Source organism: Schistocerca nitens, chromosome 5 (genome assembly GCF_023898315.1).
Source record: "Schistocerca nitens isolate TAMUIC-IGC-003100 chromosome 5, iqSchNite1.1, whole genome shotgun sequence".
NCBI classification, from domain to species: Eukaryota; Metazoa; Arthropoda; class Insecta; order Orthoptera; family Acrididae; genus Schistocerca; species Schistocerca nitens.
Genome location: NC_064618.1, coordinates 116,251,472 through 116,323,560, shown reverse-complemented (window position 1 = coordinate 116,323,560; position 72,089 = coordinate 116,251,472).

Genomic DNA, 72,089 nt, shown 5'->3' with positions numbered 1-72,089 from the left:
CCTCTCCCACCCCCGCCCACTGCCACACCTGTATCTCCATGTCCCACCTGCTCTCCATCTCTCCACCCTCCTTACCCTCTCCCAAGGTGGCTTCCGCCAGCTCCCCCTCCCTGATGATGCCCTCCTGTCCTCCATCTACCCCTCGTACCAACTTTGATCCTCCCCTCCCCCTTCCTGTGTTTTTTTCCTTTGGGCACCCTCCCTTCCTTCTCTCTCCTTTTCCCTCCATCCTCCCCTTCCTCCACCCCTCTTCCCCCAGGCTTTCCCTACCCCCCTCCTCCCTTCCTTCCTCCCCCCTATCTCCCTCGCCCTTGGCATCTCTGCTCTGCCCTCTCCCTCTCCCACCCCCCTCCACCCCTCTTGGCGGGTCCTCGGACTCGTACACGCTCAGTGAACATTCGCGCGCCGGAGATCATCGCCTCGTGTTTCTGTGTGTGACGTCGTTCGTGCTCAAGTGTTCCAATGCTATTCGTTTTGTGCTCCTCCGTTCACGTGTGACAATTTTCATCTCTGCATGTGTCCACATGTCTGAATAAATTTTATCTTGGACTCTGCGCCCGTGAACAGCTCCATGTATTTTAAAAGTATATGTCTCCGTTTGTATATCCACCATATTTATTCTATAATTGTCTACATTTGTCTCTTTTGTATTCTCTGCGGCCAAAGAGCGGCGAACTATGCCGCTGATGGCCTACCTGTAACAGGTTTAAAAATAATAATAAAGAAAAAAATCAGCTCAATCTCTAGTTTTAAGAATATTGCATTAAAGTTGTTAATGTTAAAAAATGATAGGTAGAAATAAGTTGAATGTTTTCGCTTTTCTCGACGAAATTCCATGTAATGTTGGAATGATAAAGTTTCTTTTCAATTGAAAAAATAATCTTGTTGATATTATTGTTTGCATGAAATTATCGTCTGTTCTTTGATAATCGACTCATACTATTTGACATTTTCTTTCCTTTTTCGTGGTTCCACCTAATATACAGGGTGATTTCGCTAAATGGGGAAATGTGCAGGGAACGTTCTCTGGAGGGATAATGAGGGATAATGTCACATGGACATAGACTGGAAATGCGTTTGGGGTGGTACACCTTACTTGAATGTGGAGACAAAAGATCTTTGACGGTGGCTCAGGTATCAGCAACACTCAGGTGCCCCGCCCCACCCTGCCAGCGTGGCGTAAGCGAGAAGACCGTGTGGAACATTCTCCATGACAGCTGCCACTGTCCGTATCACTTACCACACGTGAAGTCCTCAGTACCTCTTGGGTTGCCTCCGACGTGACAGTCGTGCTGATAGTTCGACGCATGGGCCACAATGGTGCTGGGATTTCTGTCGTCCACCCTATTCGCAGATGAGGCTGCCCTCATCAGGATCGGTATCGCCAATCTTCACAACAACCACCAACTAGCTATGGAGAGTACCCATGGTATGGTGACAGCGAAGCATCAGCACCCATTCACCCACAGCATGTTAGCAGGTATTATTGGCGGTCGCCCTGTGGGACCAATCATACTTCCGCAGACCATCACGATGTAGGATTACCTGTTCTTCCGGTGGGTGACGCCCATTCTGGGAGACCTACCTTTGGTGGTACTAAGCTTCATGTGGCAACTACGTTATGGTGCTCCATCTCACTGCCCTCTTGAGTGTCGAGCTAAAACGCTAGTACAGACAGAACATATCCACTAGCCTGGTATGTCTTCATGTGTGATTTCAATCACTAAAACTTATGCTGTCAAAGATCTTTTGTCTCCACCTTCATGTGGGTATACAGGGTGGTCCATTGATAGTGACCGGCCCAAATATCTCACGAAATTAGCATCAAACGACGAAACTACAAAGAACGAAACTCGTCTGGCTTGAAGGGGGAAACCAGATGGCACTACGGCTGGCTCGCTAGATGGGGCTGCCATAAGTCAAACGGATATCAACTGCGTTTTTTTTAAATAGGAACCCCCATTTATATTATATATTCGTGTAGTACGTAAAGAAATATGAATGTTATGTTGGACCACGTTTTTCACTTCGTGATAGATGGCGCTGTAACAGTCACAAACGTGTAATTACGTGGTATCACTTTACATTCCGACAGTGCGGACGGTATTTGCTTGGTGATACATTACCCGTGTTAAAATTGACTGTTTACCATTTGCGGAAAAGGTCGATATCGTGTTGACGTATGGCTATTGTGATCAAAATGCCCAACGGGCGTGTGCTATGTATGATGCTCGGTATCCTGGATGACATCATTCAAGTGTTCGGACCGTTGATCGGATAATTATGTTATTTAAGGAAACAGGAAGTGTTCAGCCACATATGAAACGTCAACCACGAACTGTAACAAATGATGATGCTGCTGTCACGGCTAATCCGCAGATCAGTAGCAAACAAATTGCGTGAGGATCGGGAATCACAAAAACGTCGATGTTGAGAATGTTACATCAACATCGATTGCACCCGTACCACATTTCTATGCACCAGGAATTGCATGGCGACGACTTTGAGCGTCGTATACAGTTCTGCCCCTGGGCATAAGAGAAATTACGGGACGATGATAGATTTCTTGCACGCGTTCTATTTAGCGATGAAGCGTAATTCACCAACAGCGGCAACGTAAACCGGCATAATATGAAGTATTGGGCAACGGAAAATCCACGATGGCTGCGACAAGTGGAACATCAGCGACATTGGCGGGTTAATGTATGGTGCGGCATTATGGGAGGAAGGATAATTGGCTCCCATTTTATCGATGGTAATGTAAATGGTGCAATGTATGCTGATTTCCTACGTAATGTTCTACCGATGTTACTACAAGATGTTTCACTGCATGACAGAATGGCGATGTACTTCCAACATGATGGATGTCCGACACATAGCTCGCGTGCGGTTGAAGCGGTATTTAATAGCATATTTCATTACAGGTGGATTGGTCGTCGAAGCAACATACCATGGCCCGCACGTTCAGCGGATCTGACGACCCCGGATTTATTTCTGTGGGAAAAGTTGATTGATATTTGCTATCGTGATCCACCGACAACGCCTGACAACATGCGTCAGCGCATTGTTAATGCATATGCGAACATTATGGAAGGCGAACTACTAGCTGTTGAGAGGAATGTCGTTACTCGTATTGCCAAATGAATTAAGGTTGACGGACATCATTTTGAGCATTTACTTCGTTAATGTGGTATGTACAGGTAACACGCTGCCACAGCATTCGTTCTCAGAAATGATAAGTTGACAAAGGTACACGTATCACATTGGAACAACCGAAATGAATTGTTCAAACGTACCTACATTCTGTATTTTAATTTAAAAAACCTACCTGTTACCAACTGTTCGTCTAAAATTGTGAGCCATATGTTTGTGACAGCGCCATCTATCACAAAGCAATAAATGTGGTCCAACTAAACCATTCATACTTCTTTACGTACTGCATGAATATGTAATAAAAATGGGGGTTCTTATTCAGAAAAACGCAGTTGATATCTGTTTGAGCTATGGCAGTGCCATATAGCGGGCGAACCATAGCACCATCTGGTTTTCCCCTTCAAGCTAGACAAGTTTCGTTCTTTGTAGTTTTTTCATTTGACGCTTATTTCGTGAGATATTTTGCCGGTTCACGATCAATGGACCACACTATATATCCCTTGGAGAACATTTCTGGTCGTATATCCATACTCTTAGGGCGTAAAATAAACGCCGGCACACCAGTCGGGAACAAGAGAGAAGAGAAGGCTGTGAGGTCAGCCGTTAGCTGGCTTACTGACCTCTCTCCAGGGCGAGAACGCGACAGCAGCGGCCGCTAGTTGAAGACGACAAAAGCTCAGCGTCCGACTGGTGCAAGCGCTTTGAGAGCAGTGTCAGCGTTAGCCACTTCCTTAGCCGATGCATCGTAGCCTCTTCATTAGCAATTCCCACGTAATACAGTTCGAGATTAGCAGTCACTGCGGTACAGTTGACAGTGTTGTTAGTAGCGGCCGCTAGGACCAAAAGTGTTGCTTGTCTTTGTCTATTCTGAAGGAGACTGATTATTTGTATCGCTCTTTGCTTGCCACCAAAAATATGGTTCAAATGGCTCTGAGCACTATGGGACTTAACTTCTGAGGTCATCAGTCCCCTAGAACCTAGAACTACGTAAACCTAACTAACCTAACGACATGACAAACACCTATGCCCAAGGAAGGATTCGAACCTGCGGCCGTAGCGGTCGTGTGGTTCCATACTGTAGCGTCCTGAACCCCTCGGCCACCCCGGCCGGCGCTTGCCACACATCGGTGGAATTGCACTTGTGAATGATCGAGTATAAAGGACTACAAGAATTCTCAGATCAAAGTTAAGTATTTGTACTTGTCTTGTTGTAATAAAACTATTAATACTAGTTATTTGATTGTCTGTCTAGCGAACCAAGTGTGCAGGATTCCTAGAAACAACACATATTACTTTTGCTCTGTGCCCTGTCAGTAACGAACTCCCGCAATTTGACTCCTTCCAAAAAATCACTGTGTGTGTTACGTAGTGAAATTTGCCTTACCCTGGCCAGTAACATGGATCAGAATGAAAAGTGGTAAGACATCATCCATTGCCCTTTTCATTTACTATGAGAATATCACTCTACTTACAGAATAATGAGGCTGGTGGAATATGATAATAATATTTATAAAAGCGAATCGGCCTGCAGTAATATATGTACACTACTGGCCCTTAAAATTGCTACACCACGATGATGACGTGCTACAGACGCGAAATTTAACCGACAGGAAGAAGATGCTGTGATATGCAAATGATCAGCTTTAGAGAGCATTCACACAAAGTTGGCGCCGGTGGCGACACCTACAACGTGCAGACATGAGGAAAGTTTCCAACCGATTTCACATACACATACAGAAGTTGACCGGCGTTGCCTGGTGAAACGTTGTTGCGATGCCTCGTGTAAGGAGAAGGTTCTGCTCCTACTCCTCTCAATGGAGCAAAGGACACAGGGCGGAGTGACCAACATGCAAACGGCAACCAGTGAATGCCGGGATTTAATAGCCATCGCCACATCCTGTCGCCTTCGAGCTGCTCTGATCTCCATTGATTTCGACTATGCATTCGACAGAGTTCACCACAAGTTCCTTCTGTCCGTTATGGCCCGCATGGGCTTCCCGCCTGACTTTCTCGACATCTTTCAGCGCCTTTTCCGTGGAGCTGCATCCCGTGTACTGGTGAATGGACGGATTGCGGATCCCTTTCCGATCCGACGGTCAGTTCGCCAAGGATGCCCACTCTCCATGATCCTTTACGCGATCGCACTCGAACCACTTGTCGGAGGGTTGAAAAACAGGCTCTCGGGCATGTCATTGAGGGATCACACCTTTCACTGCAGGATATATGCTGATGACCTTCTATTACTTGTCCGATCTGGTGACGAGGTACGCTCGGTGATACAATGGATCAATCGCTATGGATTGGCAGCGGGCAGCCTCATGAATGTGGCCAAGTCGGCAGCGATGCCCATTGGGAGAGGTCTACAGGAGGACGCTTTAGCCCCACTCCAACTGGTTAACAAGATCCGGTTTTTGGGCATAACATTTACACAGGATGTGCGCCGCACGGCTGCCATGAACTATGCACGATTACTACAGGCAATACGCACAGAAGTTCGCCGGAACTTACTTCGACGGATGGACCTCCTACAGCGTGTGGAATACCTCAACCTTCACGTGGCAACTAAGATGATCCACATGGCCCAGGTCCTACCGATATCGGCAGCGATGGCACACAGACTGCAAGCAGCGTTTGGATATTACCTTACAGCCGGACACCTATTCAAAGGCCGCTACGAAACACTCACCCTCCCTCTGCTTGATGGCGGACTGGGACTTATAAATGTACGAGCGAGGGCTACAGCATTATACTTGTGCACAATGATGAAATTGTGGACCCACAAAGATGCTTCCCTTACGGGACGTCTGTTAGAGGAATTGCTGCCGGCGTCTCTTCTGCCACCTGTCACGGTTGCGCACATTACACCCTCACTCTCGCACCTCTCGGCATTTATTCTTGAGTATAGTTATGTGCACCCAGACCTTCCCAACACTCGCACTCCGAAGGCGAGAGACGTTTACAGGCTGCTGCTAAGGTCCATCCCTCGCAATGTGATTGAGAGGAAGAGCCCTACGACCCTATGGCCTGCAGTGTGGAGAGCGGTCCAGAAGCCGTTCCTCCCCACGGGTACGAGCCGTGTGGTACCACGTGGTGAACGGGAAGGTTGTAACACGACAAAGGCTGCACGCTATTGGGATGACGGATTCCCCCCTTTGCCCACGTTGCCTCCTCGTTGATACTGACGAACACCGTTTAACATGTGGATCGGCGTTAGAGGTATGGCTGCTAGTGCATAAGATCCTCGCCTGCTACCTACGTATCGCACCTCGCACAATTGAGCCATGGCTCCTCCTTTGTCCAGAGGATACTTATTTCCCACCTGCGAAGACTCACGCTCTCACATGGTTTAAAGGCATGTACATATACTACCTCTTTCGAGATTATGAGAAGATGGTGTTTGATTACTGGCAATTTCTCCAGGACAGTCACAGCACACTTGAGTGTACACCCCGATACCGACAACTATTTGCGAACTATTTGCGCAGTGTCTTCGATAACCCCCCTCCCACAGCTGGTGAGTACCGGGCAGAGGATGACCGCCTTCATGGGGCTTCACACGCTGCGAAATGTTGTACCAATTTGGAACATGGAATCTTTACGTAGATGGGCCATGCACATGGAATGGCGTGCGGGATTTGGTTAAATTTTTTTTCGTTATTATCTATCATCACACTATGGGTTTCAAATTCTATTTAATAGTTTAGAAGGAACTCGTGTTCTGTTGTTGCTACGGATGTACATTCTAATTTTGTTTGTCGTAACTGAAAGACGCCTTTTTCCATCTATATAAAAAAAGGTTGGCAGAGGAAATAATTTACAATAAAAAATTAAAAAAAATAAAAACACAAAAATATAAAGAAGATAGCCAAAAAAAGTTGGAAAAAAATTAAAAAAGATGTTTAGGCCTCGGAGTCTTATGCCAGAGGTAAAAAAAAAAAAAGATGTTAGAGCACTTGCCCGCGAAAGGCAAAGGTCCCGAGTTCGAGTCTCGGTCGGGCACACAGTTTTCAAAAGAAAAAAAAAAGTGGTCAGCGAGCCGGAAACTCATACCTAACGCCCCGGGTTCGATTCCTGGTTGGGTCGGAGATTTTCTCCGCTCAGGAACTCGGTGTTGTTTTGTCCTTATCATCTTCATTTCATCCCCATCGACACGCAATTCGGCGAAATGGCGTCAACTCGAATTACTTGCACTCGTGAACCGTCTACCCGACGGGAGGCCCTAGCCACACGGCTTTTTACCGAGGATGCATGACAGCAGACATAGAATGAATTTCGAAATGTCCTGCTGGGACCGTAACAGCTCAGTATACAAGGTGGTCCATTGATCGTGAACAGGCCAAATATCTCACGAAATAAGCGTCAGACGAAAAAACTACAAAGAACAAAACTTGTCTAGCTTGAAGGGGGAAACCAGATGGCGCTATGGTTGGCCCGCTAGATGGCGCTACCGTAGGTCAAACGGATATCAAATGCGTTTTTTTTTAAATAGGAACCCCCATTTTTTATTGCATATTCGTGTAATACGTAAATAAATACGAATGTTTTAGTTGGACCACTTCTTTCGCTTTGTGATAGATGGCACTGTAGTAGTCACAAACATATGGCTCATATTTTTAGACGAACAGATGGTAACAGATAGTTTTTTTTAAACTAAAAGGTTTACCGACCACATGCTGAATGTCGTTCAATGTTCAACGTGGAGTGGTTTCGCATCAACTTTATGTAATACTAAGGAGTTAAAAGAAAACGTGATTAATGGCGGTAACCACTCTACGGAAATCCCAACATTAACAGCGAATCACAAGTAATATCATTGTTCATATTACTCATCAACAGTTGCTTGTACACGAAGTTGTACTTTAAATGACATGACCAACTTCTTCGTTCCGGATCTGGATGCAAACCCAGAACGTAAAGCCATTGTTAACTAAGCAAAGCTTTGTGCCTTATCGAGACTCGATCACTAGGCAGAAAGAGACGTCAAATATTGACGTTTGCTGCAGTATCAGTTATCAGTTCTCAACTTGAACGTAAATGATGATAATGTTTGTACGAAAGCAGGAACCCTAACATGACAATTACCCTCTTGGTAATTAACCTCGAAAGACGTTGTATAGTGTTGCATTGTCAAGGAATAAAGGATGCACATGTTTAAAATTTAAATGCCATCATGTAATGCTGGGGACAAGGATGCGAACCCAGCACCTAATCGGATTGTTGAATAAGTACGTAAAATCAGAATGTAGATATCACAGTTTGTCACCAGTTGTGGGGTTGGAACCTTAAATGACGACTGAAGTTGTATTGCCTGACGGGGATTCGAACCCGGCGCTTGTCCAATGTTGGTCCACCATCAGCGAGATGTCACACGCGTAACTAGAAATAAGGTGACGTAAACGTCTATGCTGACTGAGAGTCGAACGCCGCACACATGGTTATGAAGACACGTTAATAAACAACTTCATATTCAGTAGTAGCTAGGAGTAGCATGTTTAGTTGCAAACCTTAAGGCCTTACTCATCCCTAGTAACGTGTTGCCTAATATCTGCGATATCATGATGTTAATTTCCAAGTGGATTGACTGCCGTAAGGAGCAATGTTCTCTAGTAGTCGTGTATCATTGAGATGTAAATGAAGTGCTTCAGCAGAAAGTAATTTCCGTCGTGCAGCACGTATTGTTTCAGAGATAGTACATGCTATAAGTGCACAAAACGTGTATTATATACTAAGTATATACTATTATTTGGAGAAGCTGCCGCCAAACCTGTTAGTTGTCGTGGTTGAATACAGGTTTTCTTAACGCTACATCTAATGCATAGCGCTTACAAGAAAGTATAGTTTCCTGCGTCATGCTATTGCTAGCTAGGTGAAATATTTTGTGGTAGCTATGTTTAAAATGAATGTATTTTTGAAAGTATTGTTCGTCGAATATTTGAATAAATCGTCAACTGTAGGTGTGCCTGCACATGTTATAGCATAATAGCTGTAGCTGCGTTGGTTTGTACTACAGACTTGGGTAGGTTAGGTGTAACTTTTGATCCTTCAAGGGGTGATCGTGGCCATGCGGCCCGGGTCTGTACCAGCCGCGGCTCGCGAGCTACGGGCCAGCCAGGCTGGCCGAGGCGAGACGCAAGCGAGCGAGCTGGCGGTGGCGTTGGTGGGCCAACAGCCCGGGACGAGCCAGCACGGCTGCGCCGCATGCCTCTGCCTCTGCCGCTCCTTTAACGTAAATATGTTTACCTCCTCTCCTGGAATCAGTATAAGAGCGGCAAGCAGAAATACACGTCAGGCTGTCTGCCGTAATGGCTCACTGGAAGAGGTCTATTCGAGGTAGAGTCAAAAAATGGTTCAAATGGCTCTGAGCACTATGGGACTTAACATCTGAGGTCATCAGTCCCCTAGAACATAGTACTACTTAAACCTAACTAGCCTAAGGACATGACACACATCCATGCCCGAGACGGGATTCGAACCTGCGACTGTAGCGGTCGCGCGGCTCCAGACTGAAGCTCCTAGAACCTCCGGCCTGCCGAGGTAGTCGTCGCTCTCATTGAGGAAGGAGGATGTTCCATCAGAGAAGCTGGCAGACGATATGGCGTACCACATACCACTGCAACGAGATGTGGGAAGATCTGCCTTGAAAGAGGCACCACCAGCAGGGCTCCTGGTTCAGGCAGGAAGAGAGTGAACTCACAGCAGGAAGACAGGGACCTAGTGTCTAGGAGCAGAGAAAATCCCTTTCTGAACGCGAAGCAGTTGCGGTGGGAGACCAACTTCCCCGGCTACAGTGACACGATTCGCCGAAGGCTGAGGGACGCTGGACTGCATGCGCGACAATCCGCCGTGAAACAAGAGCTCAGCGAAGACAACGTTTTATACCAGCTAGCATTTGCGGAACTCCATCTGAGGGCGTCGTTGGACAACGTCATTTTCACTGATGAGAAGGTGTTTTCCACCAATAACGACGGTCCACGAATCGTTTACAGGCCGCAAGGGACTCGCCATCGAAGCGCATATGCAACCACGACGAGAAGAAGTGGCCGGCTATCTGTTACCTGCTGGAGTTGAAATTCTGCGAGAGGGGCGGGAATTCTTCACAGGACAGCAGGAACTCTGGACAGCGCGCAGTATGCCCACATATTGGAAAATGTGATGCTTCCGTCAGTGCGAATGCTGTACGCAGAAGGGGACGTCACATTGGAAGAGGACAATTCTCACATTCACAAGTCTGCATCTGTTCAGCAGCGGCTCTCCATGATTGGCGTCAACGTCATGGACTGGTCGCCACGGACGGCTGATATGAACTCCATGGGCTGAGGTCACCAGAACATTAACAGAGAACTGGCCACGAAACCAACCAACTACTGCGGTCGCTCTTTGGGACTGCGTCCTGGAAGCCTGGGAGGAAGTTGCTTCTTCAGGCTGTTACGTCCGACGGCTTATACATTCTATGCCAAGACACGTGATAGAAGTACAAAATAATGAAGGATTCTGGATAAAATATTAGAGTTCTTAAAATGTTTTGTTATGTCTTCTTTTTCGTCATTTTTCATCATTGAGAGCTAATGGAAGATCGCGTGGCAACAGAAAAGATACAAAATGGGTTAGCTTTCCTTTGAGTTGCCCTTTTAATTCAAGTGGGTTTCTTTTGAATATACAGTTTATTAAGTATTCTATTTTGATTTCATTTATACCCTGTCTACATACTTACAAACTAATCAGCGTAGATGGACTCTGTCACAGCAGTTTTTGTTATTTCAAATACGTCCCTCTCTTCCCCTCCATCCATGACTACACCCTCCGTCCTCCACACAATACGCCAACGATTTCATATTATGTGTACTCGTCGCGCGGGATTAGCCGAGCGGTCTAGGCGCTGCAGTCATGGACTGTGAGTCTGGTCCCTGCGGAGGTTCGAGACCTCCCTCGGGCATGGGTGTGTATGTTTGTTGTTGTTGGGTTGTTTTTGGGGAAGGAGACCAGACAGCAAGGTCATCGGTCTCATCGGATTAGGGAAGGATGGGGAAGGAAGTCGGCCGTGCCCTTTCAGAGGAACCATCCCGGCATTTGCCTGGAGTGATTTAGGAAAATCACGGAAAACCTAAATCAGGATGGCCGGACGCGGGATTGAACCGTCGTCCTCCCGAATGCGAGTCCAGTGTCTAACCACTGCGCCACCTCGCTCGGTGTGTATGTTTGTCCTTAGGATAATTTAGGTTAAGTAGTGTGTAAGATTAGGGACTGATGACCTTAGCAGTTAAGTCCCATAAGATTTCACACACATTTGAACATTAATGTTTACTCGTTGTTAATATCTCTTCTGTGCTCTCTCACACTCTCTCTCTCTCTGACACTATCGCCGCAAGTGCCTTTTTATTACACTCCCCCAAAACTTTGTAAACAAATCTAACGGTGTCCAATGACGCTACATTTTCTCTTTTAATTGCTGCTGTCTTTACTCTCTATCATTCCTCTCACTACCTATGAAACCGTATTCTTTGATCTCGCCTTCCCTATAACCCATTCTTCGTTCTGAGAACTGTCCTTCCTTGTCTCTCGGTCCTAAGATAAAACTGTCACCAGCAAGCCGTCGTAAACTAGAAACCGTATTTCATTTAATGAACCAATGGCCATGTAAGTTCACAAGGCTCTTACTTTATTTGAAACTGAGACGTTGAAAATTGTGGTGCTGACTGGGGTTAGAATTCGATTTCACTGTGTTTCCGAAGATTGAAAACTCTTCTAAGCGTCCTCGAAAGGAACCAATCTGGTTTCGAATCCTGATCAGCACGAAGTATTCATTATTTCAAGCCCTAGCATGTGCACTCCGAACTACTGGTGAAAATAGTTGCATTTTCAACGTCTCTTCGTGCGTTGTCAGCTGTAACGTGTTCCTTTCAACTCACAGCCACATTATGAGCTTTTTATCACAACATTACAAGATCAAAAGTTTCCTTACATATTTTCAAGTTCAAACATTCCTCTCCATCCTACTGGTGAAAACGGATTTGGGTTTGACCTTCGTTGTGATCACCAACGACGACATGTGGATTCAACTTAGAGCCAGCAGAGTATTTTCCATCACATCATTGAAAGCACAAACATGCCATTCCTAGCTATTATTGGAAAAGAATTTGATAGTTAAAGTTTCTTCATGACCAAGTGTGCGGGGTTTGAATTCCATTCAGCACAGAACTTTTCGTCGCCTGATGTCTACCTAACATGCGCACATCTCGCCACTGGTGAACCAAGAATAGCTATTTATTGTCTGTTCCTGGCTGGAAAATGACAGTGCTAGATGCTGGGTTCGAATTCCAGTCAGGCAAAAACAATTCTATCGTCAATTATGGTTCCAGCATTACGCTATTGGTGAAAATATTTGATATTTAACTTCTGATTTTATGTACAGTCTTGCTCAAAAGTATCCGAACGACCTGAATTCCATTTCACCTGATTCCCATGCTTCTCACATAAAGCAGTTGTCTAGCAGTTCCTCTAATCGCTCCTTGGTACAGTCGTTTGACTATTGAAAATGGTTCCAACAAGTCACCACTAGAAAACACTGCTCTGTATCGCAATAACTCGAGATGTAAAGTAATACTACGATACTACAAATATCAGGGAACACCTTATCAAAGGTAAGACTGTCCTTAACGCTTGTAAGTTCACATTTATTACAATAAATGACATACCTGAAATGTTACCACTCTCATTATTACGTCAGATAGGTAATGCACGTAGTAAGTTCGTCGTATTCATGATTTCCTCATCGAAGTAACATACCATACCTGTACTTTAACACAAAATGTCAATAAAATTTTACAATATTCACGAGCAGATAGTTGAGAATGTGGTAGAACTTCAAATGACATGACGAACCGCCTCGTTCTGCATATGAATTCAAACCCAAGTCATGCAGGCTAGGCCGCAGTGCCCGTGGGGTTCTAGGCACTTCAGTCCGGAACCGCGTGACTGCTACGGTCGCAGGTTCGAATCCTGCCTCGGGCATGGATGTGTGTGACGTCCTTAGGTTAGTTAGGTTTAAGAAGTTCGAGGTTCTAGGGGAATGATGACCACAGATGTTGAGTCCCATAGTGCTCAGAGCCATTTGAACCAATCATGCAGGCTAAGATTTCGTGGCTGACGGAAATGAACAATCATTCCTGACTAGGTATAATGAGAGCGATATACCTCATTTTTGGACAGTATTAGTTAGCAAATATCAATATTAAATTACATAACGTGAACATTTTTAACGTACGCGAATCCCTACCCAGCATCTATTGTCCCTGTTCACGAACTACGAGAGATGTTAAATATTGCTACTTCACAAGTAACTTACTTGAAATGTAGGAGGTAAGGCTTTGTGTTGGACCGGGAATCGATCCCAGAACCGAATCTGAGTGTTATCGAAGCACAATCAACTTTGTCATATTGGATTTTCTTGGCAGTAGCTAGATGTATTAAATGAAATGACGAGACGAAACATTAATTTCTCCTTTCCAGGACTCCAACCCGGCACGTATCGCTGTTATATTCTAGGGAAAACGAACGTTAAGTATGGGTTTGTTACACCAGCAGCGACATGTGAGCATGTTTGAACTAGAAATAATATGACGAAGTGTTCAGTGCTGACTGAGAATCGAACCCCAAACATATCCTTGTTGACTACACACAAAGAGACGTCAGCTACCGAATTTTTCTCCACCAGCAGCTCGGAATAACATCCTTGAACTTACAGTGATGTCGCAAATAGTTCTGTGTCTCACTGGGAGTCATAAACGTCAGATATTTTTAGTGTTGACAACGAATGAAAATGCATTAAAAATAAAAATTATTATCCACCAGCAAATAAGTTGTTCTCATGCTTGAGCTTGATAATACATAGTGACAAGTTTAGTGCTGGGCCAGGATTCCAACCCATTCACGCGCAATATGTGGAGATGTTGAGGAATCTGCAGTTTTTAACAAACAACAAGTTGTAGTCGAGCTGTATTGTCACGAAGGGATCAAATTCCGCGTTGAGGGCGGTCTGAGTTGCATTCCCAGTTCTGAACCAATTTTATCGACATACAGAAGCTCAAATAAAAGACGGAATAAGTGTCCTGTGCCCATACACAGGGTTTGTTTCGTCACTAGAAATAAATAACTAGTATAAGAAAGGTTACTGGTGATAGAGTTTCTACATGTCGCCACTCCTTACTTTATTGTGGTTCCACCTAACGTCTACTTGGTAGAGAAGGAATATCATGTTTAATGTGATTTTCAGACCACAATACCATTATACCTTCTTCACTTGACGTAGCCAAAATAGAATAGAATCTGCCTCTCCCTATCAAAAAACATCGGCAGAAGTTGGATTCGAACCTAGACCATCGTCATATGAATCATCAGTCCAACAGACCACCAAAACCTCTTCTATACGACTCTTTTCTCTATCATAACACCGTTGTGACACACAAGATGAGAATTCTGAAACACATGCTGCCTGTAGTGGTTAGCAGGATGTTCAGTACATTCATTTACATGGTTGACCGAATTGCCATGAACTAGCTGCCTTGGCTACCCAGTGCATACATTCGACTCTATTTTGTAATCACCGAAATAAAATAACGTAACTACCACCTACACAGAACTGCCAACAGTGTTGCATGCAGAATTTTGAATAGGAAGTGTTCCTTTCTACTTGAGCTATTCTATTGCGCTATCTGTTTGTTGAAACCATCGTGCAGCGCAAAAGAAATGCTGTAACTGTCTGTTTCTCAGATGTCTACATCCAGCCATATGCATTATCTCACAGCACTGTGGAATGCCGAAGTTCTGGACGAACTGTCATTCACTTCCAGAAGCGCTGTAGCTACGTCACAGCTAGTAGCGTAACGGTAAGCGTCGCGCACTGTTGATAAGACGTCGCGTGTTATATTATATTCGCTACTACATTTTTTTTTAAACGCAATTCTGCTGTCTGCTGAAGGTAACATTTTAATGTAACTTTGACATAATTATCTTCACTACTCAACCCAAAATAGTCGCAGGTGGAAAAAAGACTAACTACTGCGTCATTTTATTCTTTTCAGGTTTAATAGACGGCCGGGCAGCAGATGCGCTCGAAGCTTTTGTATTATATATGGGGAGAGCGCATCGTGCCAAAATAGTCAGAAAAGTATTTTCTACATTAGCTGTCGTATGGTAGTGGCATTTTATTCTTCTTCAAACCTTGTTTGACAGCTTTAACTTCGAACAAGTTTTCTACATGCATGTAATCAATAATCTGCATGTGCATTGTCACAATGTTATAGATAACATCAGAGAATTCGCATGTATTTTTGATGATTAATTTCTCTCTCATGTTTAGTATTGTTTGAACAACACTAAAAGAAACCTTACGAAAACTGTGCACTGTATTGTAACAAATGAAATAAAACTACCCACGATAATCTTACGACGAAAGGAAGTCTGTTTTAACAAAACTAAGTATCTGTACACAAGCGTGCCTCTATCTGCACGAATTAGTAAAATACTACTCACTTAGATTCCGATTGGGTCTTTGTTTAAATGGTATGCTGTTTCATACTCAACAGGTATGCCAACGTGGTATTTCATAAATAAGGTTACGTATTCCTAGAAACTCAAAATTTGTTTGTTAGCAGCGGAAAGAGGCGTTACCAGATGTGCAGCATTGTAAGTTTTTCACCATTGCACTTTGAGCTGAAAGTATTTTCTTGCGATTTGCTAATCAATTTATTTCCTTCATACTTATCACCCTGGCATGGGAGCCTTAAGGGAAGAACATTATTGAATTTCGTATCGTTGACGGTCGATTCGAATTTCTTCAGAGACGCTTGTATTGTATAGCAGCTGGGCAGTCAGAAAGCCTAGATCTACGACCATTAACACAACGCACTGAGTCGAGCTGCCAAGAGGATTTGATGTGTAAAGGTTTTCTTCTGATTTAGTTACAGAATTTTTTCTGGGAATTCGCGACTCCATGAAATAATACACAAAAAAAGCTCGCACGCGCTGCCCTCTACCACGGTTAGAACTGACGATTTTCTTACCCGTTGGAACACGAGACACGGGCGGTACCACGGGGCTACGAACACACTGCTGCCGGCACGCCACTCTCGTTATGGTATTGGTCGCTCAGCCTCACAAGGCATCGTGAAATATATTAAAAGTTGTCACTTATGTGGAGAATAGCATTTCTTTAGCCAAAAAATTTAAATTTCTGTCTCAGTGTCTTAGTTTACGTGGGGATTATATACCACGAGTCATTCAAATGGAAAGGGAATATCAAGTGAATTTAGCGAGTCAGTTCTGTACCATACGCGGAAGTGATTGCACCGTCACAGTGTTGCCAAATGTTTGTGACGATGTTGCCAATTCTCAGCTGTCCTAGGAACAGCTCTGTTGCGTTATAGGAGGAGAATCCTGTGCTCGTGTGATAGGAGGATACGGAGAGGAGGCAAGGGGTTTGGTTAATATGCAGCGTTTTCTCCTACCAGCTGTATCAAACATTCAGGTGTGTAATCTTCCATCACGATTACAGTTTCCCACAAAATATATACGAATAAAACACTTACCTTGTTATTTTGTTACAAAAGATTATTTCAGTACAATAAAATGTCTTTGGAAATCAACTTTCCCAACCTGTCACGAAAAGTAAGATAACAAACACTTTGCACCGCGAAATCGATTGCATCTATGTGCAGACTTGCGATCATACAAGTAGAATTTTATGAATTGCACGAGAATGTAGAAAAATGTTGGTGCGAATGGAAGCTGTAAGAAACACAGTTACCTAATTATTCAGTACCACGCAATAATCAATTCATTTGATAATTCAGAAGAGAAGGAACTAAAAATTATGCCCATTAAGACAGAAACTAAAGTGCAGATGCGGGCACTGTGCACACCTGCGCTTTTTCATCTTCAGATCTATACAAATAATGTATACTAACCAGCGTATTTTTTGCTTTCGTAATGTTTCCCTCTTGTTTAGTCTTCTTATGATGAACTGGATCCACAGCCATGAGTCAGATTTTTTCTTTGTATCCTTCCATCTACTATCTTTGTGTGCTGTTGTTCGGTGTTCAAAAAGGAAAATATTATGCCTGCCCCCACGAGGTATTAAAATGAGGTCGCAAAAAGGCTAACGCATTATAATGAAAATACAGTGAGACGCCAATTTGTCTGTCGTCATGGTGTTAAGTGGACAGAAATAGTTGGGTGTTATTGTCGTCTTTTCTTATTGAGATTTTCATATTACCCTGACACAAGACGCCGAGATAAATGTGTATATTCTCCGTGACGAAACATCCCACATTCCATTCATCCCGATCCATTCGTTACGTGCATCGGCGGCAATGAGTGATAGGAAAGCTGTTGTGGGGTGACGAATAACAATAACAATGGTAGTAGTTACAAATCAATAATCAAGGATGTTTACTGCATTACAGACGATTAACAAAATAACCAAGAATGGCTGAGTGTTTAATTGGCGCACTGAGTAGGTGTTCTTACCACTTTGTTACTGAATTCTGTTCTAGTTGTTTGCAGAGAGAAAACAAAGAACCCTGTAGCCATACATATCGCTAGTACAACGAGATATTACCTATCAACTACCCTTGCTTTACATCACGAGACGAACATGGCGTCACTGAGCTGATATTTGATATACATTTCTGTTTTCTCTCTCTGTCTCTCTCTCTCTTTTTCTTTTTCTTTTTATTTTTTGAGGAAAGCATCGAGAAGCGCGATAATAAGCAAGTAGGCATATAACCAGTTTACAGTTATTTTCATCGGGATACATAATGCAAAAATACAACTTTTATCAGTGTTATTGCGTAATTCCAGGTTTTGACAGTCTATTCGCGAGCTTGCTCGCATTCAGTGGGGTTGAACATATCACAGAAGCAAGCAAAACGCAAATATTTCTTGCACCATGCGCAACACATAAACGAAATCTCGCTGCACTGACGTGTTGTCCGATATATTGCACGGGAAACATATCTGATTCATGTTGCTAAATACAGCTCTATCAGATATCAATTTGGAAGCGTACCAAGTGTATAAAAGTATATCTTGAGCAGAAAGGCCCATAGAGGTATTCGACTGAAACATAGCCATGACCAAAATTGTAACTGGGGTCGACAGCATCGTCGTCTACCATCTTGACAACTCGAATGGTGACAGTGCTCGGCCGGTTACTTACGTTTACTGGTATCAAAACTACAGCATGAAAACACAAAAATGTTAATAACCCGAAGATCATTAGTTTTGGAACCCACAGAAAGTAAAGCAGTCATCAGTCGCAAGAGTGGTTTGAACACCACAGTGCTTTAATAGGCACGGACTTGTTGGAGGTGGTATGCTGTTGCTTTCATCCGACCTTTGAGTTGACTTACCTAGCCAGTCAGTAGGGGAACCTACAGTTTTACGTGGCTTTCGGACCACAGTGCAACTTGGCATTTTTCACATCAACAAACACTGCCCCAGGGGAAATATGTGTAAAACGGCATATAAAAGTAGTGTGACTGGTGAGGAATGGAACCTGAGACCTTCGTATCCATAGTCTTGCTCTTTATCACCTTGCCACCATGCAGCCAACACTGTGGTTTCTGCTTCCCATTAAAATTAAGGATCTCTCGTTTGTACCTGCGTTGGCACTTGCGTGTCTCTTAGGAGCCCTTGCCTTTGGGATTACCCTCGTATCCGTGTGTGTAAACGCCTTCCAATGCCCACTCAAGGAAGACAAGGATACCTAGTCTAGCTTCAATACTACAAATACGCCTCTGTTTGTGGATGAACGCAGACTTAGGCTGATAATCCTTTTGAATATTTATGAGTACTGTACCCATTGGTGTGAAACTCGTTTTCTACCAATGGTTCCCACAGCTACAGGAACACTACTTTTTCTTAAACAAAATACTTACGCAGTGCTATAAGACGAAAAGATCGACCTGACACAAGCTGTGGGGAGTTTGTTTTACAACCTACGTACCTGAATAAAGAGCTTATCCTATATAAAATATCTGTGAACGTTGCTGCATAAGACGATTTAAGAAGAAATTAAATTCTTGCAGCTACGACAATGTTTAAAGAAATCATCTTAATGGCACTAAATCGTGGTTGTGAATCGTTTACTGGCTGTACTCTGCCGCATTTCGCTGGTTGGAAGGAAAAAAGCTTAGTGACAAATTTCACACAAGGAAAAGAGGGACGAAATGTCTCCGACTGGAAGGTCATGTTGTTTTATGTAAATGATTACAAAATCAGCTAAAACGAACAGTGAGGCTGTCAGTATAAGCACATTACTGTTGTCAGTATGATGTTGTACTGCCCAGGGCCTGTAATGATAAAGGGCCCGTTTAGATCAGGCATATTGTATACAGAAGTGGAAGAGAGAGCACCACTAAATTACACAATCCGCATGCATTGCACACACTCAGAAATTACAGTTACTTTGTACTACTGGAGCCCAATGAGTGAATTGCATATTTTCCTGTAGAAAAGAGCATGGGCAAACAGTCTTCGCTACATTAGGTTACTTAAACTTAGAATTTATGGTCAGCGACTAAGTGTAAGGTCAATGAGTCGGACGCGGGTTTTGCAACTGTGAAATACTTTCCTACATTATGGAAGTGAATATTAAATGTGAACTAATAATGCGAAAATTTTGAACTTGGATAGCTTACAATGAAAATCTTTCTGTTTATTGCAAAGGAAAACAATTGATTTTCTAAAACATTCTCTGCCATACACAACTTGAAACAGGTCACGTCGACCAAATAATGTGGAAGACCTGACAGCAACGTATAACGGAAGATCCCTTGGCTTTTGGTTAGGCAGTATTCGACAGCCATTTCTAGGCACAAGTAAATGAAGAAAGGCAGCGCGTTTTTGTTATCAAGTAACGTCTTCATCAATTACTTTAGTTTTAATGTAATCTGCGAGTAATTGTTGATGTTTGATATTAACATGTAAAGGACACTGTAGACAGGGAAAGAACCTCTTCTTGGGCAACTACTTCTATAATGACTAAAATGCATTAAATGATCTTCAAGCACATGTGTTCCAGCAACGGTATGAAGAAAATGGTAGTAACAATGATGGTAATAATCGAATTTTCTGGTAACTTCACACTTCACAGTGGATTTTCTCGAACTAAGAAATTTGCTGAATTAGTGAATATTTCAAAATGGCTTCACATTCTCGCGTCCGTCGGCCGTCGTAATTTAATATATTATTATTATTATTATTATTATTATTTATTGTTGCCGACTTACGTGGTGGGCCTTAATAAAAATGATATTTCATTCAGTTTTGATTTACGGTTAAATGCTTTTGTGAAGTTCTCCTTTTTAACAATATTGATCTTAAATTATTTGTTACGTTAATGAATGTTAGACTCGTTGAATCTTAAAACATGGGCATACAAGTTGAACATTGGAATAAACTTTTCATATTAATTTCCTCGGCTAGTCAGTTCACTTTAAAGCAAAAAATCTTTAGTTATTAATTACAGTTGCTGCCCACACACGCGTGAGAGTATTTTTCTTACCTCCGTTAACCATTGTATTGTAGTTGGAGTCCTGGTTCTGGCTCTCGGCTATGCAACGTCGGGTGGCTGTGGAGAAAAATTAATATTATATTAATAGCGGGCGAGTTTTCCGCTACCGCTAATTTTTCGTAAGTTAATATCGCCACGTAATGGCGTCGTTGGCTGCATCGGCCGCTGCGATTGTTCAACTGTAAATTACTTGAATGCAGGTTAATTCAAGGAAGGCGGACATGAAATCGGGATCACCTCTTACAAATAAAAAGTGAACAATGATATTAAATCAATATATTATCTGCTTAATTCGTACAAATACGCTTACATTTGCCAGCACTCGCAAGATGTCCGTCTACACACAACCAAGACAAGAGAAGAAGTGAAGACGACTAAAAAATTAACAAAAGAGCGTTTCTTGTCGTCTCTTCAGATCATTTTGTTATATTTCTTTGCACTCGAAACTTACATAGAGAAATTATTATTTTACGGGTACATTATATAAAAAATCGGTATCATTCAAGTTTTAAATGTCTCTTCTTTATAAATACTGTTTTTTAAGTGTTGTTTTATTACCTCACTGGGGACGCTATAACATCGATGCTATGATGCCTAAAAGAGTCTTTACATCCTGGAGACATAAGAATAGCGTAATCTCCACGTCAGAAGATTGCTTCTACTTAACCATTTAATAGACTCGCATTATTTCCACCGTGATTAATTTTGTAAGCTAAGCACATCATCTGTTACAGCACACTCCTGGGGCTTGGAAATGTGGCCACAATGGTCTGGTGGAACGAACTATCACAGGTCCAACACGTGGGTTCAGGCATTTAATTTTAAGAGTCACAAACAGATTTACTTTACCTCTGGTAACCGCAACAGAAAGACGTTATAGTCCAGAATCCGCATTAAACATCACGTTCCTTCATTACCAATCGGGCAGAGCCGGTTTACATTGTTAAATGACCTTGGCGGAAGTCATGGTAAACAGAAGTACTGTGTCCGGTAAACTTAGTTAAATTAGAAAATTTAATTTTATTTGATGAAACGATAAACATTTAAAGGGACAGGGCTCTTATTTTTCTTGTACTTGATTGAACTAGAGACGTTGAAAAATTTGGTTCTGGACTGTGATTCGATTTCGTATCTCATCTTTCGAGGATCTGAATCTCTCGGAACAATATAGTTCAATCATTTCGTTCCTTTTCCCAAGAATGCAGTCTTCTCTAGTTCAGTGGGTCCGAATCCTGATCCAGTAACCAATATTCATAATTTCATTTCAAGCCCTATTACGTGCATACTAGTCTGCTAGTGAAAATTAACATGCATTTTTAATGTCTGTTCATGTGTTGCCAACAATCGCAATAGGTGTCGTAATTTCTGGTCAAATACGCACACATCATACTGTTGGTGAGCAAGCAAGTGTTACTTAAGTTATGTTCGTGGATGATAAAGAAGGACGGTAGGTGCGCTGTTCGATTGTCGCTCAGGCACAAAAATTTGTATCCTTATTTTGGATTCAAACACCTAGCAGCTGGTAAGAAAAACCGATACGTAATAATTGATTTTACTTCGTTAAAAATTCGATTGCGTGTTGGGTTCGTATCTCCATCACAGAACTTCACATCATGCGCTTCATCTTTAAACGCATGAGCACTTTGCTCCTTCTTAATGTAGGTATATCACACATCTTTCGTGGTTAGTTAACAGAGACGAAAGGGTCTTTACTGGAGTCCCAGTTTATTTCAAAAACTGTCGTCTTTTATTTTCAAGTTTACATTTGATTACTGATATTGGCGAAAATATCTGTAATTCGTGCCTCTTCATGACTAGTCAGCAATATGATTAGATTAGATTAGATTAGACTAATACTTGTTCTATAGATCATGAATACGACATTTCGTAATGATGTAGAACATGTCATTTTAATGAAAGATTTCTTTACATACCATGATTCAGTTTCTTTCCAATAATTTTTTACTCTCTCTCACATTCTTTTTTATTTTTATCTCTCTCCCTCATTCTCTCTCTCTCTCTGTCACACACACTCACACACACACACACACACACACAGAGTCTCTTTTTATTTTTATTTGTTTGTTGTGCTCGACTATCGGCGCGGCACGAAAACGTTCGTCCATGATTTTCTTAGTTTTGAGTACACTTACGAAAGATATATAAATACAACTATGAGAGTTACTGAATTATGAAGCTAAGTTTGCAGTCAGTTCTGAGTATTATTAGTAGCTACGCTCCAGTCTCTAGACCAAGTTACAGAAATGTGAATCAGACGGATTACGTATTCCAGGCCGTAGCAGCCGCGTCTTTGAGACGTCAGCTATGGTCACTTCCCAGCCCACTGTAGGATCACATTGGTTCCTCTTCTTCGTGATGGTAATGAAACTGAGACGTGGCAACAAGGCAAGGTATATATGTCAACTTTGTGATCGACGAGTTACTTCCTGGTGTGCACGGAATTAAGCCTCAAAGTTCACTTGATTTTTCCTGTCGTTTCCATTGAATAATTTGAGTTATTATTAACGCTTCAGCTGTAACAAAAGATTGTAAATTTACGGTTTTCAGCACAGGAAAGTCGTTAAGCGTGAAAATCGCATCTAATCTCGTCCTTTAAATAGCTGTTTACGAGTTCTAGCCACTACTCGTCTCGAAAGACGAAATATAGACCGATGCATCTTCCACAGCTCTGTGGAAGCGTGCTAACCTGGGAGAAAGCGTCTGTTATGGTTTGCGGTTCCAGTCTTGCTGACTGTAACGTTTTTATCCCTTCTGTGAAAGACCTACAAGCAGTCAGATCACACATCGATAAGGAAATTGCTAGAAATTACTTTCGGCTCATAGTGCAATGGTGAAAATCTTACAATGCTGCACAACAGGTAACGCCTCTTTCCGCTGCTGACAAGCAAATTTTGGGTTTTTAGGAATACATAACTTTATTTGTGAAATGCCACATTTGCATTCCACTTGAGTATGACACAGCATACCAATCAAACATATACCCAATCAAATTTTAAGTGATTAGCATTTTACTAATTTGTGCCGCTAGAGGCAGGCTTGTGTCAGTTTTATTGAAACAGACTTTCGTCGTAAGGTTATCGTGGGTAGTTTTATTTCATTTCTTATAATACAGTGCACAATTTTCGTACGGTTTCTTTTAGTGTTGTTAAAACATTAGAGAGAAATTAATCATCAACGATATACGCGAATTCTCTGATGTTATCTATAAGAGTCTGACAATTCACATGCAGTTTATTGATTACATGCATGTAGAAAACTTGTTCAGAGTTAAAGCTGTCAAACAACGTTTGATGAAGAATAAAATGCCACTGTCACACGACAGCGAATGTAGAAAATACTTTTCTAACGTATTTTGGCATGATGCGCTCTCCCCATACTTAATACAAAATTTTCGAGATGCATCTGCAGCCTGGCCATCTACTAAACCTGAAAAGAACAAAATGTCGCTGAAGTTAGCCCTTTTTCCACATGCGACTATTTTGGGTTGAGAAGTGAAGGGACTTATGTTCAAAGCTCCATTCGATCGATTACTTCAGCAGACAGCAGTATGGCGTTTTAAAAAATGTAGCAGTGAATGTACCCAAGCTCATGCATATGGCCGGATCTAGACTTCTGAGAGACAGACAGTTATAGCCTTTCTTTTGCACTGCACCACGTTTTTAACAAACGATAGCGCAATAGAGTAGCTCGAGTCGAAAGGAACACTTCCTATTTAAATTTCTGCATCCTACACTGTTGGCACTTATGTGTAGGTGTCAGTTACGTGATTTTATTTCGGTAATTACAAAACAGAGTTGAAAGTATGCACTGGGTAGCCGAGGCAGCTACTTCATGGCGTTTCGTTCAACCAAGTAAATGAATATACTGAACATGCTGCAAACCACTACAGGGAGCCTGTGGGTCAGAATTCACATCCAGCGTGGCGCAACATTGTTATGATAGAAAAATGAGCGATAGAGAAGAGAATTCGGTGGTTTCTTGAATTGATGCTAGGTTCATGTACTTATGGTCTGGGTTCGATTCCAACTTCTGATGATGATTTTTGATAAGGAGAGACAGATTCTGTTCTATTCTGGCTACGCCAGGTGAAGAAGGTATAATGGCATTGTGGTCTGACATTCATGTTAAACATGATGTTCCTTCTCCACCAAGTAGACGATAGATTGAACTACAATAAAGTCGGGAGTCGCGACACGTAGAAACTCTATCAACAGTAACCTTTCTTATACTAGTTATTTATTTCTAGTGACGAAAAAAACGCTATGTAGGATCAAAGGACACTTAATCCAGCTTTTATTTGAGCTGCTGTATGTCGATAAGCTTGGTTCTGAACTGGAAATGCAACTCAGACCACTCTTAACGCGGAATTCGATCCCTTCGTGACAATACAGCTCGGCTACAATTTGTTGTTTGAACAGAACAGCAGATTCCTCAACATCTCCACATCTTGTTGTTGTTGTGGTCTTCAGTCCTGAGACTGGTTTGATGCAGCTCTCCATGCTACTCTATCCTGTGCAAGCTCCTTCATCTCCCAGTACCTACTGCGACCTACATCCTTCTGAAGCTGCTTAGTGCATTCATCTCTTGGTCTCCCTCTACGATTTTTACCCTCCACGCTGCCCTCCAATGCTAAATTTGCGATCCCTTGATGCCTCAGGACATGTCCTACCAACCGATCCCTTCTTCTAGTGAAGTTGTGCCACAAGCGTCTCTTCTCCCCAATCCTATTCAATACCTCCTCATTAGTTACGTGATCTACCCACCTAATCTTCAACATTCTTCTGTAGCACCACATTTCAAAAGCTTCTATTCTCTTCTTGTGTAAACTATTTATTGTCTATGTTTCACTTCCATACATGGCTACACTCCATACAAATACTTTCAGAAACGACTTCCTGACACTTACATCTATACTCGATGTTAACAAATTTCTCTTCTTCAGAAACGCTCTCCTTGCCATTGCCAGTCTACATTTTATATCCTCTCTAATTCGACCATCATCAGTTATTTTGCTACCCAAATAGCAAAACTCCTTTACTACTTTAAGTGTCTCATTTGCTAATCTAATTCCCTCAGCATCAACCGACTTAATTCGACTACATTCCATTATCCTCGTTTTGCTTTTGTTGATGTTCATCTTATACCCTCTTTTCAAGACACTGTCCATTCCGTTCAACTGCTCTTCCAAGTCCTGTGCTGTCTCTGACAGAATTACAATGTCATCGGCGAACCTCAAAGTTTTTATTTCTTCTCCGTGGATTTAAATACCTACTCCGAACTTTTCATTTGTTTCCTTTACTGCTTGCTCAGTATACAGATTGAATAACATTGGGGAGAGGCTACAACCCTGTCTCACTCCCTTCCCAACCACTGCTTCCCTTTCGTGCCCCTCGACTCTTATAACTGCCATCTGGTTTCTGTACAAATTGTAAATAGCCTGTCGCTCCCTGTATTTTACCCCAGCCACCTTTAGAATTTGAAAGAGAGTATTCTAGTCAACATTGTCAAAAGCTTTCTCTCAGTCTACAAATGCTAGAAACGTAGGTTTGCCTTTCCTTAATCTTTCTTCTAAGATAAGTCGTAAGGTCAGTATTGCCTCACGTGTTCCAACATTTCTACGGAATCCAAACTGATCTTCCCCGAGTTCGGATTCTACCAGTTTCTCCATTCGTCTGTAATTAATTCGCGTTAGTATTTTGCAACTGTGACTTATTAAACTGATAGTTCGGTAATTTTCACATCTGTCAACACCTGCTTTCTTTGGGATTGGAATTATTATATTCTTCTTGAAGTCTGAGGGTATTTCGCCTGTCTCGTACATCTTGCTCACCACATGGTAGAGTTTTGTCAGGACTGGCTCTCCCAAGGCCGTCAGTAGTTCTAATGGAATGTTGTCTACTTCCGGGGCCTTGTTTCGACTCAGGTCTTTCAGTACTCTGTCAAACTCTTCACGCAGTATCGTATCTCCCATTTCATCTCCATCAACATCCTCTTCCATTTACATAACATTGTCCTCAAATACATTGCCCTTGTATAGACCCTCTATATACTCCTTCCACCTTTCTGCTTTCCCGTCTTTGCTTAGAACTTGGTTTACATCTGAGCTCTCCACATATTGCACATTAAAGTGTTCGAATTCTGGCCCTTCACTAAAGCTTTCATTATGTATTATCAAGCTCTAGCATGAGAACACCTGTCTGCTGGTGGGTAATAATTTTGATTTTTAATGTATTTTCATTCGTTGTCAACACTAATGATATCTGACGTTTTTGAGTCCCACTGAGACACAGAACTGTTGGCGAAATCATTGTAAATTCAGGGATGTTATTCCGAGCTGCTGGTGGAGAAAGATTCCGTAACTGACGTCTCTTTGTGTGCAGTCCACAACGATATGTGTGGGGTTCGATTCCCAGTCAGCACTGAACCCTTCGTCATAATTTTTTTCAAGTTCAAACATGCTCACATGTCGCTGCTGATGTAACAAACCCATTTTTAACGTTCGTTTTCTCTAGAATATAACAACGATAGGTGCCAGGTTGGAGTCCTGGGAAAGAAAAAATTAATGTTTCATCTCGCCTTTTCAGTTAAAACATCTAGCTACTGCCGAGAAAATCCGATATGTCACAGTTGATTGTGCTTCGATGACATTCCAATTAGGTTCTGGGTTCGAATCCCTGTCCAACACAAAGTTTTACCACACGGCATTTCAAAGAAGTTACATGTGAAGAAGGAATATTTAACATCTCTCGTAGTTCGTTAACAGGGGCAAGAGATGCTGGGGAGGAATTCGCGTCCGTTAAAACTGTTTACGTTATGTAATTTAAAGTTGATATTTGCTAACTGATACTGTCTAAAATCGAGGTATATCACTCTCTGTATGACTAATCAGGAATGACTGTTAGTTTCCGTCAGTCACGAAGTCTTCGATTCGTCTGCGTGACCCGGGTTTGAATCCATATGCAGAACGAGACGGTTCGTCGTTTCATTTGAAGTTCATACATATTCTCAACTATCTGCTCGTGAATTGCTTAAATCTTAATGTCATTTTGTGTGAAATAATAAGTACTGTATGTTATTTTGAAGAGGAAATCATGAATACGACGAACTTACTAAGTGAATTACCTATCTGACGTAATAGTGAGAGTGGTAACATTTCATGTATGTCATTTATTGTAAGAAATGTGAGCTTACAAGCCTTAAGAACCGTCTTATTTGTGATAAGATGTCCCCTGATATTTGTAGTACCTTGGTATTATTTTACGTCTTGAGTTATTGCGATACAGAGCAGTGTTTTCTAGTGGTGACTTGTTGGAACCATTTTCAATAGTCAAACGACTGTACCGAGGGGCGATTAGAGGACCTGCTAGACAGCTGCGCTATGTGGGTTGCATTCGAATAAGGCGAAATGCAGTTCAGGTCGTTCGGATACTTTTGAGCACGACTGTACATAAGACATGTGCAAAATAAATATTTAATCAAGACAAGTATAAAGCACGTACAGTTAAAACATGTGGAACAAAAGTGAACCTTACACAGCAATAATGTTTATAAAAGAGTTATTTGTCAGAAATGCCGACATGGAAAACACTGAAGACAGAATTAAGGCAAGTCACATAAAAGTTGACCTGAAGTAGTATTGTTCATCAAAGAGCGCTATAAAATCAATACAGGAGGGATATCAAGCCTGACATCTGGTCACACAAAACAATAAATTTTCCGATGACAAACTTTATTGTACTGATATGGGTATGCTAGATATGATGGGACGAGTATCACTTTTACGTTTTCGTCAACAGTGTACATGTTTCCTTACCTTATAAGACACACAAAAGTGAGATTTGTACCTTTCCTTCTTCCACATAACCCACAATTAAATTACCAGAAGAAGAAAATCGTTGTCTGTAGTACAAACAGTGGTTCACAATGCAACGAAGAGTTGTGATTACACACCCAGTAACGTAAAATCCCTAACAGACAGCAAAACGTTTCCTCTGATAACTCCTTAAATTATGCACAAGACTATCTATTACTGTAGTGTGTAAAAGGTAATGGGCAGGAATTGCTGACTAACATCTGTCTGTCTTTCATTAAGAAACATAAATATATAAATCTTACACCATGGACGTAAATTTCCAATAGAAGCTAATTTGATATAAAACGACTCATTCCACATTATTACGATACATCGTGCGAATGATTTATGGAACATGAAACTAACTATTGGTACGTCACAAAACATGCTATTAGCCTATATGCTTTCAAAATCTCAAAATGAAATCCAAGAGTAAAATTAAGCAGGTTATCAAAGTAGACATACATTCCAATTGTGATATGTTCTTGAAAAACCGACAGAGTTACTGGCAAGAAATGTTCCGGAAAAAGAAGCAAATAGGCTCGTGTTGGAAAGGTAAGCCAATATGGTATGTTACACAGGTTACTGGTTACGCTATCATTACTAAAACAACAATAAGAACTTAAAATGCTTACACAGATGTTAAAGAAAAATATAAATTTTATGGGGTCTAAGGCTTTGAGACTATTCTCTGTCGCATTTATAGTATTGTACAGTGCTCGAGGATTGTACCCGTGGTCTAGGGGTAGCGTCTTTGATTCATAATCAAAACGGCTTCGGTACCGGGTTCGATCCCCACCACTGACTAAATTTTGATAAATAATCAGCATTGGCGGTCGAAAACTTCCGGCATAAGAAATAAGCCTCATTCTGCCAACGGCCTTGTCAAAGAGGGCGGAGGAGCGGATAGAGTTTCAGGGCACTCTCTTGTCCTAGGGGTGGGAAATTGCCCCTAAAGGCGGATGAATCAGCAATGATCAACGACATGAGGATACAGAAGGCAATGGAAACCACTGCATTAAAGACACGTAACGTGTATCCACAGGACATGTGGCCTGTAATTGAAGAAGTGTAATGATGATCTCTCCATTGGCAAAAGATTCCGGAATAGTCCCCCATTCGGATCTCCGGGACGGGACTGCCAAGGGGGAGGTTACCATCAGAAAAAGATTGATTAATCAAAGAAAGGATATCGTCTTACGAGTCGGGGCATGGAATGTCAGAAGCTTCAACGTGGTAGGGAAACTAGAAAATCTGAAAAGGGAAATGCAAAGGCTCAATCTAGATATAGTAGGGGTCAGTGAAGTGAAGTGGAAGGAAGACAAGGACTTCTGGTCAGATGAGCATCGGGTAATATCAACAGCAGCAGAAAATGGTATAACAGGTGTAGGATTCGTTATGAATAGGAAGGTAGGGCAGAGGGAGTGTTACTGTGAACAGTTCAGTGACCGGGTTGTTCTAATCAGAATCGACAGCAGACCAACACCGGCAACGGTAGTTCAGGTATACATGCCGACGTCGCAAGCTGAAGATGAACAGATAGAGAAAGTGTATGAGGATATTGAAAGGGTAATGCAGTATGTAAAGGGGGACGAAAATCTAATAGTCATGGGCGACTGGAATGCAGTTTTAGGGGAAGGAGTAGAAGAAAAGGTTACAGGAGAATATGGGCTTGGGACGAGGAATGAAAGAGGAGAAAGACTAATTGAGTTCTGTAACAAGTTTCAGCTAGTAATAGCGAATACCCTGTTCAAGAATCACAATAGGAGGAGGTATACTTGGAAAAGGCCGGGAGATACGGGAAGATTTCAATTAGACTACATCATGGTCAGACAGAGATTCCGATATCAGATACTGGATTGTAATGCGTACCCAGGAGCAGATACAGACTCAGATCACAATATAGTAGTGATGAAGAGTAGGCTGAAGTTCAAGACATTAGTCAGGAAGAATCAATACGCAAAGAAGTTGGATACGGAAGTACTAAGGAATGACGAGATACGTTTGAAGTTCTCTAACGCTATAGATACAGCAATTAGGAATAGCGCAGTAGGCAGTACAGTTGAAGAGGAATGGACATCTCTAAAAAGGGCCATCACAGAAGTTGGGAAGGAAAACATAGGTACAAAGAAGGTAGCTGCGAAGAAACCACGGGTAACAGAAGAAATATTTCAGTTGATTGATGAAAGGAGGAAGTACAAACATGTTCCGGGAAAATCAGGAATACAGAGATACAAGTCGCTGAGGAATGAAATAAATAGGAAGTGCAGGGAAGCTAAGACAACATGGCTGTAGGAAAAATGTAAAGACATCGATAAAGATATGATTGTCGGAAGGACAGACTCAGCATACAGGAAAGTCAAAACAACCTTTGGTGACATTAAAGGCAACGGTGGTAACATTAAGACTGCAACGTGAATTCCACTGTTAAATGCAGAGGAGAGAGCAGATAGGTGGAAAGAATACATTGAAAGCCTCTATGAGGGTGAAGATTTGTCTGATGTGATAGAAGAAGAAACAGGAGTCGATTTAGAGGAGATAGGGGATCCAGTATTAGAATCGGAATTTAAAAGAGCTTCGGAGGACTTACGGTCAAATAAGGCAGAAGGGATAGAAAACATTCCATTAGAATTTCTAAAATCATTGGGGGAAGTGGCAACAAAACGACTATTCACGTTGGTGTGGAGAATATATGAGTCTGGCGACATACTATCTGACTTTCAGAAAATCATCATCCACACAATTCCGAAGACGGCAAGAGCTGACAAGTGTGAGAATTATCGCACAATCCGCTTAACAGCTCATGCATCGAAGCTGCTTACAAGAATAATATACAGAAGAATGGAAAAGAAAATTGACGATCAGTTTGGCTTTAGGAAAAGTGAAGGGTCGAGAGAGGCAATTCTGACGTTACGGCAAATAATGGAAGCAAGGCTAAAGAAAAATCAATACACTTTCATAGGATTTGTCGAGCTGGAAAAAGCGTTCGACAATATAAAATGGTGCAAGCTGTTCGAGATTCTGAAAAAAGTAGGGGTAAGCTATAGGGAGAGACGGGTCATATACAATATGTACAACAACCGAGAGGGAATAATAAGAGTGGACGATCAAGAACGAAATGCTCGTATTAAGAAGGGTGTAAGACAAGGTTGTAGCCTTTCGCCCCTACTCTTCAATCTGTACATCGAGGAAGCAATGATGGAAATAAAAGAAAGGTTCAGGAGTGGAATTAAAATACAAGGTGAAAGGATATCAATGATACGATTCGCTGATGACATTGCTATCCTGAGTGAAAGTGAAGAAGAATTAAATGATCTGCTGAACGGAATGAACAGTATAATGAGTACACAGTACGGTTTCAGAGTAAATCGGAGAAAGACGGAGGTAATGAGAAGTAGTAGAAATGAGAACAACGAGAAACTTAACATCAAGATTGATGGTCACGAAATCAATGAAGTTAAGGAATTCTGCTACCTAGGCAGTAAAATAACCAATGACGGACGGAGCAAGGAGGACATCAAAAGCAAACTCGTTATGGCGAAAAAGGCATTTCTGGCCAAGAGAAGTCTACTAATATCAAATACCGGCCTTAATTTGAGGAAGAAATTTCTGAGGATGTACGTCTGGAGTACAGCATTGTATGGTAGTGAAACATGGACTGTGGGAAAACCGGAACAGAAGAGAATCGAAGCATTTGAGATGTGGTGCTATAGACGAATGTTGAAAATTAGGTGGACTGATAAGGTAAGGAATGAGGAGGTTCTACGCAGAATCGGAGAGGAAAGGAATATGTGGAAAAACACAAGGAGAAGGGACAGGATGATAGAACATCTGCTAAGACATGAGGGAATGACTTCCATGGTACTAGAGGGAGCTGTAGAGGGCAAAAGCTGTAGAGGAAGACAGAGATTGGAACACGTCAAGCAAATAATTGAGGACGTAGGTTGCAAGTGCTACTCTGAGATGAAGAGGTTAGCACAGGAAAGGAATTCGTGGCGGGCCGCATCAAACCAGTCAGTAGACTGATGACAAAAAAAAAAAAAAAACAGTACTCGAACGTGTTTATTATTGGTCATACATTGTGTGAAGCTTCATAGGCAACATTTCAAAGTGCGAGGATGTATAAATAGTAGAGAGACTAATGCACTGACAATCTAATAAAACAATAAAACATGCACTTTTTTTACACACACAAAATATGATAGCATGCCTTGCTCCTTTCCTCTTTGTAAGCGTTTATGGGCTAACAAAGAGCACGTAGGTACTTTTTTTCTTTTTCACAGACGTGAACATTAAAAAATGTGCATACGACTCGAAAGCTGAAAATGTAACGAACTAGAAGCAATACCAGTAAGCAAACAAGAATGGTTTCGAAGTTCAAGCTTCGCTTTCTTTCTATACAAATAGAGTAAAAGTGGAAGTAAATGGATGACCAAAGCATTCTTTTCAGATCACATCCTTTTCTTCTTCGTTATGCGAAGTTAACGAAGAAGTTAACAAAGAACAAGTTACATAAACGAGGCGAAATGCGTTGTATTACTAAAGCAAATACACAGTCAAGAACAAAAAATCGTTAAAAATTGTCTTCCTGAAACTATGTTATTCATGTGCGTTCTGAATATTAAGTATTTAAAAAAACAGCTGTTGCGTGAACGCGACAGAAATAGTGATCAAGAAGCTTTCGTTAACAGTAGTCTGTTAATGTTTTGGGCTACTTAGGATGGTGGCAGGCACTACTCTCTCTGGGTTCAAACCAGTGTACAACAAAAGTATGTAAGGTTATCACCTTTCTTTTTTTATCTACATGGTTAGTACTACGGAAAAAATTATCGTTGCTACTAACTGAAATACTATAGTCACTGTGGAAACAGGGGTACTTTGAGTGGAGAAACCGAAAGGAAACCCTCAAGGAAGTTTACAATTCGTTGACACGGTAGAAACATATACTGAACATAAAGAAAATTATTACCATGTATTTCAGTCTGAAAAGGGAAAATCATTCTAGGAATGAAGTTTCTTTGTGTAGACATTCAAAGATACACGCAAACGGAATGTCATCGGCTAATTACGTCCTTTAGAGTCCCATCATCACTTAAGAACAGCCAGTGCCGTTTACTTACGAACTAGTCACGTGTACACTCAATTATTGACTACAGAATTATTTTCTGGGGAAGAAACGCACTACATATCAGCACTCTTTTGAAATTAAAGGAAAAATAGTAATCAGGCTCAAAGTAAATCTCTGTTCAAAACAGTGTGATTTTAACTACTCCATCTGACTGCATGTACCATTTTGCTATGCACATCAGAATTAATGGTGATCACCACTGCACAGATATCTCTGTAAACGCAACATGGATGTAAAAAATGAGAAGGAAGTTCTCATTATGTCACAAACTTGAGGTCCGCCATCTTACACAGCCTAAAACATTAGGTATACCGCATTTGTACCTCCATGGGCCACCGCGCTCGTACTTCCCTGTAATGTAAATCTGACTTGCCTGTGCCCAGTTTTGAACGTTGGCGATATCTGTCGTCTTTCATGGTCGTATCCCAAGTTGCATCTGGTGACTGGATTGTGTGGAGATGTGGCTGTTTAATAAAAAAATGCCAGCTTGCGTCGTTTAAGGGTGGAGTAATCGATCTGACAATAATCAAAATTCTAAAGTATAATGGAATTTCATTCCATTCGTAAGTGGAGCCTTTCAAGAAACATTTTCTTCTTTACACATGAGTTATAGTGCCGCTGTTTGCTTTTACTGTTCTGGTTTAATTCCTATCATTTGACTGTAGATTTCATGTCAGTCCAGCTCGAGAAGCTCTCTGGGTAAAAGCTGTTGAAAAGAAAGGATTGGTACCAACCATATTTAGCAAAATATGTTCACAACATTTTGGGAAAGAACACATAGACCGAACATCACTTTTGTCACTGCGTATTAGGGAAAATGCTGTGTCGTTGATTTCTTCCGGCTAATCCCCCTCACTTAGAAAAAGCTAGTAGAATATCAATTTTGAATTCAGTTCCTATAAAATTACAACATAAAAGCTTCCTGCCGAGGTATCAGACATTATTTTTTATGTTATGTACAGTCGTGCTCAAAAGTACCCGAACGACCTGAACTGCATTTCACCTGATTCGCATGCAACCAGCATATCGCGGCTGTCTAGCAGGTCCTCTAATCGCTCCTTGGTACAGTCTTTTGACTATTGAAAATGGTTCCAACAAGTCACCACTAGAAAACACTGCTCTGTATCGCAGTAACTCAAGATGTAAAGTAGCTTAGAATGAAAATCTTTCTGTTTATTTCAAAGGAAAACGATTTTATAAAACAATGTCTGTCATACACAACTTGAAACAGGTCGTGTCGACCAAATCACATGGAAAAACTGACAGCGACGGATGTTGAAGGCAGTAAGATAGCTTGCCTTTTGGTTTGGCAGTACTCAAGAGCAATTTCTAGGCGGTAGTAAATGAAGAAAGGCAGCGTGTTTTTGTTTTCAAGTAACGTCTTCATCAATTACTTAAGTTTTAATGTAATCTACTAGTAACTGCTGATGTTTGATATTAACATGAAAAGGATTCTGCAGACAGGGAATGAACCTGTTCTTGAGAAACTACTTGTATAGTCATCAAAAGGGATTAAATGATCTTCAAGCACATGTGTTCCAGCAGCGGTATGAATAAAATGATAGTAATAATGACGGTAATAATCGAATTATCCGGTAACTTCACGCTTCACAGTGGGTTTTCTTGAACTAAGAAATTTGCTCAATTTGTGAATATTGAAAATGGCTTTACTTCGAGCCTATGATGCCTAGAAGAGTCTTTACATCCTGCTGACATGAGAATAGCATAATCTCCGCGTCTGAAGCTTGCTTCTACTTAACCATTTAATAGACTCGCATTTTTTCCACCGTGACTAATTTTGTAAGCTAAGCACATCATCCGTTACAGCACACTCCTGGCCCTGGGAAATGTGGCCACAATGGTCTGGTGGAGCGAGTTATCGCAGGTGCACTGCGTGGGTTCAGGAATTTACTTTTAAGAGGCAGAGCAGATTTATTTTACCTCTGGTAACCTGAAGATAAAGGCGTTATAACCCATAATCCGCATTAAACATCACGTTCCTTCGTTACCAACTGGGCAGAGTCGGTTTACGTTGGGAAATGACATAGCGGAAGTCATGGCAAACAGAAATACAGTCGCCAGTAAACTTACTTACATTAGAAAATTTTATTTTATTTGATGAACCGATGGACATTTAAAGGAACAGGTCTCTTATTTTACTTGTACTTGATTGAACTAGAGACGCAGAAAAATTTGGTGCTGGACAGTAATTCGAATTCGTATCTCCTCTTTTGAGGATCTGAATCTCTCAGAACAGTATAGCTCAATCATTTCGTTCCTTTTCCCAAGACGGCAATATTCTCTAGGTCTCCTCCAAAGGATCCAGTACAAAAAATATTAATAATTTCATTTCAAGCCATATCAAGTGCACACCCACCTGCTAGTGAAAATTAAAGTGCATTTTTAATGTCTGTTCATGTGTTGCCAACAATCGCTAACTGATACTTAAGCTATATTCGTGGATGAACGGTAGGTGTGCAGTTCGATTGTCGTTTAGGCACAAAAGTTTTTATCCTTATTTTAGATTCAAACACCTAGAGCTCGTAAGAAAAACCGATACGTAACATTTGATTTTCCTTCGTTAACATTCGATAACGTGTAGGGTTCGTATATCTGTCACAGGACTTAACATCATGCACTTCATCTTTAAATGCATGCACACTGTGTTACTTCAGAATAGAGGTATATCACACACCTTTAGTGGTTAGCTAACAGGGACAATCAATCCGATTAGGTTCTGGGTTCGAATCCCTGTCCAACACAAAGCATTACCTCACGGCATCTCAAGTAAGTTACTTGCGAAGAAGAAATATTTAACATCTCTCGTAGTTCGTTAACAGGGGCAAGAGATGCTGGGGAGGAATTCGCGTCCGTTAAAAATGTTTGCGTTACGTAATTTAAAGTTGATATTTGCTAACTGATACTGCCTAAAATCGAGGTATATCACTCTCTGCATGCCTAATCAGGAATGACTGTTAGTTTCCGTCAGTCACGAAGTCTTTGATTCGTCTGCGTGACCTGGGTTTGAGTCCATATGCAGAACGAGACGGTTCGTCGTTTCATTTGACGTTCATACATATTCTCAACTGTCTGCTCGTGAACTGCTTAAATCTTAATGCCATTTTGTTTTAAATAATAATTACGGTATGTTATTTTGAAGAGGAAATCATGAATACGACGAACTTAGTAAGTGAATTACCTATATGACGTAATAATGAGAGTGGTAACATTTCATGTATGTCATTTATTGTAATAAATGTGAGCTTACAAGTCCTAAGGACAGTCTTATCTGTGATAAGTTGTTCCCTGATATTTGTAGCATCGTGGTATTACTTTACATCTTGAGTTACTGCGATACAGAGCAGTGTTTTCTAGTGGTGACTTGTTGGAACCATTTTCAATAGTCCAACGACTGTACCAAGGAGCGATTAGAGGACCTGCTAGACAGCTGCGGTATGCCGGTTGCATGCGAATCAGGCGAAATGAAATTCAGGTCGTTCGGATACTTTTGAGTATGACTGTACGTTAATGCAGAATTGGTATGTAATTACACACTATTTATTTTTACGCATGTTTTTCTGAATGTTTTATAACATGTGGAACCTTTAATTACATTTGTTTTCAGCGTCCAGCTGTAGTGTCTTTGTTTAGCAATCAAACCGTCCACGGTTCCGATGTCGAATCGCGCTACCACTTGAGCATTGAATAAAAATCATCAGCATTACCGTCTGAAAACTTCTGGCAATAGGAATCACTTTAATTCTGTCACCAGCGTTGTCAAACAGGGTGGAGGAGCGGGTAGAGGTTTAGGGCACTCTCTTGCCATTGGGGTGAGATACTGCCCCTAAAGGTGGAAGAACAGCAATGATGAACGGCATGAGAATTCAGAAGACAGTGGAAACTACTGTATTAAAGACACATGACGTGTATCCACAGGAGATGTGGCCTATAAAAGAAAAGTGTCACTATGATTTATCAACTGGAAAAAGATTCCGGATCTCTGGAAGCGGACTGCCGAGGCGGAGGAGACGAGGCGGAGGAGACGATAAGAAAAATATTGAATAAACAACTCGAGGGAAACGTCTATGCGTCGGGGAGTGGAATATCGGAAGTTAGAACGTGATAGGGAACCTAGAAAACGTGAAAGGGGGGATATACAGACGCTCAACCTTTTTAATCCGAGCACTTCGTTCTTCGTCTTCCACCCTTACTATTCTCTCTTGGCATTTGTACACATTGTATGATACCCGTTTTTCCCTACAGCTTAGAACTATTTTCCCCAGAATTTCAAACATCTTGCACCATTAGACTTTATTGAATGCGTTTTCTAAGTCGACAAATTCTATAAACACGTCTTCATTTTTCTTTAGTCCGCCTTCCATAATCAACCGCAACATCAGAACCGCCTCTCTGGTCTCTTTACCTTTCGTGATGCAAAACTGATCATCGCATAACACATTCTCAGTTTAATTCCCATCCCAGCAGCTAGACACAAACCTAGTCCTTTTCCAGCCGATTTCCAGATGGCGGACGGGAGGGGAGCAATGCATACGATCTACGGATGTAATCTTTCGCCCCTACTGTTCAGTCTATAGATCGAAGAAGTAATGATGTAAATCAAAGAAAGATTCAAGTGTGGAATTAAATGTCAAGGTGAAAGGATATCAGTGTTAGGACTAGCTGATGTCACAGCTATCCTAAGTGAAAGTGAAGAAGAATTATAGGATCTGCTGAATAGAGTGAACAGTCTACTGGGTACAGACTATGGATTTAGAGAAAAACGAGTAAAGACGAAAGTAATGAAAAGTATCGCACATGAGAACAGCGTGAAACTTAGCATCAGGATTGAAGATGCGAAGTACAGTAAGCTAAGGAATTCTTCTAGCTATGCATCAAAATAACCCATGACGCACAGAGCAAGGAGGCCGTCAAAAGCATACTAGTACGCTCAAAAAATGCATTCCTTGCCCAGCCAAGTCCACTAGTGTCAAACACAAGTCTTAATTTGAGGAAGAAATTTCTGAGAATGTACGTTTGGAGCACAGCAATGTGTGGTAGTGAAACACAGACTGTGAGAAAACCGTAACAGAAGAAAATCGAATCATTTGAGTTACAGTGTTACAGACGAACGTTGAAAATTAGAAGTGTAGGAATGAGGAGATTCGGCGCAGAGTCGGAGAGGAAAGGACAAGAAAAAGGGGAATTATGATAGACGTCTCTGAAGACATCAGGGAATAACTTCCATTGTATTAGAGGGAGGTTTAGAGGGTGAAAACTGTAGAAGCAGGCAGAGAAGCTGCGAAAATTCTCGAGAGGGATAATAGTGCTCTGTCAGAAGGAAATGAAAAATCGCAAGGAAAGGCTTAAAGCTTTTCAACAATCAAAGCAACGACTAAAGAACGAAGTTTCCTCGCTAAACACAGTAACTGATGAACTGAGAAGAAAAGATTTCATTTACGTAAATGGCCTGTGTTTTGGAATGGACACGGAGTTCTTGCTACGACAAACTGCAAAGGCGACCTGTCAGAGTGTTCCGAAAACATACCAACCAACACCCCGTTCAGTAGTCCTAGAACATTAGCAAGAAGGTGCCGGTGTATGGGTGGTGCACCTTATTTTACCTCCGAGGCTTTTACCATACGTTAAATGTATTGGCTATTGCGAGTACGGACAACCATAAGCTGCAGAATGGAATGACGACAATGAAAATTTGTGCCGGACCGGGACGCGAACTTGGATTTCGCGCTTATAGCGAGCGGTCCCCTTACCATTTGGCTATCCGTACACGACCAGACACAAACTTCCATATGTCTACGACATGCACAAGTACGTCCATTATGTATGTTCCCGCACAGGTCAGACGTTGTAGTCGTCACAGTGTCTGGTCCTTTGACCATGCATGCATCGTGTGTTTCTTTGTTGTAAGTCATTACGTGCCATTTGTTACTCATTTGTTTTATGTTGTATTGTGTTCGTTTGTGTGTACGTTTCATCATTGCGTGCCGGTTGTTTTTGTACTTCGTCGTTTATTTATAAAATAAACCACAAAATCCAAGAACAGGCAACACATATTCATGAAACATACACACGACAAACACAACATACAATGAATCAGCACATAGTCAGCAACATATGGCACATAATGAGTTACAACAGCAGAGTCACACGCAGAGTGAGCAATATACTAAAGAAACAAGGGCTCAACGTAGCATACAAAAACAACAACACAAAACAAAACAGACTTGGAATAAATACCACCAACACTGACAAATACAGCCTGTCTTACATACTGTGACGGTACGTCACATAAATACTGACATTTTTATCGGTTGTAAACCGTTATTAAATATTTTATGAATGTAATTAGTATAAAAGATATAGTTAATGTTCTTGAAACAACTGATATGCAACGATAATTAAAGAGTAGCATGTTTATTTAATGTCCATGAAAATAAAAAAGGATCAAAAGAGACGTGATTGTACTGCAGAGGAGGAAGGACGTATTTTGTGGTACACACATTGTTTTGTTTCGCTATACGGAAGGCAGCCATTGAGCGGCTACACATATTTTATGTAAGTCATTCGTATTTATTGCTAAAATAAATTTGTTATTATTATTACAAAATGAATTTCTTTGCAATAGTTGTCACTTCAAATGCTCGCAATGGCTATATATTTTAATAAGCCTTTTTTCAGTAATTTGCGCTGCGAGAAGCTCATCTTCCGATGCAGCCTCTGGTTGGTCATTACGTGCTGAAGTATTAATTTATTTTTCGAAGTGTTAAAAGTAACTGTAAATGCGAGAGATTTCGTTATAAGAACTTTTTTAAATTGCAACAGATAATTAATTTACGTTATAGTTCATGTTTTTAAACTATACAGATACCATGAGTTCAGTAAGTTTTATCTTGGCCGCTCCACGGCAACAATCGTAATTCTCTCAAGCCTTGCTTTGCAATCAGTAAATATAATTAACAAAATTACATTCAATTCAGTTAACGGCAACTATATTTTAGTCATCACGTTCAAAATCTGAAGTTGGTACATTAATAACTGTGGCCCTTCAAGAATCCGTTTCATATTTACTTATGCACGTAAGTAAAAGTGATAAGAAAAGACAATATCCCTGAGAGAAAGAATCATGTTGATAAATTAAAAATATATAAAATATATGTGTAGTTTTTTTGTATATGACGTAACGAATGACACCGGACGTCACAATATACCGACTAACCGCACCAACGTGCGGAATACCTTATCCAACGATTTTAGCAAGCACGGACATAAAAGAACTGCAACACTACGAGATGTTTACAATTTGTGGTCTAGTTCTTAGAGAAGGATGATTGATTGCTATTTAGCTTCATAATCGTTGCCTGAACTTGGGACTGTTATGCACGAAGTACGGTATAATATTCCAAGACGACAGGAAGCTGTTTTGAATGCCTGTTGATACCTACACCACATTAGGCATGGTAATGTATTTTGTCCAGCCCTTCTAAATGCATGGGTATGTAAGTATAAAATTGTCAAGGGATCTCTTCTCACAGATGTCTTAACTGTATGGACCAGTGGAAGCCTGTAGTGCTCGTCAGCTGTTGATTTGTCAACAATATGATGATCAATAAGAAGTACTCTGCAAGATTTTCGGTTATCAAGTTTTCATAATATTCTTATGACACTTCTGCCCTTGTCTGAGATATGTAAATTAAACACAGACAAAACTGAGCTGTTACGTTAATGTATCAACATGCTGGTGCCACTTCAGATTTTTACCCATCTCGATGACCACACATGGCACCTCATCCAGAGCGACAGACATTTCTGCATCCAGCATGAGTTGTTCTTGTTGTTGTTGTGGTCTTCAGTCCTGAGACTGGTTTGATGCAGCTCTCCATGGTACTCTATCCTGTGCAAGCTTCTTCATCTCCCACTACTTTCGGCAACCTACATCTTTCTGAATCTGTTTAGTGTATTCATCTCTTGGTCTCCCTCTACGATTTTTACCCTCCACGCTGCCCTCCAATGCTAAATTTGTGATCCCCTGATGCCTCAGAACATGTCCTACCAACCTGTCCCTTCTTCTTGTCAAGTTGTGCCACTAACTCCTCTTCTCCCCAATCCTATTCAATACCTCCTCATTAGTTATGTGATCTCCCCATCTAATATTCAGCATTCTTCTGTAGCACCACATTTCGAAAGCTCCTATTCTCTTCTTATCGAAACTATTGAAACACGTATGTATTCAGTAGCAGCGATGGCGAGGCATGACAGAATCTCTGACCAGAGAGTTATTTATCGTGGCTAGTCTGCGCTAGACCGCGCGAGAGTTCAGTTCAGTTGCGAGGCAGTTGTTGTACGTAGCGAGTCGCGAGAGCATGTAGTTCGTTCGTGCTAGTAGCGTGTGCGAGACAGTCGGAGTTGTGTGTGAGGAGTCGGCGGGCGTCGACATGGGTCTCTGGTCAAGGTTCGGAACGAGGTATATTTTTTAAGTAAGGTAATGAAGCAGCATTGCGCACATCTGATAATGTATGTTAACTGTAATTAATTTGTTCAAGAATTGCCCCAATAATAATTTTGTTTTCAAAGCTATCATTTTTTTAGAAAAGAATCATTACAATTGAAACAATATTTCCTTTGCTTTTCCTCCCATAATCAATTTAGCAGGTTGATCTTAACGTTAATTTTGTAGGGACTTAACATTATTGCACACGGCTTAAGGTTAGCGCAGCTACCCTTATAAAATTTAGCAGGTTGATCTTAACGTTAATTTTGTAGCGACTTAACATTTTTGCACATTTTTTTATCATTGAGTTTTATTACTGTGGGAAGCTAACATTTGGCACTATTTGCAATTGTTATTCAATTCTTTTCATTTTCATATTTTTGTGGGAAGGTTACACATGGCTCTATTCCAATTAACATTTGATTATTGTGTTTTCAAAATTTTCCGGGGAGGTTACACTTGGCGACATCCGGCCCAGGATCGTATTTCTTTGAAAATCTTCTGAAATGTAGTCAGATATTTGCTCTTATTTACTTAATATAATTAGCAATTGGCGCAACGCTTTTACTAATTTTATGACTTTCTTTCCTCAGATCATCGGCAATTCGTTGCTCTATTGTATTTGTGTTTATTGCTTTTTGCATTGTGCTTATTTCATGTGTGAATAATTGTGACTATAGTAAAAATGCCGCGAAAGACTGTGAATAGTGTATCGCGAGGTATTATGAATGAAATTACCGACCTAAACAACATCACCAATAGTACTTGTGACACGCAGTGTAATGATGACAATCCTGCGTTCACTGACAATCAGTGCGTTCCAACCACTAATGATGATTTTTATCTTAATGATGAACAAACGAACTCAATTGTGTCCTCTGTTAATATGACGACAATTGACGACGCGGGGCGCTCTATTGTAATGAGCGCTGCCCAGCTTAACACACCCGGTTTGGAAAATCCCAGTAACGTACAGAGAAATTTTTCTAATGAAAATGGACAGTGTACTGAAAGTACGACGGATCTATTTAATTCCGAAATAGTGACCGACAGTGTAAATTCGACTGGCAAACCTTTGTGTAAATCTCAGAATAACCAAATGGTTACAGAAAGCGACACAATTCCAGATCCACCATTAAACAGCACAGAGAATAGAAATGCTAATTTTGTGTCGGATCCAATTATGGCATTGTTGCTACAAATGAGTAAACAACTTAATGAAAATAGGGAAGATTTCAAACAACTAGATAAAAAGCAAGACAGCCTTAAAGAAGATCTTAAACAACAACTTAGTGAACAGAACGAACAGTTAAATGAAAAATTAGACAACAATTCGAGACAGTTAAATGAAAAATTAGACAACAATTCCAGACAGCTTAGTGAACAAATTAGAGATGTTGCTGCGCAATGTCATGATATTAAGGAACAGTTGCGCGAGGAAATTGAGGCTTGTTCAAGAAAAAGTAGCGAAGAAATTAGGTCTGTTGCTCAGGAATTAAGGGAAATGCAAACAGCTGCAACAGAAACACTTAGAGACGAAATTAGCGGAGTGGCTAAACAATTCTCTGAAAAAGCTACACAATTACGCGACGAGTTTAAAGCAATGACAGCAGAACTTTCGCGGACAATGGATGCAAAGATAGACGCGAAATTCGAACAACAGAACACTCAAATTGACAAGCGCTTTAATCACCACATACAAAACAGTGATACGCGTTTCCGTAAATTTATTCAGGATCAAAATAAAGTAAAACGTCAAGTAATGGAAACAATCATAGCACAGAGACAAGAAGATAAACGTAAAATGTTTGCGAAGGCAAAAACATACGTAGACAACAATATTGCTACAGTGTCCGACAAAATTAATACCATCGAACAGTTGAACGCGGAATTACGTGATGAGATTTCTGACCTTAAATCAAAAACAGATACACACTCAGTAGATTTTCAAACAGTGACTGACAGACTCGAACAATTAGAACTAATACAGGACTCCGATGTCGTCAAAGCTGACGTTAAAAAATTGAACGAAACCACACGTAAATTACAAAAACAGATTAATGCTTCTGACACTAAGAACGATGATCAGGTAAAAATACTGACTGAAAAATATGATGAATTGGCCAGTCGTATTGACGTTATTAAAAGTAATAATAACAGCTAATCAGACGATACTTCACCGGTTTCATTTAATCAAACACCTGAATTTCAAAATCTACATCGGACAATCAATGAGATCGATTCATCTCTTAACACATTACGTAGAAAATTGTCAAGTTTACAGCAAGTGGTAACAGAGATAAAAAATATTTCAGTTAGTAACACATCACAGCAGACGCCACTTTGCGAACATTTATCAGTCTCACGCAGCGCGTATAATTTGGGTAATCTACAGAGAGTACGCGACTTAGATTCCGAAATGACACAGACAAACAGATTCTCACAGAAACCTGAACGTGTTCTTAAATTCAGTGGCGAGAACGTAGATTACGAACAACTTTTATCTGTAAGAAAATCTAAGGAATTTAATAATGACAGAGCACAGATACACGTTTTGCACTGTTTAAGACAATTTATTTTTGTACTTTCACTGCTATTACCTGTAATGCAGAAACTAGCTTGGAACCTGATACGACAATTTGCTATTGTATTTTCATCAGCATTGCCTATAGTGCAGAAATTGGAGTTAGCATGGATACAGCAATTTATTTCTGAATTTTTACCGCCATTGCCTATAACACAAAAGCTGAAATGTATTTGCAGCGCGTAATTGACCTCAGGGGATTCATTACGCTTTAATGAATATGTGCCGTAGAGTGCATAGGGCCCCGAGCTGTAGTAGTGCTCTTTCATCTTTACTTTTCTGCACTGCTGCCTTCTCTTCTACTATCCTTTATATCTATCAAAATAGCTCTTTAACTATTGCTCTATCTAGGATTAAGAATATGTACTAAAAACCCGATGTGACAAAGTTATACCGAATGTGACAATTTTTCATTACACGCTCCAGAAATGACAACTACGAGAACTATAATATAAAAAAAATTTTAATCATCAGTATGTACAAAATTTTCAGCAGTCGCAATCACATTTTGGTAACAATAGATGTTTTTCACCGCAATAGCATGAAAGTCAGCCTCTTAGCATACGTAACCAACAATGCAGTCTACAAGGTCAACCATACTTTAATGTTTCGCCGCGTGCACGTATAGTCCAGTGTACAACAAATAGTAACGGACGGCAGCAGACAAACAACTATGTACAGAAAACACAGTATTTCAATTCCAATCGCAATGCACCTTATTGGAATGACTATCACGACAGACGTAAAAATAATTAGGACAATTTTCAGCGTACATCTAGCAACAGTCGGTGTTACCAACAGCAAAATTATCCACAAGAACATATTCTCATGAATGAACCCGACAGTAGATATCATCCAGAGCGTAATACGTCTGGAAGAAGTAATAGAACAGTTCAAATAGTATTAATGCCACAACATCCTCCAGAAAATAATAACACGTCAGATAGAATCTGAGCAGATAGTGTAAAGGTAGCATCTTCCAGTAACAAGCACTACTTTAGACACGCAGAATCTTGTTCACGAAAATGTTATTAATTTTGACGTCATCCGACACACGTTTGCATGAAAGATATTATTACGACGTACGTGAATGACATTCTTATTACAGAAGCTAACTGGACTGAACACAATCTGATTATAGAACAACTGTTACAAACTTTTCGTGCACAAGGACTCACAGTTAATCTCAGTAAATCGCACTTTGGCAAAACTTCTATAAAATTTCTTGGACACGTAATTTCAGCAGAAGGCATTGCGCCTGATCCGGAAAAACTTCAAGCTCTACGTGATATTACTGTTCCTACGACGAGGAAGCAACTACGCAGTTTTTTGGGCTTAATTAACTTTTTTCGTAAATTTATTCATCACTCTGCTTTAGACACACCTACATTATGCCAATTAACAGGTAAAAACAGTATTTGGTCCTGGGATAAGCAAGCACATTCTGAATTCATGAACCTGAAACATGCTTTGTTGAATGCACCACTTTTATCGCACCCAGATCTTACCAGAAATTTTTCCATTGCCACCGACAGTTCCAACACCGCTTTAGGCGTACACATTTTTCAGGAAATTGAAGAAGATGGCGGAACCGCGGGACTGCTACGGTCGCAGGTTCGAATCCTGCCTCGGGCATGGGTGTGTGTGATGTCCTTAGGTTAGTTAGGTTTAAGTAGTTCTAAGTTCTAGGGGACTTATGACCTAAGATGTTGAGTCCCATAGTGCTCAGAGCCATTTGAACCATTTGAAGAAGATGGCTCTACAGTAATCAAAAACATCGCATTTGCAAGTCGCATTCTATCACCTGCAGAACGAAATTATTCCGTTACAGAACTGGAAACATTATGTGTTGTATGGGCTTTTACGAGATTTCGGCACTTTCTTTATGGCAGACATACCACCGTTTACACAGACCACAGAGCGATACAATTCTTACTTTCAGCTAAATTTACTCACGACAGATTGAGCAGATGGAAACTTTATTTACAGGAATTTAATTTTACAATAGTTCACATTCCAGGCACACAAAATATTATAGCGGACGCACTATCCCGTTCTCTCAGCAACAATCAGCAAGACATCGCAACCAACTTCTGCAAAGCTAATTTCAGCGTCATGTACATTCAGCAAGTTGCATTTGAAAATTTTATTTCGTCGTCATTACAGGACATAGCACAAGAGCAAAGTAAGGACAATGTATGGAAAGAAATTAAACACCTTTGGCAAGATAAGAATAATGTTATGATTAGGAACCATTACACTGTACGCAATGACATTCTGTTTCGCCGCTCTCACCCTGACAGTCATAATTGGTTATTATGCATTCCTGACGAACTGGTTAACAAATTAATATGGTATACTCATTTAAGTTACGCACATTACGCAGCTAGAAAATGTTTTCTTATACTGAGACAGAACTGTTATTTTACCAAAATGGAGAAACGTATTCGACGAGTTTTAACGTCATGTAAAATCTGCCAGAAAGCTAAGTCAGACACCACTTCACATATTCCTCCATTATATCCCATTGTACCTGTTAAATTAAGACACATGGCCGCTGTAGACATTTTTGGTCCAATTCCGAGAACTAACAGAGGATTTTGCTACATCTTTTTCGCTGTTGAACTCACTTCAAAATTTGTTACATTCACTCCGTTACGCAAAGCTACTGCTAAAACTGTTTCGAAAGCATTTGTAAAACATTTTCTATTTCATGTAGGGCATGTGATGAAAGTAATTTCTGACAATGGATCACAATTTCGTTCTGCTATATGGACACGCATGTTACGAGCTAGAAACATTTCTCCGATCTATATATCCAGGTACCATGCTTCTTCGAACCCTTGTGAACGATTAATGAAAGAAATTGGTAAATTGTGTAGAATATACTACCACAAAAGACATATTGATTGGGACACACACATATTCTCATTCCAAGATGTAATTAATTCCATTCCAAATGAATCCACTATGCTATCTCCGTCTGTTATACTGAAAAACGTTGAACCACCAAACAAAATTACAGAATTAGTAAATTTTCCTACATCTCGTCGATTACGACACCACGAAATAATTGACATTGCGCTGAACAACATCAAACGTGCCGCAGAGCGCCGGAGAAGACAGCAAAAACAAGTTTGTATACGCCGTAACTTTCACATTGGACAGAAGATATTAGTACATACACACTAATTATCCAGCAAAATAAAAGGTAGGTGCAGTAAATTTGAACTTCTATACGCAGGTCCATATCGGATTCGTAGCATTCCTCACCCCAATGTTGTACACGTCGAAACTCTGAGAACCAGAAAAAGTAAAGGCAACCACCATGTCTATAACATTAAACCCTTTATTGAATGAAGACACTTAATGATTTAACATGCTATGATGCGATTTACTAATTTTATGATCATTTCTGCAATTATATTCACATGAACAATTACTGATGATTATCATATTTTTTCTTCGCAAGTGCCTGGCAAGGTAAGGGTAGCAGGTCGCTCTTCTTGTCGTTACACATCAGACCGTACGATTGTTTTCATGTTTTGTTTGTATGCACTATGAAATGGTTAAGATATAGCAAACACCAGTTGACTTTGACATTTTTTGCCCTATGATATCTCAACATCGTGACTGTTTTATATTTTTTTTTTTTTTGCTGCTGCATTGTGATATTCTGTGTACATTTTTACATCTGAACACTGTCAATGTCTTTGACATATTACGTTTTCTGTCATGTTATGCTGTATGCTTAATTATGTTACCATAAACAAGTCATTATTTAGTGAGTATATGATGTAAATGCACGACATTAATCTTTGTTCATCATTTTCAGAAAGAAATAACGTGTAAAGGAAATAAATTAAACAGAAATGGGAATTTCACCTAAGGAATAAACGAAAGAAGATGCAAACCTCGTGATGAAGAGTAAATGGATCAGAATTAACAAGCATTAACAAGAATATACTATACACATCGTAAAATAGCAGTCTTAACTATTTTTTTCTTTCAGAATTCAAGGCGATTGATGCAGGCTGTCGGGCAGAACTACACATCTTAGTTTTAGTGAGGAAATATGCTAGAGATAAGGAATAGTTGTGTAATGAGTAATGAAATATTTTTTTGCAGATGATAATGAATGCTGATGAATAATGATGAAGAATATGCAACTATGGATAATGAAGTTTTTCTTTACAGGTGATGATAATAATGGAGTTATGATAATATAAGTAATGAAGTGATGGATAATGAAGTTTTTTCTTTACAGATGAGGATATTGTTGAAGTTATGTATTTATGCTATATAGTTATTTAAGTATTTGTTGCAGCTCGTTTTGACAGCAGGTGTTATTGCATAGTATAATGACGGAAGGTTTTGGAAAGGACAGCTATGGAACACATTTTTATACACATTTCACTACCTGTTAATTCGAAGTTCACTACTTTTCAGCATAAAATGCATTTCTTCTTTCAGCTTAATAATCCATTTTTTGTATATTTTCGCAGGAGAAATTATTTATGAAATCAATGTGCTATAAGCAGTTGTTCATTAAATCTATGTCATCTATGAATGTGATTACATATACTCTACTTGTTTCATAATCTTGCCACAGCTGACTTATGACGAATGACGTTACACATTTTCATTTACACCAACAACCCAGAAGGAAATTTTTCTCTCTTGCTTTCCCCTATAATTACCCAACGCAATGCATTGCTAACAAAAAAAAAAAGTATTACCAGTCCCAAATAATGATACCAGTTTAAGAGAGTTCTGAGTAATGCTGATCAGCTATGAATAATATGTCACCTGAAAAAAGAATACTACTAATTACTGTATAGAGATGACCAATGCTTTGTAACTAGGAAAGAATGCTACTAATTATGCTTTGTAACTAGAAAATGAATGCTATTCATTATGCTTTGTAACTGGGAAAAGAATGCGATTATTTAATAATGCTTTGTAACTAAGAAAAGAAGGCTACTGATTATTACTATATTGAAATGACAAATGATTAATTAATTATGCTTTGTAACTGGAAAATGAATACTATTAATTCATTATGCTTGGTAACTGGGAAAAGAATGCGATTATTTAATAATGCTTTGTAACTAAGAAAAGAAGGCTACTGATTATTACTATATTGAAATGACAAATGATTAATTAATAATGTTTTGTAACTGGAATGCTACTAATTAATAATGCTTCGTAACTGTGAAAAGAATGCGATTATTTAATAATGCTTTGTAACTAAGAAAAGAAGGCTACTGATTATTACTATATTGAAATGACAAATGATTAATTAATTATGCTTTGTAACTGGAAAATGAATACTATTAATTCATTATGCTTTGTAACTGGGAAAAGAATGCGATTATTTAATAATGCTTTGTAACTAAGAAAAGAAGGCTAATGATTATTACTATATTGAAATGACAAATGATTAATTAATAATGTTTTGTAACTGGAATGCTACTAATTAATAATGCTTTGTAACTGAGAAATGATGACTGTAATGGGATGACCAATGATTGAGTATCAACATTATTATTGACTACCTCCTGTTTTAAGTAATGACTTCTGATGATTTGTAATTAGAGAATGGGTGTAAATATTCTATGTAAAACAATTAATGAACATTTTTCTGTAATACTACACACATGGTACGGAAATATTCAATAACTGGGCTATGAATGCCGCAAACTACTACTGTAATTCCTAATGAAGACTAGTATGTGACTTAATGTCCTTCACCTTCTGACCTCGCTACCCTGAATTACTGCAATATCCATTTGTCCTGTACATTCTCCTGATCATGGAGCACTATATTTGGTTTTTGCACTAATTATACGTTGGTGTGCCTTGTAAGAGCGTGGTGTTGACACGACATGCTGTCCACCACCGTGAGCGATGGAGACGTTATTATGGTCCCACTGTTTGGTGTACCTAATGTACTGCGAAAGTGAAAACATGGAATATTACTACAACATTTCAGTGTCTTGGCTACGCTGATAAATACTTCTGGGAAAAGAACTTCAAATTGTCTCACTTGGTGTTGTACTTCTGTGGAAAGATATGGACTTTCAGTACAGCTGCGTGCAACCTAAAGTGCTACAACCATGATGCAATCCTTCCCTTTCCTATCCTAATTCTTGTAACATAGTGACAACCATTTTTTGCTAACATCATTTACGTTCATGGCCTATATATTTTTTCGTTTTGCTAAACTGCAGTACATGTACACTTATATCACTTATCAACATGATTTTTTGCCATTATGTTTATTTTGTTGTGAAAATGCTAAAGAGTTTTTCAGTGCGTGTGAACTTATGTCATTTCTTTTGTACTCACATTTTGTCATTGTCTAATATGTTTTGTACTTGTTGCATGTGCACCACATTTACTTCATGTTTTATATCTGTATATATGCTGTAATTGTAAAGTTAATTAATTAAGAAAAAAATTGTTGCTCATGGCAAGTCCACAAGTCCAAATGACTCACCATCGCTGCCAAATTTTTGCCCCCCTCCCCCCCCCCCCCAGTGGAGGGTTATGAAACACGTATGTATTCAGTAGCAGCGATGGCGAGGCATGACAGAATCTCTGACCAGAGAGTTATTTATCGTGGCTAGTCTGCGCTTGACCGCGCGAGAGTTCAGTTCAGTTGCGAGGCAGTTGTTGTACGTAGCGAGTCGCGAGAGCATGTAGTTCGTACGTGCTAATAGCGTGTGCGAGACAGTCGGAGTTGTGTGTGAGGAGTCGGCGGGCGTCGACATGGGTCTCTGGTCAAGGTTCGGAACGAGGTATATTTTTTAAATAAGGTAATGAAGCAGCATTGCGCACATCTGATAATGTATGTTAACTGTAATTAATTTGTTCAAGAATTGCCCCAATAATAATTTTGTTTTCAAAGCTATCATTTTTTTAGAAAAGAATCATTACAATTGAAACAATATTTCCTTTGCTTTTCCTCCCATAATCAATTTAGCAGGTTGATCTTAACGTTAATTTTGTAGGGACTTAACATTATTGCACACGGCTTAAGGTTAGCGCAGCTATCCTTATAAAATTTAGCAGGTTGATCTTAACGTTAATTTTGTAGCGACTTAACATTTTTGCACATTTTTATTATCATTTAGTTTTATTACTGTGGGAAGCTAACATTTGGCACTTTTTGCAATTGTTATTCAATTCTTTTCATTTTCATATTTTTGTGGGAAGGTTACACTTGGCTCTATTCCCATTAACATTTGATTATTGTGTTTTCAAAATTTTCCGGGGAGGTTACACTATTTATCGTCCATGTTTCACTTCCATACATGGCTACACTCCATACAAATACTTTCAGAAACGACTTCCTGACACTTAAATCTATACTCGATGCTAATAAATTTCTCTTCTTCAGAAACGCTTTCCTTGCCATTGCCAATCTACATTTTATATCCTCTGTACTTCGACCATCATCAGTTATTTTGCTCCCCAAATAGCAAAACTCCTTTACTACTTTGTCTCATTTCCTAATTTAATTCCCTCAGCATCACCCGACTTAATTCGACTACATTCCATTATCCTCGTTTTGCTTTTGTTGATGTTCATCTTATATCCTCCTTTCAAGACACTCTCCATTCCGTTCAACTGCTCTTCCAAGTCCTTTGCTGTCTCTGACAGAATTACAATGTCATCGGCGAACCTCAAAGTTTTTATTTCTTCTCCATGGATTTTAATACCTACTCCGAATTTTCCTTTTGTTTCCTTTACTGCTGGCTCAATATACAGATTGAATAAAATCGGGGAGAGGCTACAACCCTGTCTCACTCCCTTCCCAACCTTTGCTTCCCTTTCATGCCCCTCGACTCTTATAACTGCCATCTGGTTTCTGTACAAATTGTAAATAGTCTTTCGCTCCATGTGTTTTACCCCTGTCACCTTTAGAATTTGAAAGAGAGTATTCCAGTCAACATTGTCAAAAGCTTTCTCTAAGTCTACAAATGCTAGAAACGTAGGTTTGCCTTTCCTTAATCTTTCTTCCAAGATTTGTCGTAAGGTCAGTATTGCAACACGTGTTCCAACATTTCTACGGAATCCAAACTGATCTTCCCCGAGATCGGCTTCCACCAGCTTTTACATTCGTCTGTAAGGAATCCGCGTTACTATTTTGCAGGTGTGACTTATTAAACTGATAGTTCGGTAATTTTCACATCTGTCAACACCTGCTTTCTTTGGGATTGGAATTATTATATTCTCCTTGAAGTCTGAGGGTATTTCGCCTATCTCATACATCTTGCTCACGAGATGGTAGAGTTTTGTCGGGACTAGCTCTCCCAAGGACGTCAGTAGTTCTAATGGAATGTTGTCTACTCCCGGGGCCTTGTTTCGACTCAGGTCTTTCAGTGCTCTGTCAAACTCTTCACACAGTATCATATCTCCCATTTCATCTTCATCTGCGTCCTCTTCCATTTCCATAATATTGTCCTCAAGTACATCACCCTTCCACCTTTCTGCTTTCCCTTCTTTCCTTAGAACTGGGTTTCCATCTGAGTTCTTGATATTCATACAAGTGGCTCTCTTTTCTCCAAAGGAATCTCTGATTTGCCTGTTATACGTCTTTATCCATAACTGCTTTGGTTTCCGCGGTCAGAGACAGCTACAATAAAAAAAATTCTGAGTACGTTGCTGTGTCGTATTACGAAGTAACTAGCAATGAATGATATTACGGCCACAGTTTCTACACTGTCGGGTGAAAAGTCGCTGCACTAACAAGGAGTTGTGTGACCTAAACGGAAGTTGGTAGGCGTGTTTCTACATCTGAAAGACGATGTCTATTCAGATTTCGCGCCAGTCGCATAAGAGTGGCGCTAGTAACGCCACTATGAGGATGCGAATCAGGTTTGTTTCAAATATACGCTGTAGCGGTCGACGAGCATTATTTACCTTTGAGATTGGGCGTAGTGAGTTGAAGTTGGTCAAGAATGCTTTTAAGGCAAAAAAGACGCCATTATAAACCTCAGTGCCGGAGGTCGTGTAATAGGGCTAGGAGAAGCAGGATGTTCCTTCTACTAAATTGGAGAAAGACTTGGCAGGAATGTAGCCACAGTACAAGATTTATGGCCGCGGTAGACACGAGAATGTACGGTCACTACCGAGATCGTTGGCCATTGTGTTCAGCGTGGTTCCCTGGCGCATCGCACTGCATTTGCACCAACGGTTTGAGTGCAGTTGTTGGCACGACGCTGACACAACGAACTGTTACGAATCGGTTACTTCAAGGACGGCTCCGAGATAGACGCCCTGTAGCGTGTATTCCAATGACCCCAAACCACAGCCAATTGCGAGTTCAGCAGTGTTAAGCGAAAGCTCATTGGTGAGCAGGTTGGAAGTCTGTTGTGTTTTCTGATGAAAGCCCGCCGCGCGGGATTAGCCGAGCGGTCTCAGGCGCTGCAGTCATGGACTGTGCGGCTGGTCCCGGCGGAGGTTCGAGTCCTCCCTCGGGCATGTGTGTGTGTGTTTGTCCTTAGGATAATATAGGTTAAGTAGTGTGTAAGTTTAGGGACTGATGACCTTAGCAGTTAAGTCCCATAAGATTTCACACGCATCTTTTTTTTTTTATGAAAGATGGTTCTGCCTCGGTGCCAAAAACGTCCGTGTGTTGGTTACAAAAAGGCCAATTGATGGTCTGCAGCCGACCTGTCTGTGACTAGACACACCAGATGTATACAAGGAGCTATGATATGGGGGTGAGAATTCATATGACCGTAGGAGTGGTTATCCTATTCACCCTGACTGCAAGTTTGTACGGCAATCTGGTGATTCGATCTATTGTGCTGCCATTCATGAACAGCATCTCAAGGGGTGTTTTCCAACAAGATAACACTCACCACAAACCGGACTTGTAACCCGACATTTTCTGCAGAGTGACGACATGTTGACTTAACCTGCTCTATCACCAGACCTGTCTCCAGTCGAGCACATCATCAGACGTCAACTCCAGCGATATTTACAATCAGCATTAACCGTCCCCGTATCGATTGACCAAGTGCGAGAGTTATGGAACACCTTCTCACAAACTAACATACATCACCTGTATAACACAATACATGCAAGTTTAGATGCTTGCATTCAACATTCAGTCGGCTACACCGGTTATTTATGTACCAGTATTTCGCATTTGCAATGGCTTACTTCGCGCTTACCTGTGATGTTAATCACTTAAATATGTTACCCCCAGAAATATATTCGAGAAATATTATTTCTCTACATTAATTATTTTTGGTGCTGTCATCTTTTTCCGTCTATGTACATACTGCGAAAGTAGGCAGCAAGCATTTTTCGAGTGAAGTAACGCCACCGGCTTGGCGTCCTTCTTTAAGTGCAACTGATTTGCTCTTCTTGGAATGAATTGTCAAGTGTTTCATCCACATTAAAAATATATTGAGCAGCATGAAGTTGCTTACCTTCCGCTATTTTAGCGTATGAAAACTCGTTTATGTTTACTTGTTTAAAAGCTTGTCTTGCCTTTCATATATGTTTCCTGAGACTAATATTAGGACGCCGTCTTTGCCTGCCGTCGCCGAATTACTTACAATGATGTATTTTTTCGCTCCCTGTAGATCGTTCCATGTAAATCCATAAAATCGGTTTTTCGTTTCAAAAACAAATCAAGGATTTATTATTTTTGCTCTTTTTTTGGACACTCTCCGTAAGCTTACCATAATTTTTCTGCCACCTACTGCACCTCTGTTTTTTCCAGGTTTTTTCTTTCAGCGTAGTAAGTGGAATATTAAATTGCTTTAGCGCTGCAGAAGAAGGCATCCTATCATCCTTTACCGGCGCAATGTTATTTTCCATCGTCATACCGTCCCATGCTTCTTGCTGTGATTTCTGGAGATATTCCGTAGGCATCTTGGTGGCCTGGTATCTGAGAGAATACCAAGAGGCAGCAGCAGACCGTAAAATACACCAGAACAGAGATGATTCTAATTAACGTTGTTTAATTAATTAAATATGGCTTGAGAGGGATAGAATGACGGATGGTAGCATTCTATGTGAAGGGATTTAGAGACCAGTCTGTAGCATTATGTGTGGTATACAGAAGTGACTAACTCTTACTGAGGTAAGCAGCTTAAAAATGAAATGTTGATAAGAGTGGCCGCCTTGACCACTTCTCCCAATCGGCGACCATGTCGGCATTAATAGTTCACAGATGAAACTATCAAAGAGAGGGAAACAACAAGGAATTATAGTTTTGAAGCAAAGATATGTTTAAATACTGACATTGTGGATAGTCTTACTCTGCGTTTGAGTGGGATAACGAGAGTAATGTCATTTACTTTTATCAGACGACCCAAAATCGCAACAAGCTTCCTCTGTCAAACTTGCTGACAACAGTTAAGATGTATATTTGTTGTGTACATAGTTCCGCGTAGTCAACGCGTACACAACTTTCCCACTAGAGCGCGCCCCGCTAAGCACAACAGCGCAGGCGCAGCGCTCGTCCGTCTCCGCACTACGAGATGGCGCTGTCGTAGAGACGGACCAAATTCTGCTTCCGCCGATCCTCGTATTAATATGTAACGCACCCAATGAGATTGCTGCTAACGTAGAACCTTTTCTCCTCGCGGATCACACTCGCGCAGTGATACCTGAACGCGCGAGGTATTATAACGAATGTACAGACCTCTGATCAGTCAGTCTGCATTAATCTGTACGAGTCTGAATTAGTCTGTACGAGTCTGCATTAGTCTGCACCAGTCTGTACGAGTCTGCAATCTGCATCAGTCTGCATTAGTCTGTAGTCAAGTTTCAGTCTGCACCTAATAAGATTACTGTATTCCTGTACATAGCCATGAAGATGAATGACTAGACACTTTGTCAAGTATCAGAGATATGTGAGAATAAGATGAACGTACCAAGACCAAAGGAACTTCAGATTGTCAACTATAAACAGCATCCAGAATCAAGTTACGTAATGTCTATGATTTTTATTATTTTAATAAATGTATGTGAAAATTAACCAAGTTCTGTTTAAAGTTGGTCACCGTCAATCTGCTACTCTAAGCGTGCAAGTGGCATTTCTATCGTCTGACCTAACGGCAGAAGATAAACACGCCACGATAAGACCACGAGACATATTGCTGACACTCGCCTACTTAGTTAGAGCGACAAGTCAAATAATCTTATTGTGTGTGTACCGAAGGTCTTACAGTACGCACACCACAATATTAGAGTAAATCTGACCACTTCCTGGAAGGCAACAGCACAGTTCAGGGCAAAAAATATGAAACGGCTTTATTTTTGAAATGGACGCTTTGCCCAACCTCCCCCACTTAACATTAGAGGCCTGTGTTAATATTTCCCCATTCTGAATTTTGTTTTATTTCCGTGTAGCGATGTAAACTGCCGTTTTACAGTCAACACTTCACGTAACTGTGCAATATTGTCTTTTCTGTACAATGACTTCGGTAAACATCAAGACTTTTTGAAATGTACGACAATTTACCTTAGACGAAAATGGTGCCTGTTTATAGTGCAGTGTTCTGCTGTAACTGTAACTAAGTGTAATGAAAAGACAAACATATAAATGGGAACTAGCAATTTTTTGAAATTAACACAGTCGTCGGAGAAATCATATTTTCGGTTCTTGCTACGTACAGAAGCTACCTCTGAGACGTACACATTGGACAACACTTACGACGCAACTTAAGACCTTGACCAATCATATTTCTCACTTTAATATTCTACTTCATGATATACAGTTGAACTTCTCCATATGAAAAATGAATTCTAGTGTCAGAAAAAAGGGTATACTATCATAATTGGAAACTACAATAGCATCATAAATTCAGTGATCTATCGTAAGAATATTCTCTTCAACCATTAACTCTTTAGTTACATTCTGTATTAGAAATCTTATAAGTAACAAACAACAGAAGATTCCCATCAGTCATACAGTGATTCATACAGTCGGATGGATGATAAAAGTAAACTAATTCTTTCCTTTTTCGAACATTATACTACACAATACTGACACAATTATTTACTGTAATTCAAACAATAAGTGACACAATTTACGGACGACGTAGTAATGCTATTATTCAGTGTGTATGTTTGTGGTTTCATCGGATATCATATTCCACATCACAACAAATCAAACTGCACAAGGAAGAAACTAATAATAATGTATAGTTGCACCCTAACATCTTGACGAAAGCGACTAATTACATTAAACGAATCGTTATTGTCCTCGTTTTCCCGATAAAAGCAATCTCAAGATTTCATCGGCCTCCTAACTGATACCATCACACTCTGTTATAGCAATTAACTAATGTGAACGAACACCTGGCCAGCTGTTCGATACTCAGATCGTCTTGAAGCGGTTGTTTATCCATAACGTAAGTGGTTCCTAAATATATATTTCTTTTTCTTTATAACGTAGTGGTAAAGAATTTGTCATCTAGTCTTAATAAAAGAAGAAATTTCACATAATTTCAGACATTTCCTCTACTTTTAGTTCTTTTATTAGAATCAAATGAATGATTTATCTTTTGAAGGTACTGGGGCCTTTCAGTAGGTCCTTGAAACCACAACATGGCAACGTAAACATAACGTACAAAAAGCAATTGGTTAAAGTGTCCACCCTTTTTTCTGCTTAATGTAAGAGAAACAAATTGCCATTAGCCAGTAACAATGTTGTTACACTAATGTTAATGCGTAATATTATGGGCACACAGTCGATATCTAAATTTCTCTTTTGTATCTTGTGCAGTTTTGTCACCACGCAACTGCGTTACACTCAAGAAAATTCGTTTAAAAAACTATAAATTTTTTAGTATGTACAAAGGTTTTGTTGAACTGTAAACACGAAATTCTCTCTCCATTATGCAGGAACGATTCCTTTTTCTTTTCGCTCATCAGGCTTCTGACTGGACTGATGGTGCCCGCCACGAATTTCTCTCCTCCAGTAACTTCTTCATCTTGAAGTAATACTTCCACCTGTGTCCTCAAAAATTAGTTCGATGAATTCAAATTTTGTCTTTCCCTACAGTTTCTACCCTTCTCAAGTCCTTCTAGCACAATAGAGCTCATTCACTGACGTCATCTCTCGACCTAATTTTCAGCATTGTTCTGAAGCACCGTATCACAAATACTCCGATTCTTTTGTTCCTGTTTACCCACTGTCCATAACCCATTACCCCACAACGCTGTGCTCCAAATGTTCAATCACAAAATTTTCTTATTCAAATTAAGGCAATTTTTGATAGCAGTTGACTTATCTTGGCCAGGAATGCCCTTTTCACCTGTGTTAGTCGCCTTTTTGTGTCCTCCTTGCTAGGTCCGTCATGGATTGTTTTTGCTTCAAAGATAGCAGAATTCCTTAACTTCGTCTGCTTCGTAACCACCAGTTTTGATGTTACGCATCTCGGTTTAGCCAGCAGCTGTGACCGAGCGGTTTTAGGGGCTTCAGTCCGGAACCGCGTTGCTGCTACGGTCTCTGGTTCGAATCCTGCCTCGGGCATGGATGTGTGTGATTTCCTTAGGTTAGTTAGGTTTAAGTAGTTCTAAGTCTAGGGGACTGATGTCCACAGTCCCATAGTGCTTAAAGCCATTTGAACCATTTTGAACCATCTCGGTTTTCCGTCTCTGTTATTTTCATTTACGTTACTTTTTTTTCCCCTTTACCGCTGTATCCACAACCTGTACTCATTAGACTGTCCATTGCTTTTAACAGATCTTGTAAGTCTTCTTACTTTCCTATGCCCACCTTTTACCATATTTCTCTTCAAGAAAACGCTCTGCAATATTTGAATGAATGCGTGATTGAGTATTTGCTTGTAAGTAGAGAATCGACGTAATTTTTCTTCTCTCTTATTCGTAGAGTATCTGTAATTATCAGTTGACTAATTTTTTACATCTGGCACATGGCCTTAACTGACCGTTGGCAATAAGCTTCCGTCTGCTTTTAAGAAGTACATCCTTTCACTGACAACCTTACAGCACTCACGGGAAGCTCTGATACGTTACATTTAGCTTTCTGTACGAATATAGTCAGAATCGTTTCGGTGGGAACAAGTCACAAAGTTAATGGAGGTTTCCCAGCACCTGCCGGATTTGGTGAAAGGCTGGCGCCGACAGTGCGTTTTCTCGTTGGACGCACCAGTCATAGCAGGGCAGAGGTGGCTTTCCAAAACCTTTGGCGAACACATCGAAGCTGTGCCCATGAACTGTGAGCACTCCTAGCAGAATGAGTACCATGATCGATTTATAATTCTGTGTGTGATAACATTCATGAGTATCTCTGCGTTTTCAAAGACTGACTTTTTGGTGTCTGGTTAGCGATCATGTTGCCATGGCACAGTTTTCTTTTCAGTCTTGGAACATCACGACTGTAGGTAAGCCATGAAGACTTCAGTAGTTTGAGAATCAGCGGTGATTATTAGAACCTCCGTCACTACGGGGTCTCAGTCTCTGGACCTATATTCATTGACATGCTTTTATCCATTAGTTGTCTTCATTTTCATGTAGCTTTGCTTGATTAACTGACGTAAATGTGAGGATTTCGGAAATATTTGGGACTTATTACGTTCCCAAGTGTATCTACTTTAGCATCGTGCTCATATATGTTGAATGTTCATCCTCCCTAGCCCCTGCCTCTTAATGAACCATAACGATAATTTTATCTTCTGTTGATACTTGCTGATTCAACTGAGAAAATTTATGTTGTTAGGCAGTCAATAAAGGAAGTATGGAAGACCCTGGGACACGAAGGTATCGCAATCTTACTACCCTCTTCAACAGAATCATAGATGAAGATATGCTCCCAGTAGTCTGGACAATTAGTGTCATTCTGAAAATCCGAAGGTGATGTAACAGAATGCTCGCAGTATCCATCAGATCAACTCCATTGTCACACCATGAAGATCTCTGAGCGTGTTGTTGACTCCAGTATCAGCGCAGTTGTTTCTATCACCCCAAATCAATGCGTGTGTGAGCCGTGACGCCATTGAGTCAATAGACCTGTCTGGCGCCACTGACTCAGGTGTAGTATCGACTATCCCTCTTGCGGCCCCCACTATCAATATCTATGAGGAAGAGTTGGTCTCTGTGGGTTGTGTCCTTAGAAGGTCTTTCCTTGCCGTTATATATACCGGGTTCGCTGGTCCGAGAAGGAGGCACGAAGTTTTTGGATTGGCGGTTGCGTCGCGACAAGAGGTGGTCACGAGATCCGAGCGGACGAAGCCACAAGCCGCGTAAGGAGGGTCTGCGTAGAGCGAAGCGTCGACTACAAGCAGCAGGCCGACCTCCCGTCCTTTGGTTGGCAACATTCGTGTCGGACGACGGCTCGTGGCCTGGTGCCCTCTTCTACTTGGCTTTCATCGGCTCCACTCAGTAACCGCTGCGACGCATCGTGGGTCCATGGAACTGCTTGCTGATGAAGGGAAGTAACATCCTGTAATCCTCGTGGTGATTTGCTTCATTGTCTATCTGCCCTCATTATTTTCTGGTTGGTACCCAACCATCAGAGTTTTACTCGGTCGGCTCCTTGGTCGTCAACAGAGGCAGTAGTATTGTACTAAGACATTAGTTATCGTTTGAAAATTTCTCCCGCTATTATATTACCTTCCCTTTCTGGTTTCTACCCGATCATTAATGGTCTAATTAATCAGCTCTTGATCGTAAATACAGCCTGAACAATTGTACTAAGGCACAGGTTACCGTTAATGAAAAGAAGGACCTTGTAGTTACATTTAGCTGTTAATCGGTTCGATTATTTGATTGTAATTCCATTTCTCAGTCATTAGTTACAATCTGAACAACCTGTTGCATCAAGCTGTTCGCTTCTGTGTTTGAAAGCCGAGTCATTATCGGTGTATTTTAGGTGCAACTTGTGGTTCTACCGAGTGAGTTACCTTGTAATAAGTTTTCACAAGTAATGTTTTAAGACGTTCCTTCAGAGCGGTCTTAGTAACTGGCATTCATTATAACTTTGTAAATATTAACAGCCAACTGCCACCAGGGCTTAAATCAAAATAAAATTGTCAGAAGGGACCGGTTGGGATCCAGTAGCACCTTGGTTGGCAACTGAAATCAGCAGGTAGGTTGCTTTGAAAAAATTGGCTTTAAGCACTATGGGACTTAACTTCTGAGGTCATCAGTCCCCTTGACTTAGAACTACTTAAACCTAACTAACCTAAGGACATCACACACATCCATGCCCGATGCGGGATTCGAACCTGCGACAGTAGCAGCAGCGCGGTTCCGGACTGAAGCCCCCAAAACCGCTGGGCCACAGAGGCGGGAGCGGCCTGTTACACTTAAAGTGCAGTTACTCACGGAGGTACGGTGTGGGCTGTAGTTATCGTATGGCAGCGAAACTTGGCAGATGTGTTACTGCTTTCACGTGAAACAGATTTATGCTAGAAAATATCAGTTCAGATTTTGGCCAACCGGTGTAAATTTGCCACTGTAGTGCGTCTCGTCGATACATCTGACGTTCATATCGAAGAAATTGTTAAGCAGCAGTTAATAATAAATCAATGTTGTGCCCTTCTCAGCTGTTTAAATTTTTCTGCCCAGACGACATTCCTAATCTATTACATATGGAATAATTTCTATACGTCATTCTTGTATTCATTTGAACCTGGTGGCCAAAATTGGGACAAATTTTTTCTAGCGCAAATTGATTTCGCATTAACTTGTTAGAATACCTAATACGTTTCACTACCATACGATAATTAAAGCCTTCAACGGACCTCTGTGAGTAGTTGCACTTTTGTTATAACCACTTGGTAGTTACGGCAAAGACTGTTTTTACAAACTTGTCGTGTGCAGATTAAGTAACGGAAGATTTATCCCTCATTTCGGTCATCAGTCTTTAGATTTATTCGATGCAATCAGCCTGGAATTCCTTACTGAACAACATACTGGAAACTGACGATCGAAAATATTATGACCACTGCCCAAGGCGAGACTGAATGCTGCCTGGTGAACCTGCATGCACGTGGTGCCACAAGAAAGTATGTAACTGGAGCAGAGAAGAACGAGTAATCGTTATAGCGACGATACTTGCAACAAATGGGTAAATAAACTGACATCAGCGACTTTGACCAAGGGCATGTTGTTATAGTTCGCCACCAGTGAGTAGCGAGGCTGGTCGGCTGTGACTTGCTACAGTCGTAGGTATCTGCGGTAGGTGATTGAATGTCACTGAAAACACTAGTATGAGACAAAGTGTGTTATCACAGAACGTAGAAACTCGCGTAGAGCCATCCTGATTTATGTTTCCTGTGATTTCTCTAAATCTCTCGAGACAACTACTGGGATGTTTCCTTTGAAAGGGTACAGCCGTTTTCCTTCCCCACCCTCCACATAATCCAAGCGTGTGCTCACTCCCTAATGACCTCGATTTCGACAGGATGTTAAACGCAAGCTTCCTTCCCTCCAAAGAACATGGAGGCTGGAGGTCGATGGTTCCCTTCCCAGTAAAGCACGATAGAGATGTGGAAGATCTAATGGCAGAGTATAATCCTCATGCAAGCACACACTCTGGCGTGCATTGTTAAACATGCGGCTCTGCAGCAGTCACTCTCCACGCATTTTGATGCAGATCCCACAACATAGTCGATCACATCTGCTGTGTGGCACCGAGATGTAATCGTATATCAATGGAAACGTGTCAGCTGACTGGATTAATCATGTTTCTTGGTACGCTAGATCGACAGCTGTGTCAGCGTATTCCGTCATCCAGGCAAATGGCTGTTGGAGTCACACATTGTGCCATGGACGCATACCACGCATCATTTTACTATGGGGCAAATTCTCCTGGGCTTCCATGGAACATGGCACCATGGCAACTCAGTACTACGTGATTATTATGGACCACTTCCATTGCTTCATGCGATAGCAATTACCAGCTACATAAATGTCCATGTCACAAACAGCGTTCGTGTTACAGTGGTCTGAGGAACATGATGCAGGACTCGTGTCAGTATCTGGGACAGCAAATTTACTTAATCTCAGTCGAATAGCACACATCTGCCGGCCGGTGTGGCCGAGCGGTTCTAGGCGCTTCAGTCCGGAACCGCGCAACTGCTACGGTCGCAAGTTCGAATCCTGCCTCGGGCATGGATGAGTGTTATATCCTTAGGTTAGTTAGGTTGAAGTAGTTCTAAGTTGTAGGGGACTGATGACCTCAGATGTTAAATCCCATTGTGCTCAGAGCCATTTGAAGCACACATCTGGCATGCTATTAGGGGCATTGTCCATGGCCTACACCCTCTGTATCCTATTTTCCTGAAACTGCTTGACATTTGTGTAGACATTTGGTGATACATACTTCTGGAACCGGTAAAGCACTTGTAGAATAGGCCATACAGAACTACTGCTGTATTGAGTGCCGAAAATGGATCAACATGCTCCTAAGCAGGTGGTAATACTGCTTTGGCACATTTTCAGAAGGGGAATAAAGGTGAAGTGTTACCAGTCCGCACTGTGGCCAAATTTACTCGAGATGGCAGTTCTCGTGGGGGGTCCACCCACATCCTCTCCCTGGGTGCAGATGTGGCAATATGACGTGGTATCACCACCCCCACTCCTTCCGCCTCTTCAATTTCCCCTCCCCACCCACACTCCACCCCCTCCCATACCCCATTTCCCATCCCCTTCTCCTCCCATATCCCACTTTTGAATTGGTGGGAAAAAGCGTCAGTTAATGCTGAGCTACTTGGGAGGAAAGACTGTAGTCTTTATTTACTGTAGTGGTGAGTGTGTTTCTGGTAGTGCTACCCTACTTCTGAACCATTTCACAACCGCCCCCACACTTGATCCCATCTCTGCTCCCACTTTTTCGAACACTCGTGTATGCATGTTCACATCAATGTCTGAAGACCCACTCTTCTAGTCCATGGCAGACTGTGCTAGACATTATCCAGGGCCTCCCCCTGCCCGTTCATGTGAGCTGGTGGGAGTGGAAGGTACTGTCACTGTAGTTCGAGGGAAATGTGTTCAGTCGGTGAGATGTTGGTGTTGGTCAGAGAGGAGTTTAATCACTGAATTATCTGTAAGCAAACAGCTGAGCACTGCATCCACAACCTCCTACAAAAAGAATGGAAGCAGGTGATGATGGACGAGTGTAATGAGAATACTTTTCGGAAAATAATGCTGATGCACTGGGATGGAATGAAGATGCATTTCACAACCCATAGAAACTATTGTCTGCACCAGAGGAGTTTGTGTTTTTTGAAATTGCTGGTCAATCCACAGTGCAGGCGGCAGGTTCCCAACCCTGCCACAGCCCCCAGGCGTCGATCTTTACTGGCCGCATGTGTCTGACTGTTTACTGTTGGAATTCACTACAGATGCTTCCCACTGCATTGCTATAGGCCTTATACGACAACCACTCGGTAACCGTTGTGCTCTCTTTATTTTTCATCAGTTTCGTCCTATTCCACTACCCCTGAGAGGTTACCTTGGTGTAGTTTCTGAGGATTTGTACACGGATACATGGTAAGAATAATAGGACGGTAAATTGTCACTCAAGTGTAGGAAGAGTTGCCTCCTACCGAACTACAAGTGAAATAGCTGCTCAGCAACTTTTACACTGTTATATGGTAAGACGGGACGATGGCAAACTATCAGTGAGGTGTAGGAAGAATTACATCCTACCTATCGACAAGTGTATTGCAGCTGGGGAAAGTGTTCACACACACACATGACAAGAAGGGATAGGACAGCAAACTATCACTGACATGTAGGAAGGCCACTACTCGCTAACACAACTGATGGCAAATACTTAACTGCTCTGATAACACGTCGAAACTGTCATGAAATATTCACCACTCGTAAGCAACAGACCATAATGCAACACTTGCACTGACAATTGAGGCAAATCGTTGCAATAACACAACCACTCCAAAAACTAACCACAAACGATCCTGCCAGGAGAGGGTGATAGTAGCTGCACATAAGTGGTTACAGATGAAGCAGCTTAGAGCCAACCGAGTCTCCTATGTCTCTCCTCCCCCACCCCTGTAGGTAGGGATACTGGTTTCCTAGACCTGTTCTAGCCTGTAGTTGATGGTACACAAAGAGGTCCCTCTGCTGTCAGTGACATACTGTTTCTAATCTACCTAAATCAGTTACAGGCAAAAGACTCAAGAACAGAACTCTTGGTGCATGCTGTTAAAGGTATTTATCGGAAAGACTGGCCCTCCTGCAGCTACAGCGAAATACCCAGCTATCATCACGGATGAAGAACTGAATGGTCGACAGTAAAAACGTCTGGATGCTTCAGTACAGTCTCAAAATGGTTCCCAGCTAAGTAAAAGGCTCATGAAGAAAAAACTTTGAAATAATATGTTCCATGTAAATGAAATACAAATCACACACACACATACACACACACACACACACACACACACACACGTGCACGCAAGCGACCATGTTATGACTGGAACTGCAGAAGATGCTAGGTATGTAAGAGAAGAAAAATATGTTTATCTTTTTTAATCTATTTTTATGATTTCTCAAATTTTTATAACATCATCCTCTTCACCATAGGATGTTATACTCGACATCGGTGTCGGTGGTGGTAAGGGCGATCAGGGGAGTCTGATATCGGGAGTGGTGGTGTCGGTGAGTGGAGGCTATAATCGAGTGGCAGTGGGTACCACCACGGTGGTGGTGGTGGTGATTTTGTTGAATCGGGTATCGGTCTCAGTGCCTGTGGACTATCTGATATTCCATTTGCAAATAATAACTGTTTACAAGAATTACCTGCAGATATTTTGTTTATGATAATTACATCAAGACATAGTACTTCACATTCAATTCCCACAGGATAAAAGCAAATGAAACTATCTTGTTGGCTTGTCATCTCATATGAAGTCTGTGCCGCGAATCCTCGGCCTTATTATGCTGCCGACCGAGCCAACTCTGTATTATCTTGACACGCTGACTCGGAAAGGGATCCTCGGCTACAGTGCATTTCTCTGGTTACGTCTTTATGAGCCATATCTCACTCTGTTCACTTTACCTCATGAAAACATGGACCAATTCAGTTTATCGCATCATATAGTCATTATCTGCTTGAATATATAAACTACTTTAACCGTAGTATGAATGAATTTCATAATATGTGCAGCGCAATGGAGCACCTCTATAGGTTTGTATGAGTGATCAAAGTTCACACAGGATTTACACAACCAGCACCTCACTGAATCACTAATCTGAGAGTCGAACTTACACTCATCCACCCCGTTACCATCATTCTTACCGCTTCCATAGAACATCGCACCGCAACGGGTTATTGACACGTGGCATTCAGATGCACTATGTGGGGTCTTGCCCGCACGTCGCTAATAGGGTGTCTACGGGATGCAGCGTTCTCGGAATGCTATACAACAGCTTCAAACAAATAAGATTAGTAGTTTTATTTCCATAAAGCAAACTGACAATACTTAACTGTCTTTACAGCAAATATCGCTAGCAAGAGGCGACGTGAAATCAGTACAGTACTTGGTATACACAGAGTCCAAGAAACTCTTGATACTGACAGCGTGGCACTAATCACGTTGCACACTCGGGCCGATCTTGTGCGGCCCAGGCTAGCAGGTGCTGCGTTTAATGCAGCTTTTGCAGGGGGCGGGCCTGGCATGACGCGGTCCTGTTCTGCGCACCATTGGCCGCCGTTTCTTCACTGCCTTCTCTGGTCTTTCGTTTCGATTCTTCGTTACGGCGTTTGTGGTTACGCCAGAACGCAGTAGGGAAAAAATATTGTCTACTACGCATGAAATACGTAAACAGAATGCCAGTTGCTCTTTCACAATGCATCCGACACTACCTTATACATTGAAATATTTATGTAATTCACAGTCATGAAACGATGTCGACACAGAAATTTGTTTCTATACGTAGCAATTCATAAAGATTTAATTTGTGTGGGTGGCGCTATTTACTATATTAGAAGACGCTTCGAGGGTACCTAACTTCGACGTCTCGGTTACAACGTTCATAAAATTGTTCGCTTAATTGAGTTCGAGTTTCTTGCAAACCTCTGACAATTTCTTAGCTAGAAATATCTTATCTTACTTGACTTATTTTACCGCTGACTGAATCTTCTGCACAACCGTAGTTGTCAGCTGGTTATCTTTGTCCTCTGATGGGAAACCTCCATACACTGCTCTGCTTGTTGTGTGAGTTACTTGTTGATAACACCACACAGCCCACGAGTAACATCTCCTACTGCTTGTGACAGCTCTGGAATTACAGCTGAGTTTACAGTTTTTTCTTGCAATAACGTGCTTGATTGTAACTTTGAAACAGCACATCAGAAAAAATCTAATGCGGACTGTGTAGCATCAACGTCGCACATATGGTTGACACAAACAAATCGTTCACACTGACTACGTCTAATCTACAATAAAAGTGCGGGTCTGCTACTAATAACTCGCTTCTACACCCTTTAAAAGAGTCGGCAGTGACCGAAATGAAAATATTCACCTGCTTTTCGTGCACTAGGCAACGGCTTTGCCGCAGTGGATACACTGGTTCCCGTTGGATCACCGAAGTTAAGCGCTGTCAGGTGTGGCCGTTACCATCCGGGTCCCCATGCGCTGTTGCCATTTTTCGGGGCGCACTCAGCCTCGTGATGCCAATTGAGGAGCTACTCGACCGAACCGTAGCGGCTCCGGTCACAGAAAACCATCATAATGACCGGGATATCAGTGTGCTGACGCGGGCCCCTCCTATCCGCATCCTCAGCTGAGGATGACATGGCGGTCGAATGGTCCCGATGGGCCACTTGTGGACTGAAGGTGGATTGTGCGCTTTTTTTTTTTTTTTTTTTTGGTACACTGCCGTGTAGTCATCCAATGTTACAATTATTCGATCTTAAGTTTTGCTCCTGTACACGTATCTTCTCTGCAATACTCCATCAATCGTACGTGCAAAAGAAAAACAATATCAGCAACGTACAAAATTTGTAATAAATACAGTGTGTTGTAATGTATGATGCAAACTCAAGATCAGTCTTGTCATGGTAGACAGATCGTATCGTCATTTTTATTGTGTTTTCTGGTTTTATTAACAAGATAAGTATGTATCCTCGTTTTTCAAATGGTGTACAGAAATGTCTATTGAAACTAAACTCGCCTTCTCTGTGTTTCGTCATGTAGTAATATATTGATATAGAGCTGAAGCAGATTTCTCTTGAGTCCGTTGAAAGTCTCCGTGTTTGTTTGCAGGTTCATACGTCAACCTCCACAGCCTCTCTCCAACTCCATGTCGACATAATATAACTGAAACTCTCTACAGTGATTAGAGCTACTAGAATGAGTAAGATGTTCGTTCGAGTCTCATCTCATATCATGGATGAGCACTCATTTATTCCTTCTTATTTCTTCCTTGGATACAACTGTTGCTGTTATTAACAAGTTGTAATACGTAATATTCAGTTATATATTATATTATCAGAGCAAAATGAGAATCGGAGTCATTCCCCAAAACATTTTCTGTGTGTTCCTTCCAATTTAAGCTGTTCGTAATTGTAATTTCTAGGTATTTAGTTGAATTTATGGCCTTTAGATTTGAGAGATTTATCGTGTAACCGAAGTTTAACGGATTCCTTTTAGCACTGGTGTGGATGACCTCACACATTTAGTTATTTAGGGTCGACTGCCAATTTTCGGACCATATAGATATCTTTTATAAATCGTTTTGCTAATTGTTTTGATCTTCTGATGCCTCTATTAGTCAATAAAAGATAGCGTCATCTGCAAACAACATAAGACGGCTGCTCAGATTGTCTCCCAAATCGTTTATATAGATAAGGAACAGCAAATGGCCTATAACACTACCTTTGGGAGTCAAGAAAACTGTGGAATCAGTCGTTTAGTCGTTTAGATCATTTAGTTTTACCTAGAATCTGGACCGAAAGTCAGGAGACAAGTTATGTTAATGGCCATATATTAGGTGACGGAGCCCTTAGGACAGTTGAAGCAGCAGAAACTTGAATACATATGCCGAATTCGGGAATGCATTTATTGCAAGGTATTGGCCGGCTACAATACAAGAGAGAATCCGTAAGCAGATTTACAATACGGTACCGCGCAATTCACGGTTAGGTACGTTAAGCAGATACTTTGAGCATTATCATAATAAGACGAAATATTTATCGGAACCAGTATCTGCCAAAGACCTTATTAGAATATTAAAGGCGAAGCTATTTTATGACATTCAAAATAAATTATTGCATGCCAGTGACATAAATTCTGACGAACGTTTTGTACGTGAACCCCTGCTGATTACGCTCCTGTAACGGTTATTCAAGACTTGAAGTCTTGAATGAACTGTGACATGATGAAGTATTGCATTGATAATGGCGAGTTATCAGCCGAAATCTGAATTTGCTTTAATAAATCCACAAAGGAAACGAGTGATGGCTACTCCCCAGAGTTTTGAAGGTCATATCACAGTCATTGAGTGCATTCCACATTCCATGTGGAAGGTAATTTGATATTGTCATGTTCCTAATCTAGGAAAAAGTGTTCAGCAAATAACAAGAAATATCAAATACGTCAAAAGGCTAAACCTTCAAACCACAGTGCCTGTGGAGTTTTACATCCGATCATCACAGGAGAACCACTACAGACTGTATGTGTTGATGTAATGGGACACCTACCTACTAAGAGAGGAAATGTTAAATACTTACAGGATTTTACGACCTGTTTACCAAATATATGAAACTGTATCCTATCCGCATGTATACCGCGCAGTCCATCATCAATAGTCTCGCAAATGATTACATTCCTCATGTTGCTAAGCCAGATGTGTTATTGTGAGACAATGCTGTCAAATTTATGGCACACTGGTAGAAAAGGTACTTAAGATACAACGAGATAAAGCTAATTTTGATCTCCAGATTGTCTGAAATCCTAACCAATGGCGAGGTTGTTTCGTGAATTAAACAGATCTATCAGCGCATATTGCCACCGTAAAGAAACATAGTGGATAGAATATTCATAGCCATTCGAATAAGTATACAATAATTTGACTCTCTCGTCAACTGAAGCTACGCCAACGGAACTTCTGTTTAATAAAAAGGAAAACAATGAGTGGATCAATTGTTTACCGAAGATAAATGCTGTAATAGAACCTAGGGAGACCATGATTCGTTAAGCATTAGATAGGATGAAGGGAAAAGCACAACAGATGATGAAGTACTATGAGCATCTGTTGAAGAGGACGCAACTACAACCCCGTGGGAATAAAGCTGTTACTGAAGAGCCATCCAAAGGCGTCATTGCTTGAGAAGGAAAACGAAAAATGATCTCTTGTGTACTCAGTGCACCTTCGGATTATATCAGTACTGAATGCTGGTGCGAATGTCTTATGTTACATTACTGGTACCAATGTGAAGGTGATGCATCTGCATCAGGATGTAAAACCATATTATTCTGAAGACTGATGTAATCAGTGAGATAAATTTTCTCTTATATTGTTTAGTGATTAGATTTGGGTTAATGGTTGTTCTCAGATACATTCGTATGTCACTGACAAACAAAATTGAGATATATCATTCGTTCAGACACAATATTATGTTGTTTGTGTTACATATATATTAATATAAGTGTATATGACATTGTGGCCGCAGTTTTATTATGCAGTTTTGTATTTTTTGTGTTATTACGTTAGTAATGATTTGTTTCAACTTTCACTGAAGAGAATGCAAGTGATTAGTTCCACCATTGCAACACACAGAGAACAGACTCAGCTACTTCTCCACAAATCTTAATTTTAGCTGTATCTATCTATCTATTAGTTATACAGATATCAGGACGACGTCTGTTCGACTCCTTTTTTTTACTTTTAGCGATTTTTTTGTCGTTAGAACACCCATCACCGTGTGATGCGTCAGTAGACACGGATATGAAAATGTACAGCCGCAATCCATGCAAGTGTCCATTGTAATTTTGCATACTTTAGCTTACCTGTAGTAAAGAGTATAAGGCATGCGTGTACAGGAATGGCTGTGTGATTATCTGTATTCTAAAGACATTGGGACGCAGCGTTTTCATACAACAATTTAGTGATGTGATCTATTCTGCAATGACTTTCAAAGTCACATAAACATGTGTACAACCTTTGTGTAGTGATTAACATGAACTTTGTATTGTAGGTGGGGTTTAACAAGACAATTCACGTTGTAATTTTGTGATCAGTTGCGCTACCACGTGACGAAATGCGATCATTCTGAACGCTAAATTAGTGTCACGGATGACA